Raw genomic sequence first — 72,089 nt, forward strand, 5'->3', positions numbered from 1 at the left:
ATAAAAAAACGTTCTCTTTAAAAGCATTTGTGTTAAAACAAAGTTTTATAATAATGTCATGTTTGCACAATTCATACTGTTCAAAACTACAGTTTAAAGACTTTTACACAGCACAATACCGGTTTTTGTATCTATTTAAAACAAACATGATGTTCTTTAAAAATAACCATGACATTAATTTAAAACATCATGACAATCAATTAAAACAATCGTGATTTTCAATTAAAATAATCGTGATTGTCAATTAAGACATTTAACGCGTGCGAAATTTCAGCATTCTATATTATTCAAAAAAAAAAAGATTTTATTTATATATTTATTTATTTAAACTTATTTTTTAATAACATTATAATAATTTATTTTAATTTCATGGAATTTATTCTAAATTTAAATGGATGTCATATTTGTTTTAAATGGATGCAAAACCCGGTACATATTTTTTATACACATACTGTATTGGCAAACCAATCACGACGTTCAATTAAAACATGCATGGTGATAACTAAAAACAACCATAATTTTCTATTAAAACATTTAGCGCATGTTCATATTAGATTTTTATTAAAACATGCAGCGAAATTCTGTTTGCCAAAATACGCGAAAATTTGTTTTGAGATAGGTCGTTGATTAAAGAAAAATTCAATCTAAAACTTCATTGCCGCGAAAAACTCAGTCTGAAACTTCATGTCGCGAAATTCCGTTTCCCAAAACATGCGAAATCTTGTTGTAAATCGTTGATCAAGGAAAAACTCAATTTGAAGCTTCATCGTTAACAGGAGTTAATCGAAACACAATGCAATCAATTTTGAAAAGGTACGATCGAACGAATTCAACACTTCCTGGTTCTAGAGGTGGCGCTCATCACGTTATTTATAATGAAGAAATTAGAAGAAGATTTGAAGAGCTTATAGACGATAATGCAACGACAACAATAATTGAAATTAAATATGCTTTAAATGTAAATGTATCGATTACAACTGTCTGGCGATGGGTGACCAATCTTGGAAACACATATAAAAATACTCGATCAATTAATGAAAGAAGAAACGACAATGATGTAAAAAATCTTCGAATTGAATATGTTAGGTGGTATACTTCAATCTCGCCTATTCCCAGTGAAAAATAAAACCGCGTCCCACATGGGTTCCGCGTGGGTTCCGTTTGGGATTGATGGGATTTACGTGGGACGGATTTTCCCATGTGGTATCCGTATGGAAATTTGTCACCTTAAACCCATGTGGGTAATCCCACATGGGTTACATGTGGGAACCATATGGTATTTACACACATGGGAAATCCCACGTGGGTTTCATGTGGGATTTGCATGGGAATTAATTTGAAAGCTGGAAACTAAAAAAAAAACTTTTTAAAAAAAACTAAATAAAAATTTTTAAATCGACATTGCATTGCGTTACGTTTATATTGTGTGAAAATATTTTATATTAATATAGAGAATGGCAAGCAAGTATGTAAAAACCACGAATAATGTTTATCTTTCTTTAAAGAAATAAGATTAAGATTTGTGCAAATAGACGTATTGTTAGGATAATATAATAGTTATTTGAATATAGATCTTAAGTATATTATCTGCAAACAATTAACTGATGAAAGTTCAAATGTTGTCAAAAACCAAGCATGCATGCATGGGATACTACAGTGTCCCACAAAGAAATGCAGGTTTGAAAGTCAAAGAATTCCCAATTTTCTTTGTTAAAAAAGAAAAAAATAGGGTGGTGGTGGTGGGGGAGATAAGTTTCTGTAACTTTTTTTATGCTCCAAAACTTTTAACTTTAGACATAATAAGGTCCTTATGACTTAAGGGACTTACAAACTACATTGAGGAACAAAAGCAGGATATTAACGGAAACTTTTCAATTTTTAATCTGGAGTACCACAGTGTTATTGGGAATAAAGCCTCTGGGTCCAGTTTTCAAAGTAATATAATCTAAAGTAATGTTTAAATAAAATAGTATACTTTAAAATGCATATAGTTATACATATAACTCCTGATATAGTTATACATATATCTCCTGATATAGTTATACATATAACTCCTGATAGTTAACTATATGTATAACTAGTTATACATATAATTTGTTATAGAAACTTATTTTTTAAGGTTATGCTTGAACAAATTAGTACCAATTAATTCAAATTTAAGATTTAGTTAAAGTTAAAGTTCTTATTTATTCATTGTTTTTGTTAATTTTATATTTATTTGTTCAAATTTGTTAATTAGTACTATTTCTTACTACAGTAAGAATGTTTATCATTGTTGAATGTGATTTTATTTGTTAATTTTATTTTCAACATATTTTGACAACACCCTTTACATTTTAAATGATGACAGCTTTACTTTTCTATTGATGTTAAATTTATTACGTTTCAATAACTCAGATTGTATCATAACTGAATTATTGTAAGCTTTGTAAGGGTTTGTTGTATATCAAATGGTGTTTTAAATAAAGTAGAAATAATATATATATATATATATATATATATATATATATATATATATATATATATATATATATATATATATATATACACACAACATTAAAACAATAAAATTGATACAAAATTTCACTTTAAAACGAATACCATTAACATTGTGATGATAATAGCATTAGGAAACTAGTATTTATGTATTAATATTATACTATAAATAAATAGTTTTTTAATTCATTTTATAAAATAGAGACTGACAACTGATAATTAATGGAAATAAACACAAATTATAAAAATCATGTAAACTTCATTTATTATTTCTAAATACTATATTAATGTTAGTCTACAAAGTTAAAATCAATTTAGAGCATTGTTATTATTTCTTTTGTGATTCGCACTTCCACTTCTGTCTCTCAAATTTATAAAATAGGTGGTCAAAGCTTGCTCAATAGGTAGGTTCTCAGCATAACAATGCTTTTTTCTTACACTTTCTAAAGAGAAATATGGCAAATTGATTACTTATTTTACCTAAATCATAGGGTCATCTATGCATAATGATGTCAGATGATGACGCGGTTTATTGAACACCTTCACCCTTTATCAAACTCAGTCAATATTTTGCCATCTCCCATTGAAAATGATGTCAATTTTTGTTATCATATTATGATGGTATATCTGAATTGTTAATATAATATAAAAAATGCATATTGACATTATTTTGGTCTCAACATCCCCTCCCCATTGTCAATTATTGTTAAACTCACACTGCCCCTCTATCTACTGGCATCATGATCCCATAGCCTAAATACTATATATATAGTGATTTAGAAACTATATATAAAACTGAGTGCAATAGAGAGACAATCTGTAAAGTTTTGTTTGTCTGTTTTTTGCAAAGAAACAGTAGCTGCATTAAGAACGCATCCAGAGATCGAAAATAAAGCATTTGAAGGTACTGCTGTATTTATTGAAAAATAATTTTTTTTCGAATGTTGTTAATGTCAAAGCACCTGGTGCTGGCATTCGGTTTAGAAATGAATTATGCGAAGAAATCCACTCAGTTGGTGATCAACAGTTACAACTGCTACGAGATATTGCTGAACTGTCAAATTTTATGAAACCTACAGGTAAGCGTGTAAAACACGCTTACCTTTAGGTTTCATAAAATTCAACTTACTAAATTGATATTACAACTTTAATATTCAACTTACTAAATTGATATTACAACTTGACATTTCTGTTGATGGTATCGATGGTCATACTTGTGACATATGTTTTAGAGATATTTCTACTGATGAAAAAGAACTTCTGAATAATATACATGATCTTGAAAGCTCAGTTAGTAAATCTACATTAGTGGCTATAGTTTACATAGCTGGCTATGTGCAAAAAAGCGAAAAAAAAATTTATGATGATTCTACCAATTATTATTATAAATATGGAAGTTATCTGTATAGCCTAAACAGAGGCGGACTTGAAATTCCTTCTGATGCTCTTTTCTAATGGTCAATATTTTGCTTTTTTTTTTCAAGGTGCTACTGACCCTTTATACAAAACATTTTGTGTTACTCAGTTTTAGTTCATTGCTGCTAAATATTAATTTAAAATCACAAAAAAACAATGCAGAGTATATTCTAATATTCTGCTAAAGAATTACTCACTAATTACCACTCCCAAAATACTAAAGCTATCATGATTTATGTGAAAATTAGTTTTGTAATTTATTATGCTATTTACTTGTTATGTTTTTTATTTTCTCATTAGCCTATATGTCTTTCAATATGTTTGGATTTGTAAATATTTACCCTGTTGAGATATATTGATAAAACTTTTTTTTTGCTTGAATTAACTTTTGTTGGTGTTTTTTATTGTTGGTGATTTTTATTGTTACCATTTTTAGCAAAAAAAAATTAAAAATACAGTTATCTTTTTAATATATAGATATATACTTTGTTATGGTTCTGCTTGTTATTGATACTATTTAATATTACATAAATATTCTTAATGAAATTTGAAATACGAAAAATATGATTATCTTTTAACAACTTTTTGGTTTTTTTTTTATATTTCCGTCTTTACTAAAGATTATTATTAGAAAACATAGACTGCCATTACACCCTACCTAATATAAAAATATATCAATATAAGTAAAAGTGAAAGTTTAATCGGCCTTCAGTTTTTACGGCATTTCGCGATGTCAAGGCCTGTTATTATAGAAGGCCGTGTGTGTGACGAAAAAGTAAAGATACTTTTGCATCCAGTGGCTATTGCACCCAACGTCTACATCATTGAAAAAGTAGGTTTTTACATTTTTGTTTTTCTTTTTTTGTTTAACTACTTATCCTGATTGATCACTTTTTTTCAGGATTCTCCTCATGGGTTCAAGCTCATTACGCATAATATGTGTTCAATTACGCATAAACGTTAGTCATTGTAAGTAATAAATTAGGAAATAATTATTTGTGAAATATTGTAGTCATTAATGACTTCAACCTGGCTAATAATTAAAATTGCTCGACTAATAAGGTTCCTTATTAAAATTGCTCTCTCTCTCTCTCTCTCTCTCTCTCTCTCTCTCTCTCTCTCTCTCTCTCTCTCTCTATCTCTCTCTCTCTCTCTCTCTCTCTCTCTCTCTCTCTCTCTCTCTCTCTCTCTCTCTCTCTCTCTCTCTCTCTCTCTCTCTCTCTCTCTCTCTCTCTCTCTATCTATATCTCTCTCTCTCTCTCTCTCTCTCTCTCTCTCTCTCTCTCTCTCTCTCTCTCTCTCTCTCTCTCTCTCTCTCTCTCTCTCTCTCTCTCTCTCTCTCTCTCTCTCTCTCTCCTCTCTCTCTCTCCTCTCTATATATATATATATATATATATATATATATGTATGTATATATATATATGTATATATTTATATATATTTGTATTTATATTTTTTTTTTTAGAAAATGTTTGAAGAAAGTTATAAGATACTAAAAACCTTGGTATTATGCAAGCCGAAGCGATTTAATTAATTCAATCACAAAAAACGGCGTGTAAATCGGAAAAGAAAAAATAATTTTTTTAATATTCATTTTGGATGTATTGATTAATAGCATTTATTTTAAAATAAATTCATTTTGCAACACGTTTTTTAATTTTATAAAATTTCGTCATAATAGTTAATGGTAAATCCCACATAGGTTATAGGTGAAAAACATCACATGTAAAAGATCAAAAATGCTACACATTTTGAATACCAAATGGAATAAAGTAGCAAATACCAGATTAAGTTAAGCCTCTCTGAAAGCTTCGATGATTGATTTTAAATTACTATTTAAGTAATTTTTAAATTAAAAGAATTTTAAAAATTATCATAGAAGCATTCGGACTTTTATTTGTCTAGTATTGACTACTTTTATACCATTTGGATTAAAATATGTGGCATTTAAGATCTATAACATGTAGTATTTTCCACCTATATCCCATGCAAGATTTACCACATAAAACCCATGTGGGATTTACCATATGAAACCCACATGGGACAAAATAATAATCCCCATATGGGTTACATATGGTAAAAACCCACGCGTATCCCATATGGGATTTACCATATGGAATCCATGTGGGATTTACCATATGAAACCCACATGGGACAAAATAATAATCCCCACATGGGTTACATATGGAAAAAATCCACGCGTATCCCATGTGCGCTTTTTCACTGGGTTTATCGGTATCGAAATATTGTTTTTATTGATGAAAGTCCATTTAATTTACACATGCTTCGCAGTCATTCATGAGCAAGAAGAGAAGTAACACGAAACCCGATCATTTGCCCTAGGCAGCGTAACGTGTCAATGATATTGGTCGTCAACTGTTTAAATATTATTCACTGCGAAGCTGTTAGTGTTTCAGTCAAAACAAATTTGTTTCAAGAATACATTGAAGAATTCACCCTGGTGATGGATAATGTCAGAATCCATCATAATGTTGAAATGAGGGCTCAGAACATTCAAATAAAATATTTGCCACCATACTCACCATTCTTGAATCCGTGTGAAGAGATTTTTTTTATCTTAAAAATAACGTGCAAAGAAATACGGTCCCAGCTGGAAGAAATGAACTACTTACAAGAATGCGTGAGGTATGCTTATTTATTCCTAATGTTAACTTATCGAACTATTACACACACTGCGAAAGCTTTTGTGAAACGTGTCTTAGATCAGATGACATAGCTCGACAGTAATTGGAAAAAAAAACTTATTTTAAATTATTATTATTATTCAGTGATCAAATACAAATACAATAATCTATTTATAATTTGATGAAGAGGTGCTACACCAGGCCCCCCTATGCTGACGAACATGGAGATACAGAAGCTACAGACAAAGCAGCAATTGTATCTATAAAGTTACTTTCTTATGTTGTTTTTGAAAGCGTTGATGGATTGAGCGTTCACTGCTTCTTGCGAAAGCGCATTCCATGGGGCGACAATTCTATTTGAAAAAAAGTTATACCGCTCCTCGCAGTTTTTTACCATCTGACGTTCTAGTTTATGGTTATGGCCTCTTAGAATATACTTATCTTTACTTTTTGAAATTTTTTGCGGGACAACAAAACTAACAAGCTCGAGTTTACGAGTGATTTTGAATTGCTCGATAAGATCTGCTCTTTTGCGGCGTTCTTCAAGAGTTGTTAAACCGAGCCGTTGGAGTCGATCTTCATAGGTCATGTGTTTAATAGTCGATATTGTTTTTGTTGCTCGATGTTGGACTTGCTCGAGAATGGCAATGTCTGATTTTAAATGCGGTGACCAGGCTTGTACAGCAAACTCAAGATGGGGGCGAATGTAAGTGAGATACAGAGTGCGCCATAAATAAAAACTGCGACTGCGAAATGTTTTTTTGAATCGCCCTAGCACTCTATTCGCTACTGATGCGGCTGACTCTATTTGCGGTCTAACGTTAAGGTCATTCGAGACCATCACACCAAGGTCTCTTTCGACTTCGGTTTCTTCGAGAGGACGACGGGTGCCGTCGACGTTTGACATTGAGTATTTGTACGTTGACTTGTTACATCCGCGCCCAACATGCATTACTTTGCATTTCTCAACGTTGAAATGCAAGAGCCAAATATGTGACCATTTCACTGCTCTGTCAACGTCATCTTGGAGAGTGATGTTGTCCGACTCCTTTTTAATTATCCCTATTATTTTGCTGTCGTCGGCAAACAGTTTCATATGATGCGTAATACTGTTCGGAAAGTCGTTTACAAAGATTACGAATAGCAATGGGCCCAAGACCGAGCCTTGAGGCACTCCACTAGTGACTGCTTTCCATTCAGAAGTAATGCTGTTTATAACCACTCGTTGACATCGATTGCTTAGCCAAGCTGCGATCCAGTCAAGAAGAGCGCCTTGAATACCGTACGCTCTCAGCTTATGAAGAAGGCGTTTATGTGGTACTTTGTCAAACGCCTTTGCAAAGTCTGTGTAAATGACGTCTACTGCATGTCTGCAGTGAGTTGCTTCCGTCATGATATCCCGAGATTCTAAAAGGTTAGATACACATCCCTTACGATGAACAAAGCCATGCTGATTTGGAGAAATTAGACCATTAGCAACGCAGTGTTCCATTATTTTTTTTTGTAAAATACTTTCCATAATTTTGCAAGGTATGGAAGTGAGCGAGACTGGCCGGTAGTTGGATGCTTTAAGCCTACTCCCCTTCTTGAAAATAGGTGTTACATTCGATTTTTTCCATAATTCAGGAACTACACCAGTTGCAAACGAGCACTTATAGATAAGCGAAAGAGGCCTTGGCAAAGGTAGCTGAACATTTACTAAGGACCCTTGGATGTAATCCATCGTAGCCGGTTGATTTTCTTTCATCAAGGTTGTTTAGGCATTTTTGTACCATATCGATAGAGAAACTTGCTGGATCGATGACACAAACTGCTTCAGTACGACTTTCAAAGCCTGGCATTGAACCTTCGGGCTCTAAAACAAAGACTGATTGAAAATAGTTATTTAACGATGCGCATATATCGTTGGTATCGGTTGTGATGTTGCTATTGACTGTTTCAAGCGATGTAATGTTGTTACTGACGCTTTGCTTGCTTCTTACATATGCATGTAAGCGTTTAGGGTTGCTTTCGGAATCCCTGACGAGTAGCTCTTCGTACTTCTGCCTGCCAGCTTTGACCATTTTTTTAACTTTTTTGCAGGCAGTACGATGCGATATTTTGAGAAATTTGTGCGTATCTCGACCTGCATTAATGTATTTGGCCCAAGAGGTGCGTTTAGCTTTGACCGCCTCAATAAGTTCTGGTGTTACCCATTGCTCCTGTTTTTATGTAAAGGTAGTTTTCTGTAAAGTGGTAGTTGACGGAATGTGTAGGTTAGTGGCTTCGTTATACACGTTTGCTAGAAGCTGGTACTCATCGTTTGCATTTAGTCCAGTGAATACTGTTTCCCATTCAACAGCTGCAATATGTGCTGATATTGCTGCGTAGTTTGCTCGACTCCAAATGAGTCGAGGTTTTAGCAGCAAAGTAGGCGAGTTGTTGAGGCATGCAACAGCAAATTGACCTTCGATGAAGCAGTGTGCTTGGCCCATTGGAGTGTCACCAAGAGAATCGCCTTGTTTAATGAAGATTACACGGTCTGGCTCATTTGTTATAATAAGATCGAGTGTGCTAGTAGGCTCGACGTGTCGACTACAACGGTAGGTTGGGAATGTGATAAGCTGAGTTAAGTGACATTCATCAAGGCACTTCTGGAACCTGATGTCGCCTTGACGCTCACCTCTCACGTGAGCAACAGTTGCAATTCCGCCGTTAACTTCAATAGACTCATAAGACGTATGGCTAAAATTGAAGTCACCATACAGTAGCATTGCAGAGCAGTTTATATTAGGCAGTATCTGTTGAGCGGTAGTGATTGATGTGATACACTGAGTAAGAACTTGATCATTTTCGTCGTGTGGACGATATAAGCAGCCGAGGAGAAATGATTCTTGACCAAGTTTTATTTTTCGCCAGATTTGCTCAATTGATGTTGAGTTAAGCTGAGTAGAACTAACTTCGCTGACTATGATATCGTCTCTTGTGTAAATTGCAACTCCACCGCCCCTCTTGTCTCTGTCTTTGCGATGTGGTTGGTAGTCGGGTACGGTAACGTCTGATAAATCTGTGAACCAAGTTTCCGCTATAAATATGACGTGTGGCCGGCTGAATATATGTAGAGCTGATAGTCTAGCAAAAAGCTCTTGGCGTTTTTCATTGTTGAGTGAACATGGGTTGTTTGCCCAGTAACTTAGATGGCTAGGTGAGACTGTAGAAGCGTCGGGTTGTATCGGTTTTATTTTTGCTTTAGTTATTGGTAATAATATGTTATTGGTAATTTATTTATTGGTAAAGAATTGGTAAAAAAATTATTTATTGGTAAAGAATTGGTAAAAAAATTATTTATTGGTAAAGAATTGGTAAAAAACGAAATAATTGGTAAAACTTTAGTTATTGGTAATAATATAAATAAAATGAATTTTTAAATAATTTTAAAAAATTGAATAAAAATAAATAAAAATATATATTAAAATAAAACCTTCTTTTTGAATAATATAGAATATTGAGATTGCGCATGCGTTAAATCTTTTAATTGAAAATCACGATTGTTTTGATTGATTGTCACAATGTTTTAAATGAATGTCATGTTTGTTTTAAATGGATGCAAAAACCGGTGACTAACCATAACAAAAACATTTATAAAATGAGCCGGTGAGAATCATAATGGTGTAAGTCAACTGTCCTCAGTTTGAGATTTTTAAGGTTTGTTTGATTTTACTGTAGATATAATCCAAAAAACTAAAACAGAAATAAACAAAAAAGAAACAGTTGCCAGTTTTTTACATAAACTTAAACATTTCACCCGTCTCAAATTTAACAGAATGGTGCTTTATAATCATAAAAATTAACTTAACTCAATAATCTCACCACCTCAAATAAATATCTATAAAAAATAATTTATAAAATAAAATTAAAATAGCTATCATAATGGTTGAATAATAAAAAACTAATATTTTTATTTTATGAAAAAAATAATTTTTGTTTTGTAAAAAAAAAATAAGTGATCTTTTTATTATTATTAAAAACTCACAAGAAATGTTTGCTTGTAAGCTTTCGAATAAAGATATTTCAAAGAAATTTTTTAGAAAAGAACTTTTAGAAAAGAGTCGGATTAGCAAGCATAAAACTTCATGCTGCCAAAAAGTAAGTGTGAGGTAAGATGAAAAAGGTTGGTAATCTTAGCAATGGAGCCTTCAAGACCAAAGTAAAGTCCTCGGTGAATTTTTTAAACTGTTTAATCATCAAATAGAATATATTATTATTACTAGATTGTCGTCCATGATGAGTTGTCCATGAGAACTCAAAATTTCAGCTATTAGATGTAATTAATTGGGAGTCGTATAGGTACGTGTGCAGCTAAAGAGTCACTGTTTTTCAAAATGTAGCTTAATGCCATGTTAAATATCGCTTATTTCGTATTCAAATATTTAAAAGCTTCATTTAATATTACTATTAAATAAACTTTCCTACTACCATGCTACGAAACTACCATGCAAAGACTTTTAAAAAACTGCTAAAAAAAAGATAATAAAGGAATAAATGACAAGAGAATGATTCTCCGAAAATTACCTTTCTCTATCTGCCTAAATTCATTAAAAATTCAATATGCATTTTCCCTAATAATTTAAAGTTGACTTAAAAGACGTTAAGTTATAAGAATTAAAAATCCATGCTAATAAATTAGAAATTATGTCGCAATATTTTACTAAATTTTCTAAACTTGTAAAACCCTCTTATATAGTTTATTTTGCTTCTATATTTTGTTTTGAATTTTATTTTGTTTTATTATAGATTCTTTTGCATTGTGATATTACGTTTCATGCATTGAAAATATTGTGTGACAGCATTGGTTTTGTAGGATTAGCTATTTTAAAAAAAACTTATTGTAATCGACCGTACAAATATTTTCTAATGAGCAATTTGAATTAATCGATTACACTTTGTTTAGAAAGCGTATCTAATAATGTTTTTTTGGTTTTTACTGTTTACTGTCGGGTTAGTCAAATTTTCGGAGAGCGTTAATTTTGTTAAACTTTGCTCAATAATTCAAGAAATTAGCATTCAAGTAACCGACGATCAAAATTGCAAGTACAGTAATGAATCGAGGTTTTTAGATGATTTTGCTTGTAAACAAAATACTTCAGGAGAAAATACTTTAGAGAAAAATGACCACAGTAAAAAATTTATTTAATAAAAATGAGTTTATGTGTTATAAACAACAAAATAAGAATATTATTAATATATATATATATATATATATATATATATATATATATATATATATATATATATATATATATATATATATATATATATATACATATATATATACATATATATATTATTGTTAATATGTTATTGATATTATTATTATAACTATTATTATTACTCTTATTATCTCATTATTAGTTGATTAACTATGAGTAGAAATGGATGATAAAACACGTTCATTTATTAAAAGTTTTTAATGTATAAAAAAATTTTGTTTTTAAAAAACTACTAAAAACGATTGAAGTTAGGAAATAACGCAAAACTTGCAGTTTACACAAGCTATATCTCGTTTTTTTATTTATTGTTTTTTAAATTTGTTTGCTATAAATAGTTTGTATCACCTTTATAAATTATTAATTTACATGTTATGTCATATTATCAGTTAAACTTCTACTGATTTGGTTTGGAAATATATAAATTTTTTTCAAACTTTTAATCTTGACACCATAAAATATGAATGACTGAATTAACCTAATAACTGAAACACCGCTACCACCACTATACTACCATTACCACCAGAGTTCGGACTATTGTAATTGTAATTGTAAAAATTAAATACAACAACAAAATACAATACAATAATATTGCACCGTAATATTTTAGAAGTAATAAAAACATTATTTGGTATTGTATTACTGTGATGAAAAACAATCACAATAACTATTGTATTGTTCTAACACTGTTTTAAAATCCCAAAACTATCGTATTATATTGCTTTGATGAAAAACAATTGCAGTAACTATTGTAGTGTATTACTATTTATTGAAGTCCAAAAAATATTATATTTTAATGCAATTACATTCCTCTTCCTCGTATTTACTATTATTTAGGTACTAGTCAGTTCAGGGGAGCCCGTGGCATATATAAATTTTATTAATTAAAGTCAAGAGAAGCCAGGGAAGCCAAAGAAATTTATATATATATATATATATATATATATATATATATATATATATATATAAATATATACATATATATAAATATATATATATATATATATATATATATATATATATATATATATATATAAATTTATATATATAAATAGATTGTAATATATAGTCATAATTAAGTTTATATATTTATATATATATATATATATATATATATATATATATATATATATATATATATATATATATATATATATATATATATCTATATATAAATATATATATATATATATAAATTTAATCATGTCTATTTAATTATATATATATATACATATATGTCATATATATATATATATATATATATATATATATATATATATATATATATATATATATATATATATATATATATATATATATCATATATACATATAAATTTAATTAGGTCTAAACTGATGTTAAAATGTTTTACCGGATGATGACGTCAAAACTAATTGATTAATTTTTTAAAGCGCGTTAAAATAATGTTTTTTATTATTATAAATCACCAGAAATGAGTATTAAGAATAGAGCGTTAAGTAATCAACGAACCAGTGACTTGGGTAAAGGCCGTTTTCCACAAGACGAAACATTCGCGCGAAGCAAATTTTTTCACTATGACGAAAGGTTGTTTTGATTTCCAATCACTTTCTATTGCGTTACGTTTTTTTTGTTTTCAACAATAAAAATGGCAGCAATAAGTTTAAGCTGAATGCATAACTAAAAGCAATTATTACTTTTTTAGCATACTTTCTACTTTGAAGCATTTGGAAATTTCTTTCCATGCATTAACTTTAATATTTCTGTCTATATATCTTATATATAAGATGTGATATCATTTTATAATATAATAATTTAATATAAGGTTTTTATAAGAAAGTATAAGAAAATAAATGCTTAACTCTGAAGTGTGCATTTCTGTTAAACTGTTACTGCAAGAACGAACAGCAGGTTTAACTCCATGTAGGATTTTTCACAAAAAGGTTTGTCTTCATGTGGCCACTTGAAGACCTTCTTATGAAGTGTAATTTTTTGAATTGACTGTGTGCAAATTTACAATTGTAAATTCTCGATTTAAGTCTGCTACTTATTTGATGAATTTACTAATGCTTGTCAATGTTCAGAGCGAGTTCATAGAATATCAGTAAGAACGCCAGGTTCTGTTTCTTTACTACTACTAAAACAACGGGCTTTTGTTTTTTATGCTGTTGTGATATTATATTCAAAATTTGATTGGTTTTCGCTTAAGGCGATTCGCAAAAAATCGAAATGAATTCAACTTCTTTTTTTTCGCTGCAGCGAAAAAAAATTACGGAATAATTGCCAGCATAATTACCACTAATTGGCATTATTGCCAGAAAAGTTTTATCTGCGCATGCTTATCGACGAAAAAATTCGCTTAGTGCGAATATTTCGTCTAGTGGAAAACGGCCTTAATTTTATTTTAGATTGGCTGAAAATGTTACATTTTTATTTATAGCATTATTTAAATAGAAAATATTTTGCAACAATTTTTCTACATTTTTAGACTTCTTATCACCTATTAGAACTTTAAACTTTATAGGAAAATTGTTTTTGAAAAATGAGGCAGTTTAGAATACCAAATAAATTTTTTTTTGTATTTTGTAACAAAATTTGCGCAAATACAAAGTATAATGGGGATCAATCGCACTCAACTACCCCTCTACGGTACAGGCAAGCCTATCTTGGTTTAGACTTTTAAATTCTAAATTTCTGCAAAATATTGCCTCTCTTATAGCCTTACTAATATGCAAACTAACATTAATAAACTATTTTGTTCAGTATAACAAATAATACTAGAGTAAATCATAAAATAAATTTACTGTTATTGTATTGGAACACTACAACCACATATTTGTTTTTAGATAATATTATTGTATTTTAAAGATGAATTACAAAACAATACAACATTTATATTACAATACAACATTTATTATTATTATATTAAAGTATTACTTTAATACAATAATAATAAATTACCAATAATTAAAAAAAAAACGTCAATTGTATACCGTCACATCTATGTGTTTCTTTAGGTTGCATTTTTCTTAATTTTACTTGGAGAAATGATGACGAAACTAAAAAAAACTGTACAATAATTGCAGGAAGTAATACAGTTTCCCCTAAAAGCCTTAAAGATTGCGAATGGTCTACTTTTAATAACGATTCTTGTTTAAACATTCTTTTGGATACGTTAAAGGTAACTTGTGTTAGCAATTTTCTTTTAATTTTTTTTTATTAATTTGAAGAAAACAAAATTGATTTCAACAGTATTAGTTTTTAACGCAGGAATGGTTTTAAGTTAACTCAAATAGGTGTCTGTCCATTCCCAAAAGTCCATTTCCCAAAAAACTTGGTTTTTAACAACGAAATGGGTTTCCTGGAATCTTATAAAATGCTGTTTAAATCTGAAATCAAAAAGTATTGCTACTGCAAAATAATCTATGAACGGTTAAAAAAACTCTTCTACATCTCAGTTATTATATAAATTTACTATTTCAAATTACTAATATAGAGAATGAAATATAAACTCTTGTAAAGACCCGAGCTGCGATACCAAATAATACTACCGGTACCAAACGACTCCAACATAACCGATACTTCCGATACCAGTATCGCGTGATCTCAATACCAATGCTCAAAGATATCGCACCGATACCAAACGATAAAGTGAGACCCGATACCGATTATTTGATATCTAATAAACACCTTATGAGCTCTGAATAAGAAAAGTTGTGCAAAGGTTTTCTTTTAATTAGGTTTAAAACACTCTGGAGCTAAAACAGTTTTGTTTTGATCGCAGGTTGAAGTAAATACAGAATTGTAAATCTACATAGAAGCAATTTTACGAGGTAGTGGGGGGAGGGAAGCTAGTCAGCACATTTCTACACATTTCAGTTGGCAGATCTGTAGTTTTGAAGGTTTGCCATGCTAGACAAGAATAAAATGAGGATAGAAAACTAGGAAAGAATAATTTCAGAGTAGAATGTTTTATGATAGAAATAAAGAAACCTTACTAGAAAAGAATTTTTACAAAAGAATATTTTTTGGCAGAAATTTTGAAAAGAAACTTGAAATACTTTCTAAGAAAGAATATTTTTTAATAAACGTAAACAACTTGCTTGGAAAGAATTTTATTTAATAAATGCGAAAAACTTGCTACGACAGAATTTTATTTCATTAATCCAAAAAAATTATTGCGATTATAATTATTTAACATTTTCAATTAAAAATCATAACTGTAATTACCAAATTGCTCGCAAAATTTCTTTGCTAGCACGTTTTAAAATTTCTTTGCTAGTACGTTTTTCCAATTTTCTTTGCTAGAAAGAAAATGACTTTTACTTGTGCGATTTCTATCCTAAAAAAGTCTTTGCTAGCAAGTTTTTCATTTTTCTTTGCCAGAAAGGATATATGTATTTCTTTCTTCTTTTCTATCCTTCAATTATTCTATCCTAAAAAGTAATCATGTTTTTTTCTATCATAGCAAGAATTTTCATGTTTCTTTCCTAGAAAGGCTTTCCTGAAATCTTGTCTAGAACCGGCCACCGTTTTGAAGCCCTTTTTTTTTTTTTTGAAAGCAGTGGGCCTGTTTTCAAGGATTAAAATTCGTTGACGAAAATTGTTTTAAATATAAACCTGATACGTTGACGAAAATCGATTTAAATATAAACCTGTGAAACTATGAAATATAAAGCTTTTTCTGATTTTAAATTAATTTTAACTATTGTTAATGTGGCCAGAACTTGTAGATTATTTAATCCTTGGCTGCTTTAAACAGGTGAAAAATACAGGCATTGCTCTTTTTATCTTTTACTTGTAAGAGAATTAAGCTGATCTGATGATGGCATAATTGAGGACTGCCGCACAGTGTTTCGTTTTATACAAGCTAGGTGAACTAAAGTCTGTTTAAGAAATTGGCTAGTCTATAATATTTTTACAATTACGGTTTCACATTGTTAATAACTTGCAGTGTTAATTATAAAATACATTCTAGAGCTTCTTTTTAATTGCTTATATAATATACAATAAAAATAATAAGCAATTAAAAAGATGTTAAAATTTCATTTTTGAAAAAAATTAGTCACCAATTTACAGCGTTTGTGAAACCATTTAATAAAATTTTAAGAAAGCACTCATTTCATTTCAGTAATGGATTGTATTTTTGAAGGTAAGTACTGTTTATTTACATAGAGTATTATATTCAAAAGAAAATCAATTTGTATTAGAATATGGTTTAAAAAACTGCGTTCAATTTGTAAAATCTTTTTTTATTTTTAATTTTTCAACTTATGCAACTTTTTGTATCCACTTGTATCCACGCAAATTTTTTAACAGTGTATAGCTAAAGTTCATAGGTGTACAACGGTGTAAAATTTTTCACCACATCAATTTACATTTTTTTGTAACTTAACATTTTTTAGATCACGTGCGCTCTTTTTTAAAAATAGATAAATTTGAAGTATTACGGAAACATAATCAAAAAGAAAGTAAATCTCGTTTATAGGATTTTATTTTAATAAGATTTTGTTTTACTGATGTAACTGATGTAACAAAAGATTCAGAGAGGTCTTTGCAGTTAAAAATTTCATGTTTGACATCAAAGTTCGCAGCAAAATAGTCTGCAGCACATGTAATGGTGGACCGTTTTTTAAACAAAATTAAAAGTTGGCTAGAGGGAGCTGATGCTGAACTTGAAATAAGTATATATCAGCGATGCCCCTATTCATTTTATCTGGTGGATTTTGAGGACGGCCCAAAAAAAATTTGAAGACCTTTAAAACCAAAAAACGGAAGGTTGAAGGCTTTAAAGTAAGAAAAAAAGTAAAATTTGCAAAGTGCAACAGAGTTGGCCACAGTTGCTGAAGTAGCATGTTGTATGTCGGACACAGAAACCAAGCTACTTTAATAAGAAAAAGTTTAGACTAATCAAAAAAAAAAAAAAAAAAAAAAATTAAAATACTTTTTTTGAAGTGGGAGGTAGTTGAGTCGTGACGAGGTAATTGCTTATTTCATTGGCTCTAAATTTACAAGTCATTCTTATAGACGCGAAAGTGGTCTTTAAAGGCTGGGCATATAGTATTTCCATCTTATTATAATCAATGCAGGTCAAAAAAGTTATGCTATTCATTAGATGAACATGTTTCTGTTACAGAAACTACTGAATGCTTAATTAAAACTACTGAATGCTTAATTAAAGCCCAGTGTGAAGTTCTTAAAAGTTATATTTTTACTATTCCATTCACATTAATTACCAAATGAGAACTCTGATCAAAGCACTTATAAACAGAGGTTTACAAGTTCTGATGCTACTGATGAATTTCTGTTTGTATATTCATTTGTTCCGTTGAGACTGAGTGAAGACCAAAGTATTATTTGGAAAATCCGCAACCTTCATCGACATTTTTTTGCCGACCTGTTAAGTTCATTTTTTCAAAAGAAACTAATGTATTTACTACATCAAAAAACTAACCAAGTTTTTGGTTAGTTTTTTATTTCAACTTGTTCCAACATATATAAGATTCGGCGAATCTCAAATTGCTGTTAAACACGACCTAATACTCTCAATGATAGATTCTCAATGATGGAAATGAAAAGTTTGCAATGCTTTGACTGACACAAGTTTCCAACAAAAATGTTACATATGTGATGAGACCCCTTAAATGATGAACAGTGATTTAAAAGACTTAGTTGTTAAAAAAGAACATTATGAGTCTAGTCCGTCTATTTTGCATGCGTAGATTTTTTTTTTTTAAGTGCATGTTGCACATTATTCATCATTTAGATAAAAAAAAAGTGGCGAGCTAGAAGCGATGAAGATAAATCTAGTATCCAAAAACGTTCAGAAGATATCAAACAAAAGTTTAAAAACAAAATGGGCCTTATTGTAGACAATTCAAAACATGGCTTTAGGAATACAAATGATAAGAGCACAACCCTCAGGTTTTTTATGAAGCCAGAGTTAAGTGGTGAGATTATTGGTTTAAACGTCAATCTTATTTAAAATTTCAGTACTTTATGAAGAACACTTTCCTCAGGCTTTTATATTAACTATTATAAACTTAAAAAACTTTGTACTGAAACTAAAACTCTTTATCTTAATCTATACCCGTGGTACTATATGCCTGTTACTATGCACAAAATACTTGTACATAGTACGAAATTTGTAAAATATGTCTTCTTCCAATTGGACAGCTGTCGGAAGAGTTTCAAGAAGCCTGCAATAAAGATTTTTTTCAATTCCGCAAGCATCATACAAGAAAAAACTCACGTATTTCCACAAATATAGATTTGCTCAATATGCTTTTGGTAATGTAGGTTATTTAGGGTCCGATTCTTTGGATAATGAAAATAACAACGATTCATTCGATGATAGTTGTTAAGAAAATGTTTTATTTTATTTTACGTTTTCAGCTGAATTATAGTCAGTATATATTTTTATTTTTATTTTCGACAAAACTTTATTGCATAATTTATGTGTTAAAATAAAGTATTTATTTTTATTGCCTAATAAACTTAAGAAATGAAAAACTTGTGACTAAAATTTTATATTCTTAAAATTATAAAAATAATTACATATAAAAACTTAAAAATAATTAAAAAATGCACAACTAATCAAAATACTATTAATCTTAGATTTTGCAGAATCTTAGATCTTGCAGAAAAAGAAACTTAGGAATTTTGCAGAACAAAATATTTTTGTCCACCTAGCTTGTATAAAGCGATACACTAAGTGACGGAAATTGAATAAAATATTTTTCTTGGCTAGTAAAGTAGTTTTCAGCTTATATTTTAATTATTTTCAATTGTCAAATATAGCACTGAATATTTTTTGTTAAAGCTGTTAACACGTTTGCTGCCAACTACAAGTATACTCGTAGTAAGTTGGCGTCATTTATTTGCCAGTATACTCGTAGTTAGCGGGACTTTGATATTTGCCAACAACGAGAATACTCGTAGTTAGCCGGCGTCATGAGTTTGCCAACTACGAGTAAACTCGTAGTTATACTAACTTATTTCAAATAATATTTGTGCATGACTGGCTTTGTTTATTCACTTTTCTTTTTTTTTTTCTTAGCTTCACATTTGATTTCAGAAAATATTACATTCAAGTTTTTATTTTAAAAATCCAAGGAACCTAATTTAAATGTGGATAAAGATAGAAATAGCTTAAAACAGATAAAAGTAAAATATTGATAACGCTTTAATTTTATTTCATGAAAATTAAAGTGCAAATCTATTTTTTTGAATGATACGTTACGAAACATTCGCCTATACATAACGTCTCCCTGTTTCAGTTTTGCTTTTGTACATTTTTTTGGATTTGATTTTCGGTCAGTTCTTAAAGTACCCCAAATGTATGTTTTTTGATTTATCATGTGCTTTGTTAACTCAAAGGAATTGTAAAAGTTATCGGTGTACAGGTGATAACCTTTTCCCAGAAATTTTTCCATTATGTCTAAAACAATAGCTTCCGTTTGACCCAACAGTTTACCTAGAGTTGCCTCGCCAGAGTAGATTTTTAATTTTAGTACAATACCATCTGATTTGCAAAGTTCATAGAACTTGATACCATACTTATGCCTTTTTTTTTTCACATACTGCCTGAAAACAAGACGTCCCTTCCAAAGTAGCATTGACTCATTGATCGATATATTTTTATTAGGACAGTAGATGTTATCCATTGTATTATTTAAGTGATCGAGAAGTCCAATAATTTTACACAAGCGTCCACTACCTGAATCTACATTGTTAATAAAATTACAAAACCGTAACATTAGTTAGAATTTATTTCGTGGCATTATTCTAGAAAATAAGGGAACTCTATAGAGACTGTTCTTAGACCAATAGTGTTCTAAAGGTGGCATTTTGACACACCCGATATGAAGAAGAACTCCGAGAAACTGCCGCATACCTTCTGAATTTATTGATTTTCAATCTTTAAAACGTGAGCTTCTTCTGAGGGGACGCCGCTTATTTATTTCTTGCGTTGCGTAACAATTAGTTTCAACTACCATAGTATTTATAAGCTCTTCTGTAACAAAAAGTCTAAAGATATCTAATGGTTTCTTGCTCTCCATGTTTATCTTCAAACCAGGATTGGCAAATTGAATTTGTTTCACAATATTCAGCTCATCTTCCCATTGGTTTGAATTTCTAGATAGATTCGTTTCAGAAGTTGTTTTGTCAGGCAAAATATTACTTATAAGATCTACCTGTTGAGTTTTGTTTTGATTTTGTCTATAAGCAAGACCACCCGTTGTTCTGGCTCTTTTCGGCAGCATTAAAAAATCTTCTGCAGTGGCTGCTAGATCTTTTTCAGTGTTATTATCTTCAGAACCTGATTCTGATACAGTCTCTGTAGTATAAGCGAAAAATAAATCAGAATCTTCAATATCATTATCTTCACTATCCTCCCAATCTTCCATAATCATATGTGCTGATCCAAATGTGGAATATCTGTGCTTCGCTAATATGAGATAGATAAATTTATAAATTATTTATTTATGAAAAAGAAATTACTTATCTATAAAACACATTAAATAGTATACTGTGTAAAAAAATTCGTGCACACTAAAATGTTTTTTAATATATTAAAAAACATTTTGTAAACGTTGTGTAAATCAAATTTTTTAAGTAAGTAAGATGCAATTGAGAAATATGACATGTAATTCAGAAGTCACAATATGTAAATAAGAAACACAAAATGTAATTAAGAAATTGTAAAATGTAATTGAGAAACCCAAAATGTAAATAACAAATCGTAATATGTAATTGGAAAAACAAAAGTTCTAATTAAGAAATCGTAATGTGGAAATAAGAACACATTATTTGTAATTGCAAATTCACAATGTAAGCTTAAAGGTCATTATAAAAAATCTTCTTGTAAATGCATTTTAATAAGTTAATAATATCAAATTTAGCATTTGTATGCACCGGCAATACAGTAATACAGTAATGGAATTGAAAGGTCATTTTGTTATTTGTCAATACACTATAAACAGAAAGTCTGTTATTAAATTGAATTTGTGCATTTATTTCACTAAATTTGTTTACATCCACTTTTGGAACAACCAGAACCCCCTTGTCCAATTTGTAGACATGAAATACATACAACCGATTAAGTTGAAAGAAAACATTATGTTTTATCTTCATCGAATGAGTTATTGAATGTGCTGAGCGAAATGACGACCCAATCGTCATTTTGCGACTCTGGCGCAAACTTTAGGTGTCAAATATAAGACAGCATACAATTGGGTCCTTAACGAAAATTTAAATTTCCTTGGAAGATATGGAGTTACCGCCAACCACAAATCCCTTTTTCAATACTTTTTTATTTTATTGATAATATATTATTATTTATTGAAAACCAACCCATATGGCCACCTTGGCCAAATTAGGATCAAATCTAATATTACAAGGTAAACCAAAGCAACAAAATTAAAAATACAATCAACTTCTTTCTGATAATCTATATTATAAACATTTCTCAATTACAACATTTATCTTCTCAATAACATCTTACGTTTCTTAATTACAATTTTTAAGTTCTCAATTACATCTTGATAAGGTGTAGTCACCGCAATGAGTTATACTCATTACGGTGTTACGAGTAAATTCGTACTTCGGCACTGGAGAAAAAAATTTCTTCTCCATTGCCAAAGTACGAGTATACTCGTAGTGCTTATTTTTTGTCAGTTATATTCAGAATAAAAAGTACTATAGAATTATTATAGATTAAAAATATTTTATTTATTGAAATGTTGATATCTATAGCCTTGGCAATGAGAATGAAACCGCGAGAAACAGCCTCGGCAAAAATTAATCATTGCAGACATTATAGCTACGCAAAGAAACAAAGCATAGTTTAAAATAGCTCGGCAGCAAACGTGTTAAGGCCATATACTAAATATGAATTCATTCAAAAAATGATTTGAAGTAATAACTTAGATCAATTACGTAACGTGGTTTTAATAAGTCTTTTGACGTAAGAAGTTAATCGTTTTGTAAAACAACTTAACTCTTACGTCAAATAAGGATTAATTTGATTATTACTATTAAGGTTATTTATACTATAGTATTAAGGTTTTTTTTACTATGCTATTAAGGTTATTTATACTATTCTATTAAGGTTATTTTTATTTTTAAGGTTATCTTTAACTTTAAGGTTATCTTTAATTATTTTAGTTTAATTAAGATTATTAAAGTTATTTAAGAAATTCTAAAAAGCAGTTTAAGAAAAGCAAAAAATCACGCAATAGTTCTGGAGCATAAACGAGGAAAAAAGTTGGCAAGAAAAAACTGGATCGGAATAATTTTCCAATTAATCTTAATACAAACAATAAACTCCTTCCTAAATTATTAATACTTGATAAAATTTTCGTTAATGAAAGTTCTAAATTAAAAAAAATATTTTGAAGCGTAGTATTAAAATTAAACCCACAAAAATTTTCTGAGTCCTAATAATAATACCAATTTACTGGTACATTGGTAGTATTATTAGCAATGTAAGTTTTTAAATCTTGTGATGGTTCAATTACAAACTTAAATTTCAAATTTAAATTAATAAATTACAAACTAATTTTAAATCTTATTTCTCAAAAATACCTGGGTGTATAACAGACTAACTTTTTTTTAAAGATAAACAATATTTTTTACAGCAAACAGCTCAAATTTTAGTCTGAATCTTAACCATGTTTAAAACATTTGACAAAAAAAGGTATACAATAGGTGTTTTCATAAATCATATCAAAGGGTTTGATACAACAGGTTATAATATTCTTTAAGCTAAACTAAAACATTATGGCACCAAAAACTCAAGGATTTTTTTAATTCTCTAAGCATAAAAAAGTATACATCGTATGACAAAGGAAAATTGAAATATATAAAAATAACGTGTTCCTCAAGGACCAATAGACTCTTTTGTCTTTTTTCTATAAACAATCTACCAATTTTCAATTGCTTTAAATCTTATTTTATTTGCTGACGATACAAACTTTCTTATTTCTAACAGTCAAAAAACTAAACTCTTAAATTTAGCAGAATGGTTTAACTCTAATATACTATGTGAAAATCGGATCCTTTGAAACTTTCAAATTTTTGTATTTGCAAATCAATAAAAGAAACCACCTATGCCTGTTTTTAGTTGAAAATTTTAAAGAAAATCTTTCCCGAAAAAATCAAACAATTATTAATCCAAAAATATTTAAAAACCATTCTCCTTCTATTTACTGTTACTTTAACTGATTATAACATGAAAACATTGAGTAATGCAGCACCAATATAACCAAGATAAAACCTCAATAGATACTCAATAGAACACGCTTCAATATTGATTTCAAATTTAAACCGTTTAACAACCTCTAAATTTAGAGGTTGTTTGACACTCGTTTAAGACCCTAAATTTAGAGGGTGTTTAAACTAACACCCTCTAAATTTAGATTTAATTAAGAGAGTCTAAACTCTGCTTAGTAAACTAAATGCACTTTCCTAAAATTTATGTAACTATTTTAATTTTGTTGAAAAAGTTACAAAAGTTTTGTTGAATATTGTTGAAACACACAAAATTCTCTCATTGTCAATATTATAATAAAATGTTGTATGCCTATGTATTTATCGTTTAGAATGCATGTGCAGGTTTCAAGTTAGCTGGAGAGTTTTTTGCAGTGAAATTGAGATGTTATTCACGTAATACCATGGATTTAAATTCAGAGTTTTGCTTGTTGTTCACATTACAAAAGGAAATATTAAAGGGTAACGTTATTCAAAAAATTATTTTTTAAATTATTTTCATTTGCCGCAATTATTTATTGAACGTTGCGTTAATTAAGTTAAGTCGTTAAGCATTGTAATTGTTTATTACAAAATACAAAATTAAGTATTTTTTAATTATGATCTTAAAATATCTAGCTAAGTAAAAGCATCAAATCAATTTAAATTTTAATTTAATACTATATTTGTAATAATTATAAAAATAAATAATCCCAATTTCCAAAGCGTTTTTTTTACGGCTCACACAATACTGGTATTATTAATAAATCAACTTAAAATCTTTATGGAATAAGGACTCTTAAATGAAGTTCTTACGTAATTAAAATTTAAAAAATTGTGAAAAATTTTATCATGAGTGCTATTTTACTTGGTAGGTTAAAAAAAGTACTTTTTACTAATCAGATTATTAGAAATAAATAACGTCGTTAAGCTAAAATTAAAGAATTTAATTTAAATATCCAAATAACTTTTGTGGTTTTGCTGTAAAACGGATATATTACTTTGAGAATCTGTTCATTTTGGGCAACCTTCCTTTACAAATTTTTTAGTTACATTATAATTAAAAATAATTTCAACTTTTTCTTCAACGTAAATATAAAAAAATCAACTAATAGCTATAAAAAGCTTAAAATTAAGTTTAATAATTAAAAATAATTGTTTACATTGAACCCTGAAAAATAAATCTGAAGAAGTAGCTTAGTTAAGATAAAGTTGAAATATAGAACTAACTCCAGGACCGGAGCTAGAGGAATTGAGACCTTAGACGCAGAGATGGCGCCAGCATTTTTTGATCTTCGAGATATCTAACTTCCAGACATGAAGCAAACTCCAAACATTTATAAGTTTATACTTATGTCAAATAAGGATGCTTTGCAAAAGATGGCAATGATTGGAGTCTGGGAACAAAAAAAGTCCTAAAATTTTAGCCCCCTCCTGCCCCAAACGTGAGAGCAACAAGTTGATGAAATATTTTTTGTACTATTTTTAACTAGCCTTAAATTCGTTGAGAAATTTCAAGTATCAAAGTATAATTTCTCAGTGTTCAAAAATTATGACCATATAAAATTTGTAACCCTCTCAAATTGAGGGGGGGGGGGGTTAAACTTTATATGATCATACTTTTTAAACGCTAAGATATTTTACTATAAAATTTAAAATTTATTGATGAATTCAAGTCAAGTTGAGAATAGTTCAAAAAAAATTTCATCAATTTGTTGCTCTCATGTTTAGAAGTTAGATATCTCAAAGACCAAAAAATGCTGGCGCCACCCCTGCCTAGACGAACTTCCCATGTAACATTTTAGAATTGGCCCAGTGCTGGCTGCCGGCATTGGTCCTGTATTGTTTTGATTATCGGCTTAGAAGCGGCAAAAAGCACTAATCTTGTGCAGGGCCGACAGCAAAACTAGCATTGGGCCAATAGCAACATTTGCAGAAGGCCAGTAGTAAAACTTGTATTACGCCGATATTAAAACCTGCGCTGGGCCGATGGTCAAACTAACATTCCGCCGATATAAAACTTGGCATTGGACCGATAGGAAAAAATTATTTGATCATAGTAAAAATAGGATTCCTGCATAACACTTTAAATTTTTTAGTTTTATTTGAATTTATCAAACGAAGCAATTCTTGCGAAATTTAGTAGTCGGATATAAAAAAAAAAAATTATCAAATTTAATAAAACTCGATGTTTCAATTACAAAATTAAATAATATTAATATAACAATATAGTATTTTTAAGGTAATAAAATATTAGTAGCCTGTCTTTAATGACAATTCTTCGTCAATGACGATATGAAAAACTTTACAGTTTTTCATATGTAAAGTTTCAACTGTAAAGTTTTTCATATCGTCAATGACGATATGAAAAACTTTACAGTTTTTCATATCGTCATTGACGGCCACCGTCTCTATCTACAGCTTGTCGAAGCCAATTTTGAATATTTTTTATCAATAGATGCATCTTTTGCATTATTCGAAGGACTTCGACGGACCGCATCTGAGTTAAAACCAAAATTAACAAAATATAAATTCGGGTAAAAAATAATAAAACATGTAATGTAAAGTAACATGCAACAAATCATATTTTTGTTCATAACAATTAATTGCAAACAACGATTTTACGAGAGTGAATTAAATATGGCTGATAAAAACAGATAAGGTCACGAGAATTTAAATTTGAAAAGTACATACCTTCAACAACCGATTTTAAACGCAACTTTCCAAAACCATGCTTCCCGCAAACACTTTTTCAATTAACAAGACGAGCAAGCTTTGTTGTAATGAGACGTTTCATAATTCGTCTTGTCACGTCAACCTTATCACTACCGTCTATTTCGTTTAGCCTTAAATTTATTAACCGAATTCAAAGCTTATTAATTATCATAACATTTTTGAGTGTCAACATTGATTCTTTAACAAAATCAAAAAAAAAGAAAATCTTGGGGGGTGTCAAACTAGTAACCATAGAGTAATTTTAAAATATAAAATAATTATATAATATAATTATAAATAGAGTATTTTAAATCATAAACTCAAATTTTTAAATCATACCAAATTGCTGTATGTACCACGCCCTTACACAACTCATCTAGCTGGGTTAACTGACCAACAGTCTCCAAGGTCAATTGTTAATTATTTGGAAGTGGTAGTGCTACATTACCACTTTCCATATTCTGTTTAGCATATTGGTGCATCATTTTGAGATTTTATCTGCTCCAACGTTACAAAAGTTTGTGAAAGAGCTAAAGAACAAAAATTGAAATTAATACACAAAAAGTAACCTAATCATATATGTACCTTTTAAATATGGATTTTCGTTTGATAACACATTTCTGACATTTTTACACTGTGTTGGAAAATTTTGGTTTGAAATCACTGAGTTTTCCAAATAAAACAAGATATAAGGTAAAAAATATTTAGAACACAATTTTGATAATTTTTTTATATATAATATAAAAATCTACATATCTCAACAATATAAATAATTAATTCATAGTAAACATCTTTACCTGAAGCCATTATACCATTATCTTCTTTTATTGATTCAGTAACTAAATGATATGAAAACAAAATAACATCAGACATAGGGTATACAAAGAATAATGCTAAAAAACTTATTTCAGTATTCCTAGGCATGGTACGCCTAAATCAGTTGATTAATGAACTTGGAAAAAAAATTTATCATCAAGACCTGACTTCGAAGTACTAGTGCTATATTGCTGGATAGCGGAGATATCAGCATAAGATTCCAATGGAGTCATGTCTAAAGGACATATATGTATTTTTGTGTAATAAGAATGCAGGTGAAGGAACATAACATTCTTGCATTAAAATTATATATATATATATATATATATATATATATATATATATATATATATATATATATATATATATATATAATATATATATATATATATATATATATTTATATAAATTACTTATTGCAAATAAAACAAAATGTTTAAAATAATTTAGACTCTAGAATGTGATGGCTGAAACAAAGGTATAGTACCTGACATTGGAAGTTTTGTTAGTTTATTTTTTTAAATGTTAATCTTGTTAGTGTTACTAACAAGATTCATTATCCTCACTACTATTACTGCAGCTTTCAAATTCATAATAGTTTTTTGTGCTTTTCCTATAATAAAAATTAATTAGTCATTATTTATTTTGTTGTTCTGCCTTTAAATATATTAAGACATAAAGACATAACATATTTAAAATAAATGACACAAATGACATCTTATTATTAGGTTTGGTGGCACTATAATTTATAATACCAGGAATACATACTTTAACATAAAACCAAGACATGTGTTCACTATAACAAATAAGTACCTATTTTTGGTTGTAAGATTCTCTGATTCAGATAATCAGAACTTGAAAGATCAGACACACACTCACCTGCTTTGCATTTTTCACACACTATTAAATAATCATCTAATTACAATTAAAATACAACTTATTATTATCATTGGCAAATTAGTTAAAAAATTTTAATATGAAATTATAACAAGAACTTAGGTATAAAAATACCTAAATTATTTCGATAAATTTGTACGAAATGTATCTTTTATACAATGTTACAAACTAGTAACCTGTATGATATTTTATTATAACATTGTATGACAGCCAAGATTGCTCAGGATCCTTTTCTTTATAGCATCCCTTGGATTACGACATGTTAATGTAGACGACCGTTTACAATAAACAATACCTTTTTCTGAGTTGTAGGCACCACTTCAACTTTGGCTGTGTCAGGAAAAAACACAACATACCATAAAGACATGATAGTTTTACAAATTATAATTTTTAGCTGTGATATTCAATACTTAATAAAAATATAACATAAAATTGTAATATAAAAATATACGGTAGCCTTTTTATATGTATACATATAAAAAGAAAGGGTAATAGTTACACAATCGTACACAAGTGTACACACACAAGTGTACATTAATTGACAAGTGTCTCTACCTAATTTTCTTCATTTATCCCTATTTTTCATTAAAAAAATTTTTATATTTTTTTTAACATTAAATCTTGTATATAATTGAATACAAATATAAAAAACTATATATATATATATATATATATATATATATATATATATATATATATATATATATATATATTGGTAAATATAAAAAACATATTTGTATTCAAATAATACATCTAAATACATTTAAAAAAAAAAAAAAAAACATAAAAAGGGTTAATGATAAAAAAAACTGAATGTGGGCAATAAGTGTGTGTATACAAATGTGGAGTCTGAAAGTCATAGTAATTTATATAGTAAAATTAAATACAAAGCTTTTTATTTAATTATATAAAAGAAGTACAAGAATATAATTTAAACCTCTTGTTAGGCATATACATTTTTTTACGCTGGAAAGTGGAGTAACATTGAGAGTGTCTGATAGCTTTGTAAATGCCAATATGGCTAGAAGTAAGTGGATATTCAAAAAAGGCAGACATGTCACAAAAACCATTGAAAACAACAAAAAAATCTTCATCTACTTGTATAAGATTTATAACTTTTCTATAAATTTTGTTAATACTAATATAACTATCACACAACTTAGAGATAAAGAGCTTAAATAAACTAATATGAAACACCTTCAACAGAATTGTATTATTTAGGAATAGGACCAATGGAGTGCAGTTTTTTTACAAATAGGATAATCATTACAAATTAGCTGAGTATAACTATTATTTCTTTCTGTGAGCTAGTTGATAACTTGCTGTTGAGGAAGTCGAGATGAATGTACCAATTTCTTTAACTTGTGTAAACTACTTTCAAAAGGAAAATAACTAATTGTGTCCCATCAGCCAAACTCTTCAACATCTGAGGCTAAATGAACTGAGGAATACACATAGTACACAAGAAACTGGCATTCATATAACAAATGAGAATGTTTAAGAAAATATTTTAGCAAGCTATCAGCATATGCACAATATTCCCTCCATAAAGTTGGATGACATTAACAAAATATGGCAACTGAAAGTAACATGAAATGATTATAGACAGCAGGATCAAGAAACTGTTTTAGCACAACAGGTCCAGTATAAAGAAGAAATTATCTAAACTCTGTAGCTTTTCATCACTTAATTTTATCTAAGGAATGAGGTTTTCTCTGAAATTCATTAGGTATACAAATTTGCAAACTAATTAATGCACTTAAAAGCTTTTGAACAGTTGCAACTGGCAAACGCCATTTTAAATTACCTGAAAGCCAGGACAATACCAACCTTTGAACAACACCAAGGCAAATCAGATGCATGTAGTCAAGAGGAAATTGACTAACTAAACCCAGGTTAAGTTTTTGCAATGTTGATGGTAGATCTCTTGCATGATAATCTTCATCTATGTATTCATTGAATGCAGCTTCAGTCCTCAAAGGAGCATTATCTTCTGGCATTATTATTTTATGAAAATCATAAACATCTCGTTGGTCACACGAATGATATCCACTATGTATTTTAATGCATTTAACAAAGGCTAATGCAGGTGCATCACAAGAACACTATGAATAGATAACCAGTTTATATTTTTCATTTACATTAAATCCATTGTTTTGAAGTTGTATAAATTCATCCACAAAATCATTCATGTATTCGTCAATAATTTGCAGTTTATGTGGCCCAGTATAAAGTCTAATGATAAATGGTAATTTACATTTTGATTCACATATTATCCCTGATATTGGCCCGAATTAAAAGTTTGAGCTTTTGTGTATAGAGAGCCCATCGATGTGAACTTGTAATTGGAGGAGTGTATGTTGCTTAGTAAGTTTAATATGTCCAGTAGTAATCTGATAAAGAATTGAATTTTTCAAGCTAACATGATAATATTGTTCCCACTAGTACACGAAACAATGAAATTGTTAGATTATTGTCGATGTTACTAACTGTTTTAGTGAGTAGTAAAAATCTTGGATCCTTTGGCAAATTGGGATGAAGAGGATGCAATATATTTAAAAGATTTTTAAAGGTAGATTAATAATATTATTATCTAATGCCTACTGACCAAGATTTGATGATAGATCTTGGTCAGTAGTCTGCAAGTGAAAATACAAACTTCACTTGCAGAAAAGGGCTCTTTGCTCTCATTATCAGAACTTGAAGGAGAATGTAAGTCTGATTGAGATGAAAAATCGGAAATACAAACATAGCCGTTGTTTTTCCGATATCAGTGTTAGTATAACTTTGTAATCCAGCAATGTTTATGGAAAAATTAGGTAGACATATATCATTATCCAGATTAGTATCACAGGTATTGATTTGAGTATCTGCAACATTTTGTAAAATTTTGTTTACTCAACTATCATTACTTTGTTAGTTATCGAATATATTTGTAAGATGAGTAGCAACACTTTCAAGAACTTTTCTTCTCTTTGTAGAATAAGACTTTCCACTATTGGCCATTTAGTTTATGCAAATATAAATAAAATATTGTTGGGATATACCATATTGTTGGGATATACCACGCTTTCGGTTTATAAATTATGTTTTACTATTGGGATTTGGTAGCGGCCCACTGAAGCTACCAAATCCCCACTACTAAATAGAGGGGAAGAATTTTAATTAAATACATTTAATAACACCACTCCTAATTAGAAATTTCAGGCTGTCCCTACTGAGGGCAATAAAACGGATACTCTGCCGTCAGTCTGGCATACGTCGGGCCTATACTAAATGCCGTCACTAAATCGACACGATTTGCGGCATTAAACCATGCACTTGGTCGATGCGGTACGTTGCATAAAATTATTTCCGACAGTTTAGCATATATTGGGCCAGTGCCTTATGCTGGCAGTAGTGCAATTCCACGACCGTCACAGCGTGACACCCGTTTTTTTTTTGTCTTAAGCCTTTAATATTTTAATATTAAAATAGATATAAGAAGAATTTTTTTTGCTTTTTAGTTAGTTCATAATAGGTGCTACAAAAAACAAGAAGAAAAATTTTGGTGGATATATTGGCCTCTCATTCATGCAAGAAAATATAAAACGTCACAGCGTGACCAATATTTTCTCATTGTTTTTTAGTTTTTAGATCAACACTGTGACTCAGCTAATATAGATGAACTGAATTATTAACTTGGCATTAAACAAAAAGTTTAGACATTAGTCTTACAAGTTTTATAGCTAAATTACATTTTTTTAACTAAATTTTAAACAGGCACACCTTTAATTAACTAGTGGTAAACGTCACAGCGTGACCAGACACATTTGGGTAGTTATAAACCAGGTAAATGGGTTGTTTTTAGTATATTTAAAACTTAGTAGAGAGGTATTAGACAAATATATAATTGCATCTTCATAAAAATAGTTCTTACATAGTAATCTTCAGAGCACGCCCATACTATATCAGTGTCTAATCGCGTCCATATTATATTGCTGTCATATAAAGAACGTTTTAAAGTTTTTTAGTGATTTTATCTGTAGACATAAGTTGTTTGACTAAATACTTATCACTTGAATAGGATGGCATTTGTATTTTCCCATTATTGTTGTTATTTAGGTTCGCTGCAAATATTCCTGGTTTTGCTAGTGCTTATGTAAATAAGTCATCAATTTTAAATTTTTTAATTGTATTTATAATATCTTCCATAGAAACAAAATAGACATTGAAATTAGTCTCATTTTTAACAGCTTCATGAAAAGTTATGGCATGAGTTATTATAAATTTTCTCTGGATTATTTTTTGCGTTGCTATTCTTTTAACGGTCCCACCAATAGCATGTACCAATCCTTTCCCATGTGAAGCAGCAAAAAAGTTCCAGAATAATTTTAAATCATGCTGCTCTTCCCACCAGGGTATTGCTGATGCAATAAAAAAATATTTAAATTGATTACTTGGCTCGTCTGTCTAAATCTGTAGTATTTTAACACTTGATTCAATATGGTTAGATAATAAATTATGAACAAATACAAGAATAAATTTTTTTGAATGGCTTAAATCATCTGAAGCTATGAAAGATGACGAGAATGAATTTTGGTACTAAAATACAGCAGTAAACACAGTAACTTGCTTCTTGTACCAATGTGCTGACTGCACTTCATCTTGCCACAAAGTTGAACAATTTTCAGCAAAATTCACTTGAATGTGTCTGGTATACTTTGAGGTTGGATCTTATGATCACAATGTCTTTGATTGTTTCTGTTTAATAAAATAATGCCAAAGAAATGAAAGTAAAGATTTTGAAAAGGTGCTGTAAAAATCATCAACTCTTTCCTTTGTTTTAACCTTTTTAAGATATTCTTTTCCATTACCATCTGCAACTTTTTTCTATTGGTACCATGTAATGCATTTATTCTTGTCAATTTCATTCAAAACATATAGATTATGAAACTTTGCAGCATCTTTGCATGTTGTACACATATTATTATAACAAATGTCTTTTTCACTATCACATACAATGCTGAGAGGAAATTCATGTGAATACAATAGAAAATTTGAATCAAACTTGTGCATGGCTTCGAAGATAAGAATTATATTTTGATGTCGTTGACAACAACAAACGCTTCTTGACATTGAACTAGATAAAAGTACATGTGGTGGGCGTAAACTAGCAAACTTTGACTTTCCAACTGATTCTTCAGGATAATCACCTTTAAAAACAGCATAAGCTTCAATAACATTCACATACAAATGATGTTTTTGCAGTTCTTCTTGTTCTTTAATCTCACCACAATGGTGTCTCTTTTACCGGGTGCTTGACGGGATATATCATCACGCTGGTAAAAATTAAGAAACAATTTTATAGTTGAAGCATCTAATGCATTTTCACTAAGTATTTTTTCTGGACTAGGGGTTTCATTCATTTTTGTTAAAAGTTTTTGTACAACTTTAGCCGTCTTTCTGGGTGATTTTGGTAGTGCTGATTCGGCTCTCTTAAGAGCTTTTCCAAGAGTACTTGCAGATTTGTAAGAGGGTGATGTAACAGCTACAGATTTTGATTCTGCTATTTTTTGTCTGTTCTGTCTTTTTCAATGCTTTTCTTTTTCTCGTTGAGCCTCCAATTTAGCAAGTTGTCTTTCTTTTCTCTTTTTTGAATCTTTTTCATTAAATACTTTTTCGCCAAATTTTTCTAACTGTCTTTCACGATATTTCCTTTGACGTTCAGCATGAGTAAGAGACATATTAAACCCTTGAAAGATTAAAAAAAAAGCAACACAATAGTTATGGAGATGGACGTATTACATCCAAGGCTCAATGGAGTTACAACTATCCTTTAGAGAGGCTCTATGTATCCCAAAACAGAGCCTCAAGAATAACTGAGCAAATGTTGCCTATCCAAAACATACCTATATTTCGTAGTTTTTGCAGAAAACGCAAAGAAAGTTAACTTCACAATAATTGATTAAAGTTGATAAAAACTAAATTGTGGTTTCAGTTAAGCAGTTTTGAATATTGTTTTAAATTTTGTTAAAAAATAGTCACACCGTGACGTCACAGCGTGACATAAAAAGATTCTAAAAATAACTTGAGCTAATTATTTCTTTAAACATGTTAGTATTTATTTAGATGTACTAGATAGAGTTCTCATTGCGCTGGAATTTTGAAATCCTAAATTGGTTGTCTTAGAAATAAAGCAATTGGTACCTTAATTGTCACAGCGTGACAATAGTGGTAATAACATTTGATTAAAATAAATGGTTTTCTAAATTCGTCTGGCAACAAGTATGTCTTTATCATAATTAGCAATGATTAGTGCAGCTAAAAACCTGATTGCAATGAGCAAGGCAGTTTTTGAATTTTTTTATAGGTTCAATTGAACTTCGGCAATTAAAAACGATTTAAATTGTCGCAAAAACGCCTATTTTTACCTTCTGTTTCAGCCCATAAAATTTTTTTATGATAGCGGCATACTATAACAAACGATATATATTTTCTGAAAGAGGAAAAGTAGAGCATTCTACTGATATGTAGTATTATGTATATTGGCTTCGTTTAATTTTTTCATTTTTTGTGAGACGGTCGTGGAATTGCTCAGTAAATCGATATATGCTTGCCGGCAGAAGAACGCGCGTTGGGCCAATACCGTAAGTTTAAAAATGTTACGTGGGTTGTCACACCGCACTCCCCCTCCCTAAACTAACTTTTACAATGGTATACTAAAGTTATGTTGTTACATTTTGTATTTACATCCAGAAGAGTAATTACGTGTATAGTCATATATAAGCGTAGGGAAAAGTTGGACGTGGGAGAAGTGGGACAGCCTGAAATTTCTAATTAGGAGTGGTGTTATTTCATGTATTCAATTAAATTTCCTCCCCTCTATTTAGCAGAAATTGCTTTGTTTCCCTGCGTGCGCGAGAAGACCTTATTTTGAAATATACCTTAAAAAAGGGTTTATATTGGTGTGAAGTGGGACAGAAAAAAGAAATATTTATGCCCCGCTTCTTCCCGTCGCTATTTGATTATTTCGATTGGTGAAAGCTCTCGAACATTTTTATGTCAATTCGGTGATTTTTTAATTTTATCAGTTTCTATTTTATAATTTGTGTTAAAATATTAAAATAAAATGTTGTTTTAAATTTACTTTTCCCACTTCTACTCACAGTTGTCCCACTTTACCCTAATGGCACGGTTTCTTTAAAAGCAAAAACTTATATACTTAGTTATAATTGGCTGGAAACTAAGGGGATTAAAACGGTGCCTAAAAAAAAAGGTTTATTCGTAAAAAATTATGTTTGGTTCAGTTTATACATAAAGTAAAAAAGATATTGCAATTACCCTGAAAAAAAGTTTGCGTGTCCCACTTCTTCCAACTCTCCCCTATATTCACGCAACTTTAAAATATATTAATGATGCAATTTTTAAACTTCACTTTTAGCGCTTTTGTTTAGCCGAGAGTAGAAACGAGTCCCATCAGTTTAATGTTCCTTGCAATATCATGTTCACTTGATCGAATAGCTAACTCGAAAATTTTTTCTTACTGCATAGAAGTTCTCAAAAATCTTTTTATCAGTTTGGGCTTAGAGAAGCTTCACTCAACGCTAACTACAGAAACTGAAAATGTAAAGATAGTTATAACAATTTTGGGGACACAATTTGTTAGATCATTTTTTAATATAAAATTTAGTAAACCCTGTGGCATTGTACTATTGCAATTCGCTTTGAAATCGATTTCAGTTTACTGCATTGATATCTTTTGAGTCTTCATGTTGCAAAGCCTTTTCAAGATTCAAGCAATGCTTCATAACTTTCTTGGTAGTGACACACTGTAAACTGTGAACATCATAGAGAAAACCAAACAAAATCATAGAGAAAACCAAAGCTGTTGTTTACAAAAGAGTAAATCTTTCTTTAACTGATTGTATTGCTGTGTCAAGAGTAGCAAAGTAAAAGTTTATTTTGAATTTTTTTTTTGAATCTTCAATAGGTTTGTAATCCTTTATATGGAAATTGTTTATTCTTTCTTCTGATACAGGTTGATTTGGGTTCGAAACGTGCTGGTATCTCTAAAATGAGTGTCATTTCAACTGCATCTATCAGTGTTTTCTTAAAATCCATTTCATTACTGCGATTTACGAGAAGCTGCTTTGCTTTTTCAAAATAATTTATGACGCCATGCTTTTCTAACTCTTTTGTCTAAAGTTTTTTACGAGTCATGTTGATCTCAGGTAACACTTCATACCACACAACCAGAGAAACGACAAACTTAAAACTAAAAACGGCGTTTGCAATAAACCGTGCATCTTCCCGTGTTGAATTACCAAATGCTCCTGTTAAATTTGAATCGTCCGCAATCTATGCTAGAGCGTCGTAAAAATCACTAAGCTAATAACGAAGAAGTTTTAAAATATCAATTTGGCTTTCATATTTTGTTTTATTCTGTTTTGAAATTGGTTCTTTCACTTCATTCAAAAGTGGTTCTTAACATTGAAATTAGAAACATGTTAAGTTAAAACTTCCCAGTGACGAGTTGATACAGAAAAGAATATGCATGCACGTTGCACAAGATAAAAGAAGACTGTTGCTTCTAAGCAGCCTCATTAACAGCCAAATTCAATGTATTTGCACTGCAAGAAATAAGTTATGGTCGGGGATTGATAAAATCATTTGTTGGACACCCGTATTTTTTCCCTTCATATTTGTGCCTTTGTCATATCTTTGACCGCGTAAGTTTTTGATAAATAAAGACATCTTGCTTAACTGCTTAAAAATAGTTTCAGCCATACAAGCACCAGTAGTCTCCTTTAGAGGTACAAAGTTTAATAAATGTTACTTTATGAATGCTGTATGCAATCTATAATTATTGAGAAGTACTTAGCATCACAAGCAAATGGTAGATTTTTTTTTTAATTGCTTTTGATAAAAAATGAATCAATTCGTTTTGTATGCTTTTGTCTAGGTAATCTACATGCGTTTCATTGTCTTTAACCTTTCGAAGACGCTAATTTCACAAATTTCAGAAAGTTTCCGCTATCAGCAGTGCTCAGTTTTTCATGTGTACCACGAAAAGCAAGGTATTGCATACCAAGAGCTCTAATTAAAGCTATCAGCCGTTTCAAGGTTTTCTGAAAATACTGTTTTTTTTTTTAACGTGACAAAAATGTACACAAAGTCATTACTTACAGAATACTTCAGTTAATGTCTGCAAACTTTTCTCAATTGACAAACCGGCAGTTGTAATGGTTTTTTGAAAACTTTCTTTGCATACTTTCCTTAGGAAAGTTAAACTGATCAACTTGTTTGAGTCAATTTCTATCAAAAGTTGTCGCATTTTATCATTAAATACGATCCAAGTGGCCGGGTTGCCATAATTAACATACAAATCAGAGAATTTATTGATTTCATGCACTTCAGGGCCATGGTGTGTAACGTGTATTATGTAATTCAAATTAACATTTTTATAAAAATTTTAAAATTAAATTTAAAAACATTTAAAGCTCCATAAATATAAATAATTGCACTCGGTTAATATAAATACACAATATAAATCAATCAATTTTTTATAATACTTCTTCGTTATTGCCATCTTCATATTTAATTAAAATTAATTTCTATTTCTAAATTAACGCGCTAGTAAAAACTATTTTCGGTATCAAAGTTGATTTTGTTTTATTTGACTTGATTTAAAAGAGTACTTTTTCAAATCTCGTAAAAATTAATGCTGCCTAGTTTGTCAAGTGGTTATATCGGCCCTGATTAACTCTCAATACTTTTAAAGAAGCTAAAATTATCTATGCAATTTTATGCAATTTAGCAAATTAATATCAAAAATTAATGTAGCTAACTAACTAAATTAGTTATTCTAATGTTACTTTGATTCACTTCTGCTACAGTTAAACGTTTGTTATCGATAACTTAACATCAAACGTGTTACAAATCACATTCTATCGAACTCATTAACTGTTTTAATTATTTTACTTTTAAGTCTGATTAAAGAAGACTTATATTAGGAAATTAAAAAAAAAGAGATTTTTTATAAATAAATATTTTTTAATGCTTAAAAAAATATCTTGTTATATAGTGATTTCAATATGTTCAATTTTCACATTTTTGCCTCGTCCTCCAAATTTAAAACTCTCTTACTGGTCAATCCTAGTTCTCTCACTTCAAAAATATTAGTGTCACAAGCTAGAAGTGCATGTTAGCAACTCACTCTAAAATGTCTGTACTAGCGGTAAGAAGTTTTTTCTCGGTGCGGAGAGTAAAAAAAAAAAAACTTTTTTTAAAATTATTTTGAAACTTATTTTACATACTCCAAATCACACCCACATCTTAAAACACCCTTAATCCGCAACAACTCATTCAAAATATTATAAATTTTCCCTGGTTACTTATACCTAATTTTTTAATTTAAATTTAATTAAAGATAAGTTGTCACAATATTTACTTAATAATTAACTAAATTTAAGTTAATTTAATTAAAAATAAATTGTCATAATATTTGTTTGATTTTTTTAATTATAAATTATTATAAACTATATACATTCCTAGAACATGAATAACTGGAGTAAGAAATAAGACAACAGTCATTGATTCAAAATCTTTAAACTAGCTTGTATTGAAACTTTTTTGAAAAATTCTTTGATTAATATTTTAATGATTGCATAAAGAATTTTAATTAACCTTTATTCTTTGTCACGCAATTTATAGTGACCGATCTGTTTGTAACGTTGTCATTGTCATTAATATCTCTTTTGTCTTGACAAATCTGACATAATTAGTTATTAAAAGCTAAATTATTGAAACTTTTTGTGACTTTTTTAATTAATTTTTAAAACCAATTGAAACAAGTGAATAATAGTCACATCTGTAATTTTTTTAGTTATTAATAAGTCTTTTTAAGCTTTTTTAACGCTAAGACTTTTATCTTTCAACAAAAAAAGCAACAACAAAAAAAAAAGATCGAGTAAAGATCAAAGTTAAAATAAAATTTATTTAAATTTATTTCATTTTTATAATTAGTTTAAAAATAAAATAAAAATATATTTGAGTAGTTGTGTCTAATGTTAGTAGAATAAAAAATTACAAACGAATCAGCCCAGTTGTTATGGAGAAATCAAATAACTTTAATTTCAATTAACAAATTGTTGTCCTAGTAGTCAACTAACAGATATTAACTTAAAAATCAAAAGGTTTAGTGGACAAAGGTGGCGTTACAAAGATGGCGTTATAAAGGCGGCGTATTTTTTGTGTTCAAGAATTTATCATCACCTTAAGCCTACGTGCATACGAAAAAGTCACTTTTTAATTTTGTCAGATAACACTTTTTTCGACACCTTTTTTGACACCTTTTTCGACGTCCTATGATTCAACTGAATCCTGTATTTTAATTTTGATCCGAATATGAGAAATTTATTACACAACCGAAATATTCACGCAAAAAATTAGGACTGAAAAATATTCAATCGAATTTTTAATCAAAAGTCATAAATGGTTAATAAACCGAAAAAATTTCGATCAAATTTTTGATCGAAAGTCATAAATGATTTTAGAACCAAAATTCATTGAAAAGGTTTACAACCAAAAGTTCGAGCACTTAATTATTTTAGCGTCGAACTTGTTTATAAATTTTATAAGTTTTAAGCTTTTTTAATAAAAGTTTAAAGCGCATGCTGTTTGGTATACAATCTTATATAATAAATTGAAAAGTAGCATTGTTTATTTTCAAAAACATCTCGCGGTTAGTGGAATATAAACAACAGAATGGAGTATCAAAAAGTTGAGGTGAAAATCCACAATAGAGTGTTCAGGATTATCAACAAGAGTCCAGGCATGTAGAGACATTGTGCAAGATATGACTTGCACTTCCTTTAGAAGTTGTTCTGTCGTGTAAACACTTTGGTATGTGTCTTCACAAAAGATGTTCAATTTGTCGCTCAGAAATTGAAAGCCTTTCAAATGATTTTGTGTCTTAAATTTTAACTTGTAGGAATTGTTTCATTATTTACTACTGAAAATAAAAACTTATGTGGACTGTTGTTATTAACTGCGAATTGATAATTTTTGCAATGAGTATCAATTTTAGGTACGACACAAACTTATTGAATGGTACAGTTTTTGTAAAATATTTTTTTTAAGTTGATGGAGTAGTTTAATTTATAGATTAAACACAGTTTAATAAGCGTTACCTCGGTTACTGCATGGTTAGCATTAACTAAATATAGGTTTTTTGAAACGCGTTCAAATTAGTTTCAACGTTTTATGAAAGAGTATTTTTACTTATCACTATGTATATAGTTCACCAAATCAAAAAACTCCTATTGAGAAATTATGACACTTTTTGAAGTTTGGAATCTAGATTTTAATTGAACTTCTAACAAGTTATCAAAAAATATCGCTGTTCATTGAATGTTCATTGAAAGTTCATCCAAGAATCTTGATCTTAATAACATTTTTAAATGATGTTAAAGTGTTCGATTTCCTGGCTTGTTTAAGTGTTGTGTACAAGCGCCAGTCTTGGACCAAGACTAACACTTGTGCACATGCCTAGAACGTATTAATCTTCTATATAAGAATGAACGTCTTTTAAATCAATGAGATGAAGACTAAATAATTAAATTTAATTTATAAATTAATAATAATGAATTAATGAACTTAATTTATTTATTAATTATTAATTTATATATATATATATATATATATATATATATATATATATATATATATATATATATATATATATATATATATATATAATAATCATATTTAGTTAAACCCATTAAGTCCGATCCAAATTTTTTTGGTTGTAAATTTTGATTCAAAAATTTTTGGCGCAAGAAAGGATTTTGTAATTCGATCCAGCGATGAAAATAAAAGTAAGAAATAAATAAAATATGTAATATATAATGAAAATATCAGAAAAATAACACCTTTCGTGATTTCCCAAAAAAATAAGCTATTAAAAATTACTTATTATCAAAGTAATCTTATACTGAGTAATACTAAAATGTTTAAAAAAAAAATGCTGATAGATAGAAAGTACCAAGCTGTTGGGCGCTTTAGGCACGAAATCCTTCGAAAAAATGTAACGAATCATGCAAACAGGTTGCAAAAGAAGTTAAAAAAGCAGTGCTAGATTACAAACCATCAATAGTTCAAGCCTCAAAGAATAACCCAAAATTGATTCACGCCTATATTAACAAAATGCAAAAAGTTAAACACCAAATACGAATTTTATAGGACAGTACAGGTGAAAGCAAAGTTGATGAGGAGTGATATTATGAAGAAGAAGATATGTACTGGGGATACGCTACAGACGTAATCTTCACGGATCTAGCAAAAGCCTTCAACAGAGTTTCACATAATAGACTTCTCCACAAAATTCAAAACTACGGCATCAAAGAGGAGCTTTACGCATGGATTCAAGCATGGTTTTCAGGAAGAGAACAGAGAGTTGTAATCAGAGAGCATACATCAGATTGGAAAAACGTTATTAGCGGCGTACCGCGAGGTTTGGTCTTAGGTTCATTAGTGCTTGTTTTGTACATTAATGATCTTCCACACATATTGGAACATTAGATCAAGCTCTACGCTGATGGTAGCATAAATATTGGCGTCAAAAAAAAATCTGATTGGAACACGGAGAGTCTGCCAGCAGACTTAGACAGTCATTGAATGGTCACATTGCTGACTCATGACCTTCAATACTAAAAAGCGTAAAGTCATGCATACTGGCCGAAAAAAAAGGCATCAAAACAAGACTATTTCATGACAGAACCAGACAGCCTGCCACTTGTAATTGAAGTTACTCATTTAGAGAGATATTGGAGTTCATGTAAAAGATGATTATAAGCTTAATGTTCAAGATTCAGTAGCTGCGGTGAATGCTAACCGCTCCTTAGGAGACTAAAAAAAACTTTTCACAGCCGTAGTTTTTCACTGTGGAAAGAACTGTACACCACGTATGTTCGTCCTCACCTAGAGTACGCTATCCAAGCGTGGTAACCGTACCAACGGGCAGACATAGAAGCGCTAGAAAAAGTTCAAAACCGTACAATAAAAACCATTTCTGAGACTAAGCATTGCACCGCCGAGCAACGATGAGTCGTGTTAGGTCTTACGTTAGATCTAGTCGTGTTAGGTGATTTATTTGTGATGTTCAAGTTCATATGTGAAATTGATGAATTAAACTTTCACGTACCATTCAATCGCCCTTCGTTGTCAAAGCGTGTTATGCGTGGTTATACACCAACCACTTACACAGCGAAGAATACTCAATTGGATGCCAAGAGAAATTCTTCACGAACCGTGTTGTTTTGCAGTGGAACACCTTGCCGCCAACATTAATTGACGCGACTTTGGTCAGCATGTTCGAATATTGACTAGATGAACATTTAAATCAGTTAAAAGAAAAGATAAATGGAAATAAACTCTCTTCACATATGTTTTCAGTATTCTATTATGTTCTAAAAGTATAGTAATTGTGTCGCAGATGTGCACGAGTATTTCTAACATTTTTTGCGGTCCTATCGTTACGTACTCGTTTGGACTAAAATCCTCTTAATATCTGGAACCTTATTATCTCAAACCTTTTAGGCAATTTTCTTTCGCTATTTCGAACTTTTTAACAATTTTTTTCAAGAAAAGTTTTAACAACATTTGATCTTTTAATATTCCAATTTTTGAAAAGTATTGAAAAGTTTATAATTGCTATGCTATTTTTATAAATTAGGTTTTTATATTCAATTTTATTTTATAAATCAAATTTCTAAAAAGTATTCCTTTAAAAAATTAATTTATTGTTTTTGTCAAACTTGATAAAATGTCGTTCGTTAAAAGAAAACTTACAAACAAATCTATGATAAAAAATGTTAGCCATTAAAAGACCTGGAGAAAGGGATGCCTTACAAAATTATTGTGTTCCCAAAAAACACAATATTTACCTGGGTTAAAAATAAGAACAAGTTATTAGCCTCACTAAAAAAAAATGACACAAAATCTAAACTGAAGAAACTTCGCAGCGGTAATTTCGATAACGTAAACAAAGCCATTTACATGTGGTTCGTACCATACCAAAAAAAAGGCACTAAAAATTTTGCAAAAGCATTAAGAGAGTTAGATTTTAAAGCATCTGAATGTTGGTTTCATAATTGGAAAGAAAGATTAGTTAAATTTTATCAAATCTTGCTCAATTTGAATATAAATAAATACACATGTACCAGTATTGAATTCTTCAAACATGTGAACAAAATTCAATTACTCTGTTCCTGTTTTTTTAAAAACGACATTAGTTTTAAAATAATCTCAGGTGAAAGTGCCTTCGTGACAAATAATATGACTGTTTTATGGAAAAAAACTACACTTCCAATATTGCTTCTGAATTACAAAGTTAAAAGTATTTTTAATGTCGATGATTTCCGACTGTTTTATCAGTTCCTAGTAGTGATGTGCCTGGTACCCGTTTCGAAGAGAAATATTAATAACAGGATTGCTTTTATTTACACTTTAACTAATAAACTTTTTGATAAGTCTAAGAGTGTTAAGAGTCAATAGCCACAAAGCTCTATTTACTCAACAAAAGTGTACCTTACTCAAAATATTAAAAAAATATTTTTTTTTGCTAAATAATCAGAAGATATTGCAAAAAGGAAACTTAAATAGCTTTTTGAAGTTCTTCTTCTAACTTGTACGAATACTTGAATAGCTTCTTTAAGCGAGAGAATTTTTTCACCAGAGAATATTTTGAAGTTGGTAGAGTTAGTTTTAATTTTAAAGCTCTTGATGTTTTTGGCATTAACGACGTCAGACGGCAAGTTATTCCAAATATTAACAACTCTGAGGGAGAAAGAATATTTACGGATATCGAGCTTACACTAAATATAACTGTAGTTAAACATAGTTTTTTATTAAAAAAAAACTTGATTTAAGAAAACTAAATTGTTTGACAAAATAACGCAAATTGATCAGCGTTATTTTGCAATATAATTCAGCACTAGAGATTTCACATGCTTTTATTTCAACTTTTTAAAATGGGCCCGGTGTAGGGCGTCCGAACTCGGACACGGTTTTTCTTACGGGTACCCGTAATTGAGGCCTCGGTTTAAACTAGTTCCGGTTCTCTAGTTTTACAAAATAAAACGTACCAATTACCAAGAGAAAAATGTTTTAGGGGAAAAAATAGTAAAGTCAGATTTAACAGGTAGCAGAAAAGTTGTATTTTATTCACACTTTTGAATTTTATTCACGCGGATCAGGAAGCAACGGAAAAACATTGACATGTAGTTGTTATTAGAAAATCTAAAATCCCACAACGTTTTAAGCACTTCAAACAACTTTCTTTCAAATATAAGAATTAGCCTATGGATCAAAGCGTATTACAAAGTCCTAATGCTCACCACCGTCACAAAATTGTGCGTCAGTATATCAAAACTGTTAATAATAACGAACCCCCTGCCAAATATTTCTTTCCTTTAAGCAAAGAAAGATTTTTTTTTCTTGGAATGCTGTGTCAAAGAAGACTGTTATCAATTTCCTTTAAAAAAATGGTATCAGCAAAAGAAACAAGCATATGGAAGAAGCTGATATGAACATTTTTTAAAAATCTTCGACAGATAAATTTGACCGTTTGCAAAGGTTAGATCCTAGTGCCGTCCAAATAGATCTCTAAGCAGAACCATATGTTGGTTTAAATTGTAATGTAGTAATCACCGGTTTACATGCTACTTATGCTGAAGTCATTGCTCAAATTTGAGATCCTAATTTTGAAAACGACGACGATGAAGTTAGCGTTGACAAAGGTATTTAAGTCGAAGCACCGCCAAGTCATCCTAATATGATGTTCAATTAGAAGATGCTTTTGAGACGCTTCAAAATGCTTTGCTATACGGCTGAAAATACGGAAATTAAATACAATCCATATCATTAAAAACTGAGGATAAGAAAGATAATTTCAAGCAATGTCACCTCTCAATATTTTGAACTCTTTTCCCCAGTCCCGTTAGTGTTCGAGATATCGAGAGATAACTGTAATCTACAAAGCACTTAGAAAAACACTTTTTCAGTCACGGATAAACGTCATTGTCACTCATGATGCTTATGTAGATTGCATTAGTCTGTAGTAATACAGTACTGTGAATAATTTAATAACCACCAAAAAACAAATCATAATTTATTTTTATTTTTCAAATTTTTATTTTATCGAATATAATTTTCTGGTAAAAAAATAATAATAATAAATTTTAGAAAATAGACAAACAAAGTAAAAAAATAAAAATAATGACAAAAAATTTCAAACAAATAAAAAATTTTCTTTAAAGTTTTATAGGTAATCTTTATTTAACAAAAATTGTGAAAAAGTTAAGAACCACAGAACAAAAAACCGTAATTTTTACCTAATACCGCGTAAATCTATCATGAATTTTTAAGCACTCATTTATACGATTTGGCATTGAGTTTATTAAGTTCTCTAAAATATGTTTGGCAACATTCCAAGTATTTCCAAGTATTGTGGATAAAATATTGCGCAACTCCTCAAGGCTCCTTGGTGCTTTCTTGTCAATCTCTTTATCAAGCCAACTCCAAAGATTTTCAATGCAATTTAGATCTGGGCTATTTGGTGGCCAAGTTAGTCTCTCAATAGTTTTGCTTTCAAACCATTCAGAGACAATTTTAGCCCTGTGAAATGGTGCATTGTCTTGCTGAAAAATGAACGGAAAGCTTTGCTCAAGTGCATCAATTGATGGTAACAAGTTATAATTTAAAATATCGACGTAATAAATAATTTCGCCCATCAAATAATTTAAACATACCGAGGCCATAATATATTATGGAGCACCATATTTTAACCGACCCGCTACCTTGTTTTGTTCTTTGAGCGATCATCATCAGGTGTTTTCAAGCGCGGTATATGCACCGAACTATATATCACTTTATTATTTTTCCAATTTCACGAGTGGTTTTACCTTCCTGGTGAAAATGCATCATTTTTACACGATCTTCATAGATAATAGCTTTTCTGTTCATTTTTTCAAAAGAAATTTTTTTATTTGAAATTAAATACTTTTTAAATATTTTTATTGGTTTTTTGGTAATGGCTCAGGTCATAAGTAGAATATTTAAACAAAAAAGGTAAAAATAAATTAAAAAAACAGACGTTTCCGCCGCATTTAGCACAAAAAATTCTTTGTGGTTCTTAACTTTTTCACAAAAAAAAATATTAAAAGACACATAATATACTTATTGTACATTCCTTATTTTTAAAGGTTCTATTAGTTAATTGTCAAAAAAAAAAAAATCTTCTTTTTTCTCAAGTTCTATTTAACATGTTTGAAAAAAAAGAATATTTATATTATCTTATCTAAATTATATATTATCTAAAGAATTATTATATTATCTTTAAAATAAAAATTATTTAACTTTATTTGAAAAAAATACTTTTTTTTATTTAGTGGTTCTTAACTTTTTCACAATACTGTACATTCAAAAATGTATTAAGTAACAAATTTTTTAAGCGTTTAGTAGCAAATAGCTAGGGTCTACAAATGTATTAAATGGAAGGTGCAACATTTGGTACCATTGTTATGGTCCCATTATCATGCTGCAATTTTTTGCGTTACGAGTTTTATCAAGCAACAAACTTTCAACAATACACCGTAAATCTTACTTACTGTCTGGAAGCCTTTTTTTACATGAAGGTTTTAACAAACTGGAGTAAAAAATCAATTGGTTAAATCAATATTTTAGCCAACACTCTTCTTTATTTCCAATATCTTCTGAAGTACCTCAAGATTTTATCCTTGGTCCTGTTTTGTTTCTTATCTACGTTAATGATCTTTCCGACAATCTTACTATCTAAAATAGCTCTTTTTGCCGATGACTCAACTTTATGGTCCTGTCTTAACAAAAAATATTCTCTTTTCAATTGTTTAGAACAGGCAGACAATCCTAAATCTAAAATCACTTCTATAACAGATTGGGGCTCACAGTGGTTTGTAAATTTTAACTCTAGCAAAACTCAGTTGTTTACTGCAAACAACTATCGCAGTACTGTCGACATTCCAATATTAATGAATAGTAACCCTTTCGCTGCTCGTTGCTGCTCAAAGAAGATATCATCCCTAGTTACATCAACTAAAACTCAATCTTGCTTGACTCGTCATTCAGCTAAGCCTCATTCTTTTACTGTTCTGTCCCTATCCCTCTAAAAACTTTTATTCGTCTTGTTTTTTTCCTCACACTTTAACGCTTTGGAACTCTCTCCCATCTTGATGTTTTCCTGGCTCATACAACCTTCAATTTTTCAAGTCTCCTGCCAACCGTTTACTTGCTCTATAGCTCTATTCTTTTTTTCTAGTAACTCCCAACTTAATAGTGCTTGCTTGCAGCCTTTTTTTGGAGTGAGTCATCATATTTGTATTAATTCGAATGCTAAATTTTTTGAACCCATGCATTGAAATATTAAACTAAATAAACAAGTCAATAATAAAAAAAAACTAGTTTTACAGGTTTGGCACTGTATTCTCCTCCGTAAATGTCGGAGACCTGGCAACTCTAGTTATGACCCACACCTAATAAAATTCGCAATTAGCGTTGTTGAAGGAACCAAAATATATTTCTTATGGTAGTATTAAAAAAATCATAGAGAACATTTAAGAATAAATATAAAAAGTTTGAAGTGTGACACATGGTTGAAAATTGTTTTAAGCTCAAAAAAGTCATTGTTCAGTCTGCATATATGGTAAATACATCATGTAGATGTAAGTGCCAAGAGCATTGTATTTATGTAATACCTAGGCTATAAAGTAGACAAAAATACAAAACGAAAGCCTTATAACGTATACTTTTATAAATTTATTTCAGAAATTTGTTTTTAGCCAGTTTTCAGACAGTTATTCCGTAAAAGTTCTGCAAAGTTTTAGCTTTCTATTTTGTAAACTTTTTTTTTATGAATATAGCTTTATAAAACATATTATTAGTTTAAACAATTTTAATAAATTTTACAAACCTAAAAATACCATTTGTTACTCAATCTCTTAACATTCAGGCCAATAAACAGTTAAAAATAAAACTGTTTTTATTACTATAAATTTGTAGGTGACACCAACTTGTTTTTATCTCATGAAAATATAAATGTGCTTTTTAATAACATTACAAACGAGCTTAAAAGAAGTTTCAGATTGTTTCAAAATAAGTCTAACATTGATAATCTCTAAACATTGATAAAACTAAATGGATAGTTTTCCATTCACGCTCAAAAAAACAAAGATTGTCGAGTTTCTATTAATGGTTCTTTATTAATTGTTATTTACATTAATGATTTGCCTAATAACTTTTTAAATATTTCAAAGATGTATGCCGATTATAAAAGTATTATCAAGGGTTGGTTCTGTAACAAGTTATAACATTCTGCAAAATGAACTAAAGAAAGCTGTCAACTGGTATAACAAATACCTGGTAAAGTTCAACTATGAGAAGTGTTTAACTAAGCACTTTGGCAAAAACAACCCTAAATACTTGATTTTTTTAGGGTTGTTTTTGCCTCTTAAAAACTGTTATGTTATAAATGATCACAAAAATATCAATTTTTTCACCTGAAAAATGAAAAACAACAACAAACAATTAAAAAAGCATGAAACAAAAAATGTTATGATAAAAGGTTAGATAAGTTGGGTTTCACAACTGATGGATTCGGAGCGATTTAATACTATAAAATGCACAAGATAATCAATGAAATCGAAAAAGTTTACCCATGGAAGTTTTGCCAAGAAGTTATCAATCAGAAAATGATCACCAATAAAATATAATTGTAAAATAACAAATTTTTTACCTAGAAATTACATTTTAACTGAGAGAACATCTTTTTATTGGAATCGACTAACTATTGATGTTGTTAATGGTTTTTCTGTGAACACTTTTAAAGCTAAACTTATCAAATAGATTTTAAATAATGATATAGCTGTATAGGGGTACTTTAAACACTTACTGAATTATCGGTTACAGTTTAAATATATATATTTAAAAAATAAGAATATATTCTCTTTTTTTTATTTTTTATCTATTTCTAACAATTGTATCTTTTCAAACTTTCTTTTAAACTTGTTAGCGTAATAATGGTTAAATTAGCCTAATTTCGGTCAATACTTACAAAGTTTAACTTGTTTTTGATAGGAAACTTATTTTTTCTTGTTTTTTTTTTTTAATAAAATAAAGAAATTTTTTATAATATTTATTTCCTAAAATTAATTTTATAAAAGACAATTTTTGACCGAATTTACACTTTTTTCAATTAAAGTCGGTCACGGTTATAATCAATGAGTTATAATAATAAAAATAATAAAAATGGAGGAGAAAAACAATTCATATATAAAAATAAAAATAAAAGTATATCTATTACTCAATATTGGAACCGTAATAGCGTTTTTTAATTACTGCGTTAGAATTTTACTGCGCGGAAGTTTTCAACCGTTCAAACTTCTTTTGCGGTAAAATAATAACGTTAGAATAATACTGAGGCAGTAATGTTTTAACGTAAAAATTTAACTTCACACGTTATTATTTTACTGACTTTTTAGTTAACAATTTGTATAGCTTATTTTGTCAAGATGAACAAAGATATTAACTTTAATTATGTCAGGAAATATTTAAATGACAATACTTTTTTCGAAGATGGGAATGAAAAAGAAAAAAAAAGCAAATTTTAAACGACAGTAAAAACTTTTTGTTGACAATAAGTTGATATATTGCAAAAAAGACATTGGCAAGGTTAGGAAAACTTGTTTTATTGAAAGAAGTTTTTAATTAATTTAAAAGGTTTTACTTAAATAAAATAGTGTAATTAAATAATATTCTGTGTTGTGCTTTATTGACACAACATTTTTAAATTAGAAAGTTCCAAAATCTATAGCTTTAAAACAACTCAAAATAATGTAAAAGTTTAATTCAAACAATTCTTTTTTTAATTGTAGGTGATTGTGGTAATAGATAAATGTGGTAATAGGTCTTGGTATTTCTGAGAAAACTGTTGCATTAGCTGGGCACTTAGGCATAAATGCTGTGAGCAAGCAAATTTATTCAAGATTTTTTTGGCATTCAATTGTAGAAGATATCACCAAACATGTAGCTCAATGTGAACAATGCCAAAAAACCTCTAACAGAAATTTAAAAGTGTTTCCTGTTTTAAAACCTGTTAAAGTGGAACAACAAGTTATGAAACAAGTTGGTGTAGACTTGATTGTCCTTATAGAATATTTTTCTAAGTAGACTGAAGCTGAGCCTCTTATTGATAAAACAGCTGTATCAGTAGCAGCCTTTCTCTATAGAGTTATTTGCAGGAATGATTGTTTTCAAATACAAATTAATGACTAAGGTCGTAAATTGTAAATTCAGTATCCATGGCAATACACGATCGACATGCGTTTAGCAATGCGTAACTGCTTACCATCCACAAGCCAATGGCTTTGTTGAGAGACAGAATCAGACAATTAAGAAAGCAATTATCAAGGTCTTAAATAAAAATGCTAAGGGCTGGGCCTCAATTTTAGATGGAGTCTTTTACTTTACGTGTTAAAGTGCACATTTCAATTTGTATATTCACCATTTTATCTTATGTATAACCGTCAACCCTTTCTTTTAATTGATGTAAAGTACACAGATGTACTCAATGAGCATAATTGCAATCCTGTATACGATAAAGAGGTTTTACAAAATGATTTACAAATAAAAAGAGGACTTAAAGAAAAAGTCATGACCAATATTGTTTGTTCACAAAAGAAACAAAAAATAGACTACTATAAAAGGCATGCAACATCAAAATATTTTGTTGGTCAAAAAACTATTGAGAAATCTTGAAAGAGAAAATAGAAAAGGCGGAAAAATGACTTTCTCGTGGCTTGGTTCATATGAGATACTTGGTATTTTGTCATACTCAACATGTTTATTAGGAAATAGGAAAGGGAACAACAAATTAAAAAAAAAGTACTCTCTACGTCATGTTAAACCATTAGTCGAAGGGAAAAATAATTCAAAATTGTGTGATTTAACTTCTGAATGTGATGATCAGAATAAATGTCAACATAATCCCAAAGAAATTCGCCAATAAATAGCTGAAAAACAAGGACTCAAAATATTCATAATACCAGATCTTATTGATGGAGAAGAAAATGATGTAGGGGAGAGTTGGATATTGGCGAACACCTTAGCGCGAATGCAAGTTATAGACATCAGTTATACAAAATTGACCATATTTATTGCTTATCAATTAGTTTAACTATTCAGTCACAAACCCTAAAAAGCAATTTTTGTTAATCTTTTTATAAAATAAAAATTTATGGCAAAAATAAAACCATTGGTGTTCGGAATTACCCTACGTTTGTGGGGTAATTCCGAACACACCGGGGGGCAATCACAAACACTGTTGTGTAATAACGAATAAAATACTAATTGCAATAAATGCAAAAATTATACAATTATATCGATAACAACAAATAAAAGGAGTGGTTTTATATCCATAGAAGCTACAACAGAATGTTACTCATGAAAAAAGTTGCATAAAATTATCAGAAAAAGTTAAAATCAAATTATAGTAAACAACAATTGCAGCTTTGTAACACTACTGCACGTCTGGAACATTGCATGGGATCCCCTCTCAGCAGGTAAAAAGAAATTGTCAAATTTATTTTTCTATAATGCTGTTTTGACCATTTTTTCGAGCAATTTTGTTTTTGCTGACAGGTTCTGAGTGTTAACAAATACGTGTTCGTGATGTTGTTGTTAAGCACATGGTATCAAAACCTTGTTCCAATCTCTTATCAGGATATTTAGGTGATGATATGGAAAACTATATTACCAAAGGTGGTATGGCCGCAGATTGTATATGGGCTACAATGTTGAGATCCTTAGTACTGCAAATCTCATTTAAAATGATATTGCTGTGTGGTCATTCATTGGAAAAAAATTAACATGGCTGAAATATACAACATCCATTAAACTCGACCAACTAACAACTCATAATATTTTTTTAGAAAATAAAGACAATCATTATAATGTTATTTTGTCACTAAAAACTTTGTAAATCAAATGTAAAGTAAAATAATAACGAGTAAAATACTAACGAGTGTAGTAAAATTATAACGTTAAAATATCTCAGCAATATTTTAATGTTATATTTTATCGCAAAAGAAGTTTGAACAACTGAAAATTTCCGCGCAGTAAAATTTTAACGCAGTAATTTAAAAAAGCTACCGTCAAATCTACACTTTTTAGTACAGAAAACTTAATGCCTTGTTGATATCTTTTTGGAGTACATATCTGGTAGCAAAACCTCAATCGATACGAATTGTTTTCACATTGAAATATTGAATCATGGAAATATGCTTTTCACTTTTTACATCGAAGTACTTTTTGCTTTTTACTTATGTTATTGTTATTCTTAATATTTGTAACATCTGCGTAGTCTATGTTACAATTTTATTGTTTCGTTTTTTATCCATTGCTCAAACTTTCTCCATTCTTTTGGTTTTAGTTAAAGCTTCTCCTTCAATTGGTACATTGTATCTTTTAGATTTGTGGATATGTTCATCAGAATCATTTATTTGTTGCAGAAATATTTTAATTGAAATGTGCGTTTTGTTAAAATATTCAACTGAAATATTTGACATTAATGTTTAAGAAACTGATAACACTGTAGAGCCGATGATATATAGTCAATGCTGATTGTGATGCAAGCTCTTGTGATATTCAAATGATTTTGTTGTTTTCAACTTTGATAGGTCAATATTATATTCATTAAAAAAAAAAAAACCCTGTTATTTAAAACGCACCAACTGCGTGTGTTCTGGTGAGACATTTGCCGCTTTCATGCAAAACTTTTAATAAACTTGGAAAAGGAGCTTTATTAAGATTTTAGCATTTTGATTATTCGTAATACAACTTTAATACGTTTTTCCTAGTAATTTCAACCTGTCAATATGTTTCAACATTCATTGGCTCCAAAATATGACTTGAATGAGCTAGTAGGCAGACCAACCGGACAAAACAGTTAATTTTTTTGCATGCTTCAATAAACTTTAATGACACATGAGTGCTGTGACCATCTTATACAAGAATGTTTTCTCCACCAATCGCTTTAACTTCTGGTATAAATAGTCGGTCCAACCACTCAATAAATTGCAAATTTTCCATCCATCCTGAATCTGATCTTATAAACACTGTGCCGGTTGGACCGTTTTTGCACCATGATTGATATATCTTTTTGATTTATAAACGACGAAAGGAGATACGTAGAAGCCTGATGCATTGACGCAGTTGTTTACGGTATAAACAATTTTTTCATTGTTTTCTCTAAGTTTTAAAGCGCGCTTTGTACTTTTTAAACCACACTCATCGTAGTTCCAAATATGTGATGTTTTTAAGTTATCAATTTTATTTTTTAAGACATTTTTTAAGTATGTTAAAAGTGTAATATGGCGCTCTGTTGTCATATGATGCAATATTATCTGGTCTGCGTAATGCTACATCATGTTTCCATCTTTCTTCAAAATCATACCACCACTGTAACAAAGGATTGCCATTTTTGAATAAATGCTCTTGTTTTGTGTTTTTCAAATAGTGTTGAACAATAAAAATTATATCGGCTTGCGCCAAACCATAACCCTAATTGCTAAAACAATGAACTAAATGAATCAATAACTTTTCAGTTTTAACCGATAAAGCTGTTGGACTTCCGCTTCCACGTTAACCTGCGATTTAATTTTTATTTTTATTAAACTTGTATGCACACTTTCTTTATGATATTCTTTGCTCTTTATGATGTTTCAAGGCATTTTTACTATCTTCTTTACTTTAGTTGTTGTAATTGTTTGGCATTTTGTTGATAGTGATGGTTTCTTATTTTTAATACCAGTTTGCAGGAGATAAGATTAGTATTTTAAAAGTGAGAAATGGTGTTCTTTTTATTTAGAAATAGAAGGGAATTTAAAAGGAAAGTAGTATCGTAGATCATTATTGAATATTGACAGAAGTAATTAAATATTCGAATATTATTTAGTAATTATTGATCATCTCAAAGTAGAATGTTATACAACATAATAAAATAAAAATGTTATTATTAGATACAGAATAATAAAACTTTATTAAACCGTATTTTTATAAAATTTTAAAACTACTTTATTATTTAAAATTTAGAAAAATTTAAGTTAGTAAATATGGTTTTTCAAATTGATGCAACAAAAACCTCTTTTACCATTACATAAACCAAGCAAAAATATTTTTTACATAATCTCATAGATATCTGATAGATGTAATCCTACTCTACATTGATCTGCACATGATTTCATCAAAATACTCATAACATTTATTTTAGAAAACGAAAATTTTCTTGAAAGAATAGAAAAGGAAACAAACGTTCTTAACGTGGGTATAATTTCTGATTATTATTATGTTATTTATTGTTATTTCAAGTTATTATTAATCGATTTTGGAAAAATATAAATAAAATAATCTTACTATTAAGTGCTTACTGCAGTACAGGTTTTTAAAGAAACCTTTACCTAAATAGTTTTTATATTTTTTAGGCTTCTTTATTATCACCAGATTACTCTGCGAAGCAACCAAATTCTTTACGCTACTATACTAGACAACCAAATTTGGTAGAAAACAATAAAGCAATTATAGAAAACAAAATAGCAAACACCACACACGCAACTAAAAAATCAATGTTAAATAAAAATGTAGTAACATACGTAGTTTTAGCATGCGGTGTGTTACTATTCCTACTTATTGGTGCTTTTTATTTAATATGCCGCCTAAGTAAAAGGTTTGTTTTTATATAACTTATTTTTTTAAGTTAAATTAAATTAAGTTTTTTTTTATGTTCTAAAGTTAATATACACAATGGCATAATGAACATCTTATTTAGTATATTAATATATAAAATATTATTTTCTGTTTATCTATTTTTTATCAGATATAAAGGACGGAAGATGACAATAGAATGTGAGTCTATTTTGACAATTTTTATTCAAAATTTTTAATAAGGTTTTCAGTGACGGATCCAGGAAAGGAGAAGGGGGGGGGGGGTAGAAAGCTTAGAAGATGTTTTTTTAATGACACTCAGTGAGTTTCTCTAGCAGGAATTTTATATACGGATTCATTTTCAGTATATATACGGAATTACGAATATTTCTTATAACATTTTTTTTTGGGTTTCAAAAAATTTTTCCATAAATACAAACTTAAATAAATATTTTAGAATAAATACTCTGTAACTTTTTCAGTCATTAACCATAAAAAAAAAAGTTTCAAAAATGTTGAAAAAATCATTAATTTCAAGCTAAATTAGGACAAATTTAAGGGAAATAAATTCCATAATGATTTTGAAGCTAATTATTTCTCTGGATTTTTTTTGTAATATGTTTATGAATTTTTTATGACCTGGATTAAAAAAAATACAATGCATCAAAGTTATTTTAAATACTAGGGAAAAGCAAAACTTTTTTGAAACGTAGTAAAAGAAAATATTACTTATTACTTCTACAGTACTGTGTATATAAATATATATATATACATATATATATTTATATACATATTTCGCATTTGTTATCATCATTTTTACTTTAGTTATTATTATCAGTCTGATTTACACTAAAAGCATCCATTTTTAATCGAAAAAATAAAAACAAACGATTTCTATTGGTAGCAATTTCTTTATTTTATTAAACGCGGCCTAATATCTCTCCAAATGGGTTTTTATCAGCACTACTTCACTGCCAGGACAACACCTACATGCAGATGTTATCAAAGTATTACTTGATAATGTTTGCCGTATGGAAAGGTGCCCCATATTGCATGTAAATGCAGTTCCCAACAGGAAAACAGTCGTCTAGTTGAGGAATCAGAAAAGTTTTCATCACTTTCTTACACTGTTTGGCATTCATCACAATGTACAAACATCCAGGTCCTTTGAAATATATCACGCTAAAACCATGACTTTAGTCGGATGTTTGCCCTTCTGCACCAGACACTGTGGAAAAAACTCTTTTCCTGGTCTTCTTCTTATATAGCGGTAGTTGTCGTTTAATATTTTCAGTGCGATTTATCAGAAAAACATACCTTAAACAAACATATATAAAAGTACAGTGAATAACACACACTGCTATACAGTTATACTTATTTTAGTAACTTGAGTTTAATTTAATTTATTTGTCTCTAATCAAATTTATAACTATTTTTTTAGTAAATTTATAACTATTTAATTAGTTTCAGTAATTTAAGTTTAATCTAATTTGTTTGTGACTAATCAAATTTATAATTATTTTGCTGGACAATATAAAAGTAATCAAACATTTAGACAACTCGCTCTTTTACAGTCCTTTACCACACCCTTGGCAAATTATTTGCCAATAAGAGTACATCGAGTAAGCTCTGTATTCTCCAAAAAAACCCTAATCTGACCCCTTTTACAGTGAGATAAATTACTTTTTCTTTCCATAGCTGCTTCAGCAAAAAAAGAAAGCAATTAAATGATGAAGACAATTTTAATTTTGTACAGGAAAGTAGTAGCCTTGTTTCAAGACCTCAAATTGAGTCATTTTCAATTGCCTGACTGGTTGCAAAATAATTCTTACCAAATTGAAAATAATTTAAAAAAATGAATATTCATATTTACTACTCACGTATATTTAAAATTTTCCAAATATAAAATCTAATATGCAGAGTCTACATATTAGAATAAAAACCTTTTTATTTGTTTTCACACATTATTAATCTATGATGGACTTAGGTTTTAGATTATGAATTAGAAGATAATAAAATAATGTCATAAATAATTGTTGCAAAATTATTTTAGATTCTATTGAAACTAAATTTTGCTTTCTACGTGCTAACTATTTTACATTCGTTCAAAATTAAATAAACATATTCACTAGCCACCACAACTACAACCGTCTCAATAACCACCATAAAAAAAGAAGTCACGACTACCCTGCTACTGGTATCCTGTAACCCTGTACTATCTGCCCCATGCCCTAGGCTAGGATATACAACCTCTAACTTAAAAATTTTCTGTCTTCAGGTTCTTGATTGAGTAAAGGCTAGGAATGATGTCTTGATAAAAATACTCATCTTGGGCTGATGTTAACTGCATCCAGCTACTGTCTTGTAAAAAGCCTCCAAGGCAAAGACTTTAAGAGTAAACAGATCTTATTTGTTAATCAGCTTTGCACCCATTCTTCATCTGATAGGCTGGCGTAGATGTATTTATAATATATTGTTTCAGTTTAGGATGTCGAATGCTGGATCCTCTTGACTCGCTGCATGGGTTTTGCTTGTGTCTTTGTTATTATGACTCTATAACTAGGTAACTCATTATATTATCTCCTAATGAGGGTAAGACTCTAAAGCTCAGTTTTATGGTTCGGAGGCCGGCTGTTAGTCAGTTTTCCGGAACTCTGTGTAGCTCTCAAAGAAGCTGATTCCATCAAGAACTGTAAAATATCAGAGTACTAACGTTGCCATGTTGCATTTATTAAAAGCCATTTAAGTGTTTGTTCATGTAAGTGCTGAGATTTATTATTAAAGTATCAAGGTTTATAACTTTTAAACAGCTAGCAGAATTCTTATTTTGTGTCTTTTTGTGAGTCAAGTTAAATAAATCGTTGATTGAATATTGTATTATCACCTCATAATTTGCAAGAGTAAAACGTTTTGATTACTACGTTATCAGACTTGTGGTACTTTGTAAGCATGAAACGGCTGCAGATTTGAGTTTAGTAACCTTGAAATCCTGTAAAAAAAAAAAAATTGGAGGCCATGGTTGTGGCATCAGTGTTTGAAGGTATATAATGAGTTCAGGGTATATAATGAATTTAAGGTATAAATATATATATATATATATATATATATATATATATATATATATATATATATATATATATATATATATATATATATATATATATATATATATATATCTTGAAGAAAACGCACCTTTCCACCCTAAATTGTAATGCTAGCCGCAATTTCTTTTCAGAATTGAATTCTACGTCAAATTTTGCCTCAGAAAACACTCGAGAATTTGAAATTTTTTAAGAATTTACATTATTATTATCTATACCTGATTATTAGTGACATTCTTGGTTGCTGTATGTTTTTTGTTTTACCCAAACGCAAAATAAACAACTCGGCATTTGGTTTTTACTAAGACAATCTTTTTACCCTTTTAATCAATCTTTATATATATATATATATATATATATATATATATATATATATATATATATATATATATATATATATATATATATATATATATATATATATATATATATATATATATATATATATATATATATATATATATATATATATATATATACAGTACTGTGAATAAGTTTTAGACCACTTGTATAATAAGACGTATTTACAATTTTTTTCCTATGTAATTTATTTAAAGCGTACTTAAGTTTAGTAATATATCCGGGATTTTTTGAAAAAATGTAAGTGGTCTAAAACTTATTTACAGTACTGTATATACACATGTATGTATTTATAAATAGTTTTATATTTAATAATTTGTAGCTATATATGTATATATATATATATATATATATATATATATATATATATATATATATATATATATATATATATATATATATATATATAACGGTACATTTAATACTGTATCTTTTACAAATTATAGCTGGACAACTAATTTGTATGAGTGATGCCACGAACTCAAATGCAGAAATAAAAGTAGAAGATTTATATGCATTTCCGAATAAAAAAAAAATTAAATTCAAGTCTAGACTGCACAAAAAGAGAGGTCAATGGAAAGGTTACGATACAGTCAATACTGTAATTCCTGGCACTTATATAGAGCACAGTCTTAAAGCTAATTCCTGTGAAAAAGGTCTTTATGCAAACGCACTTAACACTTCTCCAAAAGCAATTCATTCATCACCAATTCTTGGGGAAGATATCCCTTTTAAAAGAATTGTGGGGAGAAGTTCCTTTACACCGAAACGCTTTCCATTACCTGAAGATGGCACCCCAATAAACGAAGAAACTTTAAAAGAAGCAAACAAGAACTGCAATTTTGATCAATCACAAGAACTTCTGGAATCAGAAGCAAATATTCAAGAAAATCAATTGAAAAATGATTCGAATGTAGAAAGTAAAAATTGTTTACAAAATGGAAACAATACCCCTGAAATGAGTGTACAAAATGAAAACGTGTCATTTTTTAAACCCGGAACTAGTGTACGAATTAAACAACAACGCACATCCAGGCGTAGCTGTACCGAAGGTAAAACTATTGTACCTATGCGAGAACTTGTTCATGAAGATGTTTCTATTATGCCACCAATTCCTAAACAAATTTCACCGGACTTAAACAATTCTAGGGTAAACTCGGATGAAGCTAAAAACAGCTTCAAGAAAAAATCTCCAGCTGTTCCGAAGCGAACATCATCTATAAAAATTGTAAAACAAGTTAATGAAAATGTATCAAAAAATTCTCCAAAAATGGAGCAGCAAACTAATGGACTTGAAATGAGCGATTCAAAGAAAGTTGAAATCTCCTTTCAAAACAGCTCCGAAGTGGAGATTAAAACAGACCTTGTTGAGATTAATACTAAAGCGGAAGTTGAACCCCTTTTTGAACCGAAATGTAATAAAGATACAAACAATCACAACACAGATAAATCTTTAATAAAAGACTATTAAACAGGAAACAAGCCAAAAAACTATTATACAATATATAAGATTTCTTTTAAATAATCAAATTTATATTAGCGCATATTTGCTTTTAAGCTCGATTGTACATATGCATGGTTTTTAAACGTATTTGCACGGAGCCATAAAAAAGAAAAAAAAGAAAAAAAAAAAAAAAAAAGAAGAAAAAAGAAATAGAACTTTGCTTCTATATTTATGTAATGAAGTAAATAAACATTATATTTGCTTTGCTAGTCAACATTGTATTACTTTAAATTATAATATAGTGTTTGTGTTTTAAAATAATAAATTTGAAAATTGAAAGTATCTTGTTTGTTTAATCTAATATGTTAATCAACAATAATTAATAAAATATATAAAAAATAATTGATTGTTAACGAATGTAAATGAGCCTGTTAAATGTATCATAGCCAATCACATCCAGCACGTTAGTTTGAAGAACTGAAATTAAAACAAAAAGAAAGTACTTTCTTTAATTAGAGCATGAACAGCAAACAGCTAGTATGCTGTTCTTACTTTTATTTTAAGCTTTACTGTCGTGAATTTTTTTTTTTTGTACTTTGTGTATCCGTTTAGCATATTTATATTTATTTCATTATCCTGTTACTTTTTTAGCTTCTTTTTCTTACTTTACTTGAGCTTGACAGCTTGTCTTATCTTTTGGTGAATATATTATCACTATGTTAAATTATGCCTTAATTACATTTTGTAATCTTAAGAATCTATAAAACTTTAGTTTGTAAATTTATGTAAAAAAATTATTGCAATTTATGTATAAAAGTCGAGTATCGACGTGTTCGACTAAGTCGACGTATCGACTAACTCGATAGCCCTAATATTTTAACGGGAAAAATTTAAAAGACTGCGTTGGAATACATTAGTCTGGTCTGTTTCAAAGTACCAAGGTTATATGAACTTAAAATGTATTTTAAAAGGTTAATTTTCTACTTTATTACAAACTTTGATATGACTCTTAGATTGTTAAGAAAAGTTTAAATCTCTATAAAGCGCTACTTTAATGATGTTGAGACATCAATGGTAATAAAAAAATCTTCATTGCTTTGATGTTCAGGATGCAGAGCATGATCACTCGTAAAACTAAATTCTCTTTATTATTTTTGCAATACTGAGTTGAATGGAGAAGGGGGAGGGGAGGAGAGACTAAAGAGATGCTATTGGAAGATCTTTTCAATACACAATATTTTTGCAATTTATGATGTCACTATATGGGCGTCTGTAATTTCCTTTTAGAGATAGTCCCGAGGTAATTCATTTTTTGTCTTTATTCAATAGCAACGGGTCACTTCATAATATGCTTTATCAGCAAAAATATTTTTGTTGCAGTCGCTTCTTGTCTCATTTCTAAGACATATGCTTCTAATCTATCGAATTTATTTAAGATCTCTTTTAAATAATATTAGTGTGTTTTAACACAGTTTATTTTACTTTCGGATCTTTTATTTGTTTGTGGCTCGGCAGATATTGCAATATAATTGCGATTTAAATATATCTAAACAAGATGGACATAATGAAAACAGTGTGTATAATAATAAAATAACTCTAAAAGTACACCATCAACAATAATAAACCTGACTAAATGATTTGCAATAAAAACATGTAAAGTCCTATAATTTATTTCCAGAAACCTATAACATCTTTTAGTTGCTCTTTTATGTAAGCGCCGCATAGTGGGCCAGAGGTGAGCAAACCAACTTTTATATTGGAGAAACTTCTTTTTATAAATTTAATCTAGAGGTCCCCAGAACTCTAAAACTGATATAATTTTTTCCCTACCGTGGTTTTTAAGTTCAGTATAATAATTTTACTACAAAAGTGGCCATTTTTTATTTTTCAAATATTAGTGAAAATGTAAAAACTTATATAAAAATAAAAAATTAGAGAAACAAGAAAATTTTACAATATTTTAATTTCTTAAAAGTTTATATTAACATATGTCCAATTAACATCATATTATGAAATAAGAAGAAGAAATGTGAAAATTTATTTTTTATACTTGCTTTTTTTCAAAGTGTTTTTAAATAAAACCCTTTAAAGTGCGCAAAATTTTTCAACACTTACCTTTATACAAAGCAAAAAATACTAGGCCACACTAGGCTGCACATGTGATCAACTTTAAATTACACTCTCATATATAGATAAAAATATGAAATATAAATAAAAATTAAAATAATAGGTTTTTTATTATAATGATATCCAATCGTTGATTTTGCTTTAAAAACTGAGGAAGACGCATAAAGGACAGTTTTAATCATTTAAATCTTGTTAAAATCTTTTTTAAATAGCACTTTTAACGTTATTGTGAAAATTTACGGAACATTTTATGAAAGAGGAGGAAACAAATAAGGGTTTGGAGGCTGGGAACAAATAAACCCCAAAATTTATTTCCTCCCTCACCCCATAAACGATCTGAGGAGCATTTTTGCCGGTGTGACAACTTTTTGGGTTTACCATGCAGAAGTAGCAGTTACTTGAGTAATTTGTTGGCTCTCTCCAATTTTGCGAGATTTCAAATTTTTTAATTATTAAGGATCTAAAAAAGCAGGAGGAGGAGTGTGAATTTTCATACACAATTCTTTAGATTTCAAAAAAAAAAAAAAAATTTTGCGCGTAATATATAGACTTCCTTCAGGAAATATAAAAGCATTTAACAAACACTTTAAATGTTTAATTACAAAAAATGGTATTTGTGGCAAATTTATTTTGTGGGCGATCTCAATTTAGACTTGCTCGATTATGAAAAAGAAGCGTCAGAAATTTTACCAATATTTTATTTCAAAATGGTTTCATTCCAAAAATAATCAAACCAACACGCTTAACAAAAAATGCTACATTAATTGATTAAATCATAATTAACAAATTCAAAAACATAAAAGTTAAGACTTTAATATTAGTCGCTGACATTTCAGACCACTTTCCAGTGTTTATAATTTCACAAAAAAACATCAATAAAATTAAAAAGCGAATAATTAATAATTCATCCATTAATACTTTTATCAATCTGTTATCCACAACAAATTGGGAAACTATTTTAAAAATTAAAAATTGCAGAGGAAACTTATGACTTTTTTTCTTCATTATAGTGGCTTTGAAATATACTATAAAGTTTTCATAGCATATTTCAAAGCCACAATAATGAAGCTTTCCCAATTATTAGTAAGTTTATCAAAATCAAATTGGAGCTAAATCCTTGGATAACAACGGAATAATAAAGTCATCAAAAAAAAAAAAGCAACGCTAATACAAAAAGTTTATTAAATAAGGACTTATGAAACGAAAAAAAATATAAAAACTACGAACGGCTCTTCAAAACAGTTATAAAGTATTCAAAAAGGCGATATTTTACTAACCAGTTATTTAACTGCAAAAATGATGTACAAAAAGTGAGGCGCATAATGAAAGAGATGATGGGTAAAAAAAGCATAAGCACTCATGGATTTCCCGAAAAACTCATTATAAATAATTCTTTCAATCATGCGTTTGTTAAGACAAGCCCAAGTTTGGCCTAAAAAATAAAAAATAGTAAAACTAGCTTTGAATCATACTTAACCTCTAATAATAATCTTATGGAAAATAATAAATTTTCTGAAATAGAACTACTTGATGCGTAAATTTATTCAAATCAAATAAAAGTAATGGAGTTAATGATGTAAGTAGCAATATAATAATTAAATCAATATTTTATTTAAAAACTCCGCTTTTGCATATTTTCAATCTTTCTTTAGAACAAGGAATCTTTCCTGATGAACTAAAAGTTGCAAGGGTGATACCAATTCTAAAATCTGGAGATGCAATTTGTATCGAAAATTATAGACCTATTTCAATACTACCATGCTTCTCAAAAATATTAGAACATATTATGTATAAAAGACTGTACTATTTCTTAGATATTTATAACATTCTTTATAATAAACAATTTCAAAAAACAAAAAAAAAAGTCACTCTACTGATCAAGCATTTTTTCATCTTGTTCATGATATTCTTAAATTTTTTGATTAAAAAAAATACTTTAGGCGTTTTTATTGATCTCAGCAAGGTTTTTGACTCTGTAAATCACTATATTTTATTAACCAAATTAAAAAACTACGGTATTAAACACTCGAACCTTAAATGGTTTAAAAGCTATCTGTCAAATAGACAGCAATATTTTTCTCATAATTACGGAAAAACTAATCACATGAATATATCTTGTAGAGTACCACTAGGATCTATATTAGGACCGCTCTTATTTCTAGTATATATCAATGACCTAAGCAAATCTTGTAATGTATTAGACACAATCTTGTTTGCAGCCGATACTAATCTATTTTATGTTCACAATGATATAAAAATGTTATTTAAAACTGTAAACGCAGAACTACTATACCTTGCTGAATGGTTTACAGCAAACAAATTATATCTAAATTTAACTATAACAAAATATACTTTTTTCCATCACTATCATGAACGAGACAAAACTCCATTAAAACTTCCAAGTCTTTGTATTAACAATTCATATGAGAGATCATATAAAATATATTGAAGGTAAAATATCAAGGAGCATTGACCTACTTTATAGGGCAAAACCTTTTTTAAATTCAAGTTCTTTAAAACTCTTATACTTTTCTTTTTTTCATTTCTATTTTAATTACGCAAATATTGCATGGTGTGGTACCAATAAAAGTAAATCAAAAAAACTCTTTAATATGCAAAAACATGCAATCAGAATTATATTCGATGAAAGCCGCTATACACCCTACCAACTTTTATTTACTACATTAAATATACTAATTATCTTCCAAATAAATGTTTATCATCAATAAATATTTATATACTAAATATCTTCGAAATGAATATTTATCATCTTCTAATTTTTATGTTCAAAATTAATAAAAGTATTATTCAAAAAACTTTTAATCTCTTTTTTAAAACTAATCAGAATAAATACTAAACTAGATATTCAAGTAACACCTATGTACAACCCAAAAGTTATTTTGCGGCAACTGAGTTTTCAATTTCAATTAGAGGACCAAAGGCATGGAATAAAATATTCACAACTGAACTTAAAACTCTTACAATGTTAAATGAGTTTAAGGCTAAACTTAGACAGTTATTACTAAAAAATGATTTACCACAAAACTTTTAAAAAAAATTCAAAATACCCTTATGATTGATCTATCAATTAAATGTAAAGTATATTTTTTTAGAAACGCACTAGGCAAATTAAGTAAGTTAAATACACTTTGTAACTTTTCAAATTTTTTTATGTTTTTGTTGTTATTCTTTTTATTTTTTGATCCTTAGACTTTGGTTTTGTGATCTGAAGTTTAATATTTAAAAAAAATTAAAATTAAAAAAATTAATTTATGATTTCATAATAAATAAAAATTAAATTTTTCCGTGCTTTTAGAAGAATATGTTTAAGCAAGTAGTGCTTCTTGTTATTTTTTAATAATAGGTGTTTTATTTATTTCTTTACCAATTTTACGTTTGTTTATTGTTATATTGTTGTTATATTATAATATTGTTAACGGAAGAGCTTACTTTTAAATAAAACTTTATATTTACGGAATTTATCGAGGGGCATGGCGATAAGACATATTAGTCTTCTTCTCGCCCCTGCTCCATATATATTTTGTTATTAACATACGGTTTGTATATATTTACACGGCAAAAAAAAAAAAAAAAAAAAAAATATAATGCGGTGCCAAAGACTTTTATTGGTCCCCAACCGGCACGCCGAAGTATGCCTTGTAGGCCTCACACATTATACGACTTGCTTCGACGGAATACTTTTTCGCCCTCGTCTTTGTGAATTGTCCGCACCCGTAGCTGAACAAAACAGCCGAATGCAAACAACATCTTGATGCTATATCAAATAAATAATTTTTTTCAACTACGAATCATTACCCTTTCAGTTTTCAGTTTTTCAATCATTTCAAAAGTTCTGAAAGTTTCACAGAAGCAAGGTTTTTCTGGAACAACAGTAATTTACTTATTGTTCTAGACCTAACGGGTTTTGAAAACACACTTTCAACCCGGTAACAGAACAAAAGTAAATATTTACATAGTGTAATCATTGTAAATAAATTTTTTAGGGTTAAATAAATAACTTCTGAACTCATTTTATAACTTTGCTGTTTTATAGTACTTTAGCTTTTGTAGCAAAATTTCATGATCGACATTATCGAATACTTTCGATAAGTCGGCAAAAACACTTAATATATTAAAATTAAAATTTTTTTGAGGTTTTACGTTAAAATTAGTTAATTACATGTTCAGTATAGAGTTATTTTTTTAAAACCAAGTTAGTTGTTGAATAGCAAATTATTAGAAAGGAGATAATTCTATAGTCTATTGTACATAATGCTTTTCAGAAGTTTTAAGAACGTGGAGTAGGCAAAAATACAGCGATAGTTTCTTATATTTGTTTGGTCACCTTCTTTTAAAATTTGGGTAACTTTAGCAATTTTTGTTTTTGTTCAGAAAATTTTTCTTGAAAGATAAACTTTAAAGACTTTATTAATTTTTATGTTCCACTTGAGTTATTTTATATAAAGGTTCTGTTTTATTTTTGACGATTTTTTAAATCCCTTAGTCAACCAAGGGTTATTTATATATTTTGGATTTATTTTCTTTTCAATGGTAAGTAATAGAGGGTTCTTCCAGGAATTTTTTATATTTCATATTTCTCGTTACCCAGGAAAATGATCATACCTTGCCGGGAAAAAAATTAAAATCAAAGAATTACTTGTGTATATATTTTATTATTATTTATTTATTATTAGGATAAGTATTTATTCAAAATAAAAATATATTAATGTGTATAATCTGTCTTTAGAAGTCACCAATAATATAGAAAAATGTAAAAATCAAACTAATAATTTTTTTCATTAAACGTGGTTTAAAGCAAACATAAAAATCATTATTTCTAATACGAAGAGCGTTAAATGCAGCGCACTAATGCGTCGGTCTAAAACAAAATAAGGAAGTTTCTGGCGCCGATATTTTATAAAATTTTACAAACTATATCATTCACACCATTTAATAATAAACAATATCATTGATTATAAACTTATTAAAATTATAAACAAATCTGCTATCATCTGATTCTTCGCTCTTTAGTTTTTTACAAAGTTTCTCAAAGTTCTCATAGATGTTTTTAATAACTTGTAGCTATGAAGTAGTTTTTTTTTTTAATCCAACGTTGAACAGCTTATCAGTATAACACTTTAGTTCATGATAGAGATCTTTCTAGACTATGTATTACTAGTTAAAATATATTAAATTATTTTTTAAACTTAAAAAAAAAAAAAAAAAATTTTTTTTAACTTTTTATATCCTTACATCAAGCTAACCTTTAGATACTAGATCCTCAGTTGTCAAATAACGTTTAAAGGAGAAGTTTTGAATGCCAGCTAGTTTGAAAAATCATTTTAAAAAAACTCAAAATAAAGTTATGAAATTAATTGACGGAGGAGATTTTCTTGTTGTTCGAAAATTATTTAAAATATTACTTTTTTTGTAAGAATCAGGCAAATTTCTGAAACTGTGGAAGTGACCACCTCTGAGTTGCTTGAATTTTTTTATATGTTGATCATAATATAAAGAAAACCTGTTAGAGAAAAAAAAATTTCCAAATATGTATACTTCATTCGGAATCCGCGTTTAAAATATTTAGAAATATAGTTTTGTCACCTTTTTGAAAACATTTTTTTTTGGCAAGACAAGAAGTTGCACATAACTTTTTTAGTTAATATCAGACATAACTCAAAAGCTTTTGTAACATGCAAAATTAAAAAAATTGTACAGTAAACAAAAACATGCGTGCAGAATATTACTTGGAGGTGATAAAGTTGTACCATGCGAGCCTCTTCTACGTATATTTAGCGCATTAAACGTTTATAAAATCGTACACCAAGTTTTAATGTTCATGTTTAAAATAAAGATGGGATAATCTCCTAAAATATTTCAGTCCTATTTTGAAAAAGTAGTGCCTAAATACCCGACAAAACCTTCAGATAATAACTACATTGTCCCTAAATATAATTTAAAACAAATTACATATTTAATTCAACATCCTGGACCTTATTTGTGGGAAGAGTTTCCTAATACTCAACTATATAAAATTTCTCAGAATTTATCAATTTTTTTTTCATTAATTCAGTTATGATTTTCATCTAATTTTAAAAGTTATTGCTGAAATCTAATCTGAGTTCTTGGATATTTTTTTCTTTTTTTTTAACTATAAATGAGTTGTTATTTATTTTACTTTTATAAAAATTAAAATAACATTTTAAAAATATACACAAATATTATTAATTTTGTAAATTAAGTAGGGGAAGGCTGCGTATGCTGAGCATTCAAACAGTCTATTGTTTTTTGGCAGCCGAAATATTACACAAGGGGAGAAGAGGGAGGGGGGGGGGGTGTTTGAACGCGGGCAGCTTTGAAAAAATGCATTTTTGAAGCGTTTTTATATTTAAGCTTAATGAAACTAGATATTTTGTGAAGATAATATGTACCCTCGCAGCTGTCACCTGTTTTTCCTGGCATTTTGCCTAAACTGGACAAAATATTTTATTGATTTGTTTTTGAGGACAAATTGTAAACATTTCGATGTAAAGTTGTAGGATTTTCGTGACCGCGTTTCTTAATTGTGAGATGTTTAATGTTATTTACAAAATAGAATAATTTTTAACATTTACAATTAAGGAGAAAATATCAATAATTGAGGTAACTTTGTTTGAAAAAATCATTGTTTATTGTTTAAAATGCTGTTGGGGCAGTTTTTAATAAATTGAATGGGGCACCTTTTGTAAACCAATAGTTTAAACTTCTCGCACTGTATTTCTTAATTATTACGGTGTGAATTTTGATTGTCTAATATTAAAAATGGTTCGAAATTATAAAAAAAGAGAGTGACAAAAGTCAAACTTAATATAAAAAGTAATACTTTACTTTACAGAATAAATAAGTATAAACATTTATCTAAGAACAAACTTGGTTTGACAACTAAATATACTGTTTCACAAGTATTTAAAAAAGATGAGGAAATAATGTTAAGAGGCTACCTAATAAAAAGCTCTAAAATGAATTATGGCTTAACATATAAACATAGACTTAGCATTTCATTATGCTATGAAAGTTTACAAATGTCCAAGTAAATGGACATGGAAATGATATAAGTAATGGATGAAAAATAAACACGCTGGTATAGAGTGGTTGATGGGTTTCATGAAACGTCACCAAGAACTTTCACTTAGAAAACCTGAAAATAAAAGTTTGTCTCGTTCAACAAGTTTCAATCAATACAATGTAAATCAGTTTTTTGATAACTATGAAAAAGTTTAAAAAAATATAATTTCACTCCTGATAGAATTTGTAATATGGACGAAACCAGCATTATGACAGTAATACAAGCGCCCCATGTTATAGCATCACCTAGTACAAAACAAGTAGGACAGTGTGTGTTTGCTAAACGTGGACAACTAATTACTATGTATGGTATAGGAAATGCTATAGGAAATTTTATTCCACCTGTCTTCATATTTCCAAGAGCACAATTTCATGACACCATGATAAAAGGAGGACCATCTGGTTGTATTGGTTATGCAAACAGTCCAACAAGTGGCTGGATGACAGGGCCATTGTTTTTAAAGGTTCTAGAACATATAAAAAAACTACTCAGATGTTCGAAAGAGGATCCTGTTTTACTCTTAATGGATAATCCTGAAAGCTATTGTACATTAGATGCCATTAGTTATTGTTGTGAAAACGGAATGGTAGTTTTAACATTTCCTCTTCACTGCACTCAAAGAATGCAACCTTTTTATGTGGCAGTTAATGGTACTTTCAAGCAAAAGCTGTCTATCTCTCAGAATGATTGGCTTGAAAAAAATTCAGGAAATACATGATTTATTGGCATAATAATACATGATTTATTGGCATAGTGACACCAGCATATACTACAAATATATTGCCAGAAATATTGTTGCAGGTTTTTTCACATCTGGAATATATCCTTTTACACGACTTGTTTTCTACAATGACAACTTTCAAAGTGCTGAAGTAACTTATCGCCCTCTGATAGAAACATTTAGTATAGCTACCTTTGATAATTCACATCAAATTCTTATTACACCTGAAGCCATATTTATGCAAAAACAAGATTGTATGATTGATTATAAGGATGATGAGCAAAAAATTAAAAACATTGCCTTACAATCACAGCACAGAATAAAACCTAAATCAGTTCTGAATTAGACCATATACAAAAGCACTACCTCGTAAAAAAAAACTGGCAGAAAAAGTGGGAAATCTAAGATTCTTACTGACACCCCAAGAAATAAAAAAATCTTATCTTTTACGCAAGGCAAGACTTGAAAAATCATTAGAAATTGAAAAACAAAAAATTTACAAAATTAGATCCTCAAAAGCCAACCAAAAACAAAAAATACTTTAATCTATGTTGAGTTATCTTAACTTTTAATTATTTTGATTTTTTACACAGTTTTTTTTTGAAAGTTTAGATTTTGTTGCCTGTAAAGATTTTTTTTAAAATTATTTAAGGTTTATTATATATATATTTATACATACAAATATATATATATATATATATATATATATATATATATATATATATATATATATATATATATATATATATATATATATATATATATAGTGTTTTTTAAATGTTCTTTAATACAATTTTATACTAAACAGTGCACTAACACAAGCATTTATGTTTTTGAAGGGTAAGATTTTAATTAAATCAGTGGATGCCTTAAATTTATGCATAACCCTTGTTTTATCTATTGTTACTAATAGAAACTTAAACTTTATCCATCACCATTTACTGGTATAATTGGTTTGTTTTTTTGTTTTGTTGGTTTTGTTGGCTTTTTTTTTTAAGCTTCTTCTATTTACAGCTTAAATAGCTTTATGTAACTTTTGCTTGATCAACTCTCTAGAGTGATAATAAGATTAGTTTGTATATAAAAAAAAATTTAATACTATTAAAAACCTAAACTTAATGAAATTTAAAAGTAAATCAATGCTCTATTTAAAAAAAAAAATGTAATCTCTTGTTATTTCCTTTAACAGAGATGCAGTTTTAAACATTTTCACGCGTGTTAAAGAAATAGGAATTCTGACTTAATTTTGGCTCAGAATTTATTAAAATACAGCAGTTTCATTACTTAATCATTGTTTTGACTTCAGAAGAAAAAACGTAGCTTGAATAATTAAAATATTGATTTATAAAAAATGTTTAAAAAATGTTTATAGTTGCCCCCCTCTCCCCTACTTATATTTATTTTTGCAGATTATCATAATTTAATCTTTCCTCTTAAAGAATATAAATTAATATTTCATTAAAAAAAAATCTTTATACCAAAAATTGCGTTATTTTCAACACACCCAATCATCACACGAGTTTCCTAAGATGAGCTTTTTCTAATGGAACTCAAAAAAACTCAAAATAACAAAAAAAAAAATCACAAAAAAAAATTGTATCTTCGAGGACTATACTTAAGTTAAAAGTAATTATCTTAACCATAAAGAAAAAAAAACAATAATAAATCTTTCTATCTCTAAAAAAGTTTGCGTGCCTATTTTTTGAAAAACTTTCGCTAACAAAATAAAGCTCCACGCAGAATAGCTTGAAAAAAACGCGCTTTTCTTAATAAAAATCTCATCTTGAGCGTCTAAAAACGTATCATCTTTAGCAACTTTACCAGGAACTATCATAATTTAAATAGCATGACAACTGCTTATGTACTATCTCATGTAACCCATGAAATTAGCAGTAGATAAGCATAAAATATTGATGATCTTGTTATAGTACGTACATAGTATTGATCTTGTAAACACGTGGTCTAATTATTTTTTGTTTTTCTTTTGTTCTTTTCTT

The 72,089-nt window shown here is 29.0% G+C and overlaps 1 protein-coding gene and 2 long non-coding RNA genes across 7 annotated transcripts; 2 read left to right on the top strand and 1 right to left on the bottom strand.

Annotated features, from left to right (window-relative positions):
- Window positions 1–4,289: 4,289 nt before the first annotated feature.
- Window positions 4,290–5,550, top strand: LOC136089243 (uncharacterized). Its single transcript, XR_010642889.1, has 3 exons — window positions 4,290–4,744; window positions 4,814–4,881; window positions 5,378–5,550. It is a non-coding gene; the product is annotated as an uncharacterized LOC136089243 (long non-coding RNA).
- A 5,865-nt stretch (window positions 5,551–11,415) lies between these two features.
- Window positions 11,416–60,478, top strand: LOC136090283 (uncharacterized). Of its 2 annotated transcripts, none has more exons than XM_065816575.1 (7): window positions 11,416–11,713; window positions 14,800–14,963; window positions 24,388–24,517; window positions 54,804–54,853; window positions 55,015–55,256; window positions 55,407–55,435; window positions 59,142–60,478. In XM_065816575.1, the coding sequence occupies exons 1-7, from the start codon at window positions 11,503–11,505 to the stop codon at window positions 60,164–60,166; spliced, it is 1,851 nt and encodes a 616-aa protein (XP_065672647.1). In that variant the 5' UTR covers window positions 11,416–11,502; the 3' UTR covers window positions 60,167–60,478. The 2 variants fall into 2 exon arrangements, with proteins under 2 accessions (XP_065672647.1, XP_065672648.1); XM_065816576.1 differs by having other exon boundaries at window positions 11,482–11,645.
- LOC136089253 (uncharacterized) lies at window positions 26,406–29,056 on the bottom strand. 4 transcript variants are annotated; one of them, XR_010642899.1, is made up of 6 exons: window positions 28,758–29,056; window positions 27,729–27,800; window positions 27,547–27,588; window positions 27,089–27,279; window positions 26,729–26,866; window positions 26,406–26,534 (listed from the first exon to the last, which is right to left on the bottom strand). It is a non-coding gene; the product is annotated as an uncharacterized LOC136089253 (long non-coding RNA). The 4 variants fall into 4 exon arrangements; XR_010642900.1 differs by lacking the exon at window positions 28,758–29,056 and adding an exon at window positions 28,053–28,157; XR_010642898.1 differs by lacking the exon at window positions 28,758–29,056 and having other exon boundaries at window positions 27,729–27,862.
- Window positions 60,479–72,089: the final 11,611 nt, after the last annotated feature.

The sequence above is a fragment of the Hydra vulgaris genome, chromosome 13 (genome assembly GCF_038396675.1).
Source record: "Hydra vulgaris chromosome 13, alternate assembly HydraT2T_AEP".
In the NCBI taxonomy this organism is placed as follows: Eukaryota; Metazoa; Cnidaria; class Hydrozoa; order Anthoathecata; family Hydridae; genus Hydra; species Hydra vulgaris.

Coding starts and splice junctions, on each gene's coding strand:
- LOC136090283 (XM_065816575.1), top strand. CDS start 11,503: ATGTTTTTTTGGTTTTTACTGTTTACTGTCGGGTTAGTCAAATTTTCG. Junction 14,964..24,387: donor TTCTTTTGGATACGTTAAAG/GTAACTTGTGTT, acceptor TTTATCGTTTAG/AATGCATGTGCAGGTTTCAA. Junction 54,854..55,014: donor AGGAAACAAACGTTCTTAAC/GTGGGTATAATT, acceptor TATATTTTTTAG/GCTTCTTTATTATCACCAGA.